This window comes from Primulina huaijiensis, unplaced genomic scaffold (genome assembly GCF_012295235.1).
Source record: "Primulina huaijiensis isolate GDHJ02 unplaced genomic scaffold, ASM1229523v2 scaffold23605, whole genome shotgun sequence".
In the NCBI taxonomy this organism is placed as follows: domain Eukaryota; kingdom Viridiplantae; phylum Streptophyta; class Magnoliopsida; order Lamiales; family Gesneriaceae; genus Primulina; species Primulina huaijiensis.
In genome coordinates, this window is record NW_027355821.1 from 3858 (window position 1) to 73206 (window position 69349).

The following is a 69349-nucleotide window of genomic DNA, read 5'->3' on the forward strand; positions in this document are numbered from 1 at the left end:
TCATTAAAATATTTTGAGTAAGTTGGTGAAAAATCCCCAATCAAAACATTTCTTTGGGTTCACTCCCTACCCATAAAATTGTGGTATTATGTCATACAAATGGTGGTATACGTCATGTAAAAATATGGTACTAAAAAAATAACTAAGGACGAAAAAAAAAGGACGGCGAGAGACTGATATTTTCAACAATGTGGGGGCCATTCACACAATTTCAAAAGGTGTCAAATTCTACCAGCCACCATTCAATGGCCTACAACATCCCTTCTTCTACTCCAAGATCAATTTTTGTGCAGATGGAGATCAGTAGATTTCCACCCCTTTGAAGTTTTCTTCGAGCCATGCCCGCCCGGAGCTTCTGAATTCTCGTAGCTAGCTTTGTTTCGCCTTATATAGCCAGGTGGCTTCACTTCTCTGTTAATATTTAGTTCTTCATTGTTGCGTATAATTCGAGCTTTGATTTGACTTTTAGTCCTCCTGTATCTGAATCGCAACTCTGCCAATATAATTTGTTCTGGGATTAGTTTGTGTCTTTAATTGTGATTTCTAGTCAATTGGATGATTTTGAAGCTGAGTATGCAAATTTCCTTTATTTTGACAATTGAAGGTTTATTAATTGATGTTGGGTCAGGATCTGATCCAACTAAAACCGATACATAGGATACAGTACGCTCCACATAGAACAACGCCTAAAAGTTTCAGGTCAATGATCTTTTCCCAAATGGGTCTCATTCAGAATCTTGACAAAGTGGAAATCTTTAATTTATCTCTCCAACTACCTAGCTAGCCGCCTAATTTTACTGGTTGCTATGCGAAATTTAGTCGTATACTCGTATTGAAATTCGCCATTACCCATTTGACATTAAATTTAAACCATGATTCTTTTCTTTTTTTTCATTGAGTTGCCTACTTTGACAAATTTTTCGTGTTGCTTAATCTCAGTGAAATTCACACCCCGATAATATATTTACTTGGCAAACTGGATACCGATTGATCTAACTTGGTGAAGAGTGAGAGAACTCGTTCCTCCTTGCCAAGAAGAGAAGTCAAATAAATTCATCAAGAGTCCTTGATTATATAATGGAGTCACCACCACCACCACCACCACCACCGGCGTCGTCAAAGACGGAGGTTCTGGATACGCCACTTCATACAATCGGCTTTGAGCTTCACGAGATTTCAGCTAAAAAGGTTTCAGGCCATCTTCGGATCAACTCGAAATGTTGTCAGGTGGTATTCCTATGCTTTGGTCTTTTTTAAGTCAACAAGGCGTATACTGTATAAATTTGAACGGAATGTTCCTCATTAGTTAAATGTCTTCTCGAAAGTTCAGAAAATGGCACAGCAAGAAGCTAGAGATGGATAATCTAAGATGCTTTTTTTTGTTATATATAGTAATAGATATTGATATAGAATAGTCCCTGATTCATATGGCAATTAAGTACATGATTGGTGAACTGAGAATTGCGATTGAGAACTTGGGAATGTGGGTGTGCAGCCATTCAAGGTGCTTCATGGAGGGGTGTCTGCTTTGATAGCAGAGTCACTGGCTAGCATGGGAGCTCACGTCGCCTCCGGTCTTCAAAGAGTGGCGGGCCTTCATCTCAGCATCAATCATTTAAAAAGCGCAAACTTAGGCGACTTTGTCATTGCTGAGGCTGCTCCAGTGAATGTTGGTAAAACCATTCAGGTAGAATACCCTTTTTTGTTGGTATTGTGTTTCACCTAAGTCAAGATTTGCTTTCGAGTACCAAGTAGTGTTGGCAAGATCTTGTGCCTTAGATTTCACTGATCAAAGAGGCATGCGGCATGTGCATACATGGGTGTCTTAGAACAATTTGTTATGTGAATAAATGTATATAACTGATCTATGGAGGTATTTTTGAGCAGGTATGGGAGGTTAACTTGTGGAAATGCGATCCTTCCAAGACTGAAGTTAAAACATTGATAGCATCATCAAGAGTTACTCTTCTTTGTAACTTACCAGTGCCAGAATCCGCCACAGTTGCTGCCGAAAATCTCAAAAAATACGCTAAATTGTGAGACTGTTGTTGCTTATTATTTGTACTGCCAATTATAGATGTAATTATATCCAGTTATGAAATAACTGAAATCTAGTGAATATTTATTTAGCCAAAGGAGTCAAATATTCAAAGTCTTGATAAATTATAATTTGATATAGGCTATAAAATAACTTTACACCATTTTTTTAAAAAAAACAGTGAATAAAATACATTTTGCAATGCAACTATACAAAACCCTCTAAAACCTTGAATTAAAAATTTTTTTTAAAAAAAAAACCTCTAAAACCTATGGTAATAATAAACTTGTTAAATTAAATTCGTGTGCATGGTAATAGTATCTTTATTACTCTCGTTGATGCATCGAATAGTAATGCTAGCCATTTACACGTGCAATTATTGGCGTGAATGTAATTTATAATTGGATTAATTATCTCATTACACATGAGTCTCACATCATAAAAAATTATAATAAATTTCAAATAAGGATATCATTTTTATCCCATAAAATAAATTACATATATATTTGATATAATTTTAAATTATTTATATATAAATTAATATATTGTCCATATAATCTACAAATATATTTAATAAAGTTGTACTATTCTGTGTTTTAAAAAGAGAAAGTCTTTAAGTAATAATTCAAAAAAGAAACAACTATCAAAATAAACACGCTGTTATTATTATTTTTTTATCTAAAATTCTTAAACTTTTTATTGATATTAATCGTCAAGTACAAAACATCTCACCTACCAAATAGTGAGATTTGGGGGCAAGAAGAAATTTAGTAATATGATATGCAATCATATTCGTCGAACATCGGACATGGATAATTCCCGTGCTCTCAAGTTCATCCAGTAGTTTCGACTTTCGAAGCTTCAGAAGCTTCAATACCAGTATGGTTCAAATTCTCGCTTACCTAGTCAAAAGAGAATCCGACACAATTTGTATGGGATAACAATGTCGTTCTTTAGCTATCTTCAGACCTTCCTGGATTGCAAGTAGTTCTTCGTCAACCACCGAAAGTGGTTTGGATAAACTCTGGCCAAATGCAATTACCCCTTGTCTGTTGCTAGCTCCGATAATGCCTCATGTTCCATAGATTTCGCGCTCTTCGTCATAGCATGTGTGATGTGTCCACATCTAATCTCCAGGTTCCGAGTTCGGGTAACTTCCATTTCTCAAAAGATTTGGCTTCAGAGTAGGCACTTGTGGAGAATTTGTTTTGACGCAAGGTGCTTCTGTATTCTTCCAGATATTCCATATGTCCCGAAACATTGCTAGCTACGTAATACCCTTTTCCCTCATGGATTTTCTCTGTCGTTCCTTCCACGCCGCCTACATCTGCATTATACTCTCTTCGCATTCAGCATTAGAAAATGATTCACGTAACCAACCACATAGCTCCAAAGTCGAAGCGCGCCATATTTGGTTTTCAGAACATGGTAGAAGTTTGTGGCTTTCCAGAGGTTGGCTATGGCTGGACATTCTCAGAGCAATTATCCGATGGATCATAAAAACCAGTTCCCTTCTTATAACAGCTTCGAACTGAATATTTACCTGTCATAAAAAAACCAATAAAGCCTGTCTCGTTCTTTAGGTGCTTGGGAGTGGGATCCTCTGTATCTCCAAATCGATTAAACAAGATGCTAGAGTCCCACTGTCCATTAGTGATCAACTGTCTGCACTCTGCACTCGACCATAATCTCCTCTGGTAGATGCTATGAGAGTTCCTTTTGGAATGCTGGAATCCAACTATCGTCATATATTCTAATTTACGTCCCATCACCAACTCTCCAATACAAACACCACCCTCTTTAATAAGATCTCTGCTATTATTCTATTATTATTACAAGTGTGCAAAATATACTTCGAATTTCAAATCCCATTTTTTATTCATTCCAACACAATGTTCAGGTCGAGAGCATTGAATTTATTTTCCGGAATAAAAATCTCCAACATTCGGACTCATATTGAATTCAAATACCGTGCATTTCAACTTTCAAGCATTGAATTTCTGTACAGATTATGTTTTAAATTTCATGTTTGATCCGATAATAGGCCAATTCATCGAGAAAAGATTAGAACAGCATTGTATAGATTAGCTGCAAGAAAGAAATATTTAAAAGATGGTAGAAGAGGAGGAAGAAGCAGAAGAAAGAGTTGCATCGCTGATACGAAAATGCTCCAACATGAGAGTCGTCCGACAAATCCACGCACAAGCTCTCATTCATTTTCACCGTTCATCCAATTCTCTCTCGTTTGCTCTCACCAAAGTTCTGTGCTTTGCTGCCTACAGGAACATAGACTACGCGAGACGGCTGCTTTCCCAAATACCGTATCCAAGTATATTCGCATATAATACGGTGATGAGAGGGTTTCTTGCGCAAAACCCATGTCAAGAACCCGTGTTCTTGTTCAGAAAATTGGTTCGAGATAAATTCCCGAAACCAAATACGTTCACCCTAGCTTTTGTTTTGAAGTGCTGTTCGATTTTAGTGGCGTTTAAAGAAGGGAGGCAGGTTCATAAGCATGCGATAGCGTCTGGGCTGGGTGGAAATTTGTTTGTTCAGACGTCGTTGCTGAATTTTTATACGAAATGTGAGAAAATGGACTTAGGGAGGAAGGTGTTTGATGAAATTACATACAGAAATGTTGTGGCGTGGAGCACCATGATTGGCGGGTACTCGAGAGTTGGAATGGTGAATGAGGCATTGGAGTTGTTCAGGGAGATGCAAAGGACTGGCGTGATGGCTGATGAAATGACTGTTGTCAGTGTCCTTTCGGCTTGTGCTGTGAGCGGGGCTTTGGATTTAGGGAGATGGCTGCATGCTTTTATTGATAAGAAAGCGATAAATAATGATCTCAGAGTAAGAACAGCGCTTGTTAATATGTATGCCAAATGTGGGTGTATCGAGAAGGCGAGTGAAGTTTTTGAGACCATTGCTTTTAAGGATGCCAAGGCTTGGAGCACCATGATCATAGGGTTCGCTTTAAATGGCCTTTCAGAAGAAGCCTTGACGATTTTCGCAAGAATGGCAAAAGCTAGGGTGAAGAAATTAACACCTTTTCCTTTATGAAAAAATGGATCTTGCGATCTGTGTAGTGAACAGATGTGTTGGAATGCTAAGTTCAGATCTTTGCTGATGGTTGCAGCTGTTTGATCCCAGCTAGTCTTCCATATCACATGCATATAGGAGTCCTTATTTGTGCATATTTTGTGCTATTTTTTTTTAAGTTTGTGATTAGGTTCATACTAAACTCTTTCTTTAATGTTTCTTTCAGGTTGAGCCGAACAATGTGACACTTATCGGTGTATTATCAGCTTGTGCCCATGGTGGACTGATTTCTGAGGGTAAAAAGTTTTGGTCTGGCATGCTTGAATCTGGGATTGATCCGTCCATGGAGCATTATGGCAGCATGGTCGATTTGTTGTGTCGGACAAACCAGATTGCAGAGGCTTGTGAATTTATTGAGAGTATGCCGATCGCTCCAAATCCAGCAATATGGCGAACGGTACTTGTTTGTTGCAAGAACAATAAGATGATGGATTACGTTGAGATTGCAGCAGAGCGGCTTCTTGAATTAGAGCCACTAAATGCAGAGAATTACATATTACTTTCAAGTTTGTATGCATCATGCTCGGATTGGGCAAAAATGAGTGGTGTGAGGAGACAAATGAAGGATAGGGGCATCAAGGCTGTGCCCGGTTGCTCCTCTATCGAAATTGAGGGTCACGTGCATGAATTTGTGATGGGAAAATGGTCCCATCCGGAGGCAAAGGACATAAGAGAAGTTCTATTAGAAGTATCTGAAAGGGTTTTTGAATTTGGACACCAACCCTGGATTGCAGCTATATTGCAGAATGTAGGGGATGCAGAAAAGCAAGAAGCTCTTTGGGAGCACAGTGAAAGACTGGCTATTGCTTATGGTTTGTTGAAGACTAAAGCGCCTGTGGTGATCAGAATAGTGAAAAACCTTAGGGTCTGTGTGGACTGTCATGAAGTGACAAAGACTATAAGCAGATTGTATGATAGAGAGATTGTAGTTAGGGACCGAGTTCGGTTCCACAAGTTCGTTGATGGAGCTTGTTCTTGCAGGGATTTTTGGTAAAGTTTATTGATGATGGGTAGCACACCAGATAAGCCATTTGCGGGGATTTATATGTACTTCTCATGCAGTTGCTATCCCAACCACTAGACCAAACTGTGGACTGGTTGAATTTTCAGAATCCAAGCGAGGGAACGCGCATGAGTAAGATGCTGGCAATGGAGTATTACATGCAATTTTGTCATTGAGGATCTGACCGTTTTGGACATCTATGACTTTAGTACAACACCAAGTCGGATGTGATTATTTCATTGTAGTTTGCAACTATTTTTGAAGAGCTGACCGTGGACAGCTATTTCAAGCCCATTCGGCTGAAGGTTGCACGCTGTTCTTTTTTATGATACAATAATTTTAAAAAAGTTAGAAAAACAAGATAGGATCCAATTTACCTGTTAATTAAACAGAATTTCCATTGTGATGTGCCAATCTAAAATTTCAACCCAAATAACATGTAATAATGGTGGTTTTTGGCAATTTACTTTCGATAAATAGAGCTTTTTTATGCATAATTAATTTAATTAACGAGGTTTTGGCAATTTACACTCAGGTGTTACTTTTAATAAACCCTAAATAACAATGTAATAGTAGTTTTGAGATAATATAATGATACATGTAAAGAATAAGGCTTTTTTTATTCGAACTCAGGGGAGGGGGGTTTTAGTCTTACTCGGTCTTGAATCTTTACATCTCCCACTCTAGAGGGAAGATTATGCCACTTCACCACGAGTGGGGTGGGCCAAAAAGCCTAGGTTCTAAAGATTGACTTGGAAAAGGCTTATGACACAGTTGACTGGGGTTTTCTACACAATGTTTTGTTATCTTTGAAGTTCCCTTGCAGATTTGTTGATTGGATTATAGAGTGCGTCACAACGACGTCGTATTCTATTGTGATTAATGGGCACTATCATGGGCACTTCCAAGGTAGGCGTGGACTTCGACAAGGTGACCCATTATCTCCTCTTCTGTTTACTTTATGTATTGAAGTTCTGTCTAGAATGCTGAAACGAATGTCTCGGTCCACAAGCTTCACCTTTCATCCAAAATGTGCCAACCTAAGATTAACTCATTTAGCATATGCTGATTATTTGCTTTTATTCTCGTATGGGGATAGACATAGTGTATCGATGATTATGCAATGCCTACATCAGTTTGGTAACATGGCTGGTCTTCGCATGAATTCCTTGAAATCTAACGTCTTTATGGCTAGCATTGATGAGTATAACAAGCAAGATATCTTGAACATCACTGGCTTCTCGATTGGGACACTACCTTTCCGATATCTTGGGATACCAATTGCGGCGAAGAGATTATGTGCAGCAGACTATACTGATCTTATTGACAACGTAACTAGGAAGGTGAGTTTATGGCCAAGAAACTCATTATCTTATTCAGGGAAAATTGAGTTGATCAGATCGGTTATACAAGGTATTATATGCTTCTGGCTGTCCATTTTACCTATCCCAAGTTGTGTGATAAATTCTATACACTCTATTTGTCGCAAATTTGTTGGGCCCACAAAACATCCGCCCATTGCATGGTCTATGTTATGTAAGCCACTCGAGGATGGGGGATTGGGTTTGAAAGATTTGAAGGCTTGGAACCGTGCATTGCTTGCTAAAACATTGTGGAACATCCATTCGGAAAAGCAGAGTTTGTGGATTAGATGGGTTAATCAGGTTTACAGTTGTTTCGGTGGTGTGGAATTGGAGTGGGAAGCATGATGACTCACCATTAATCAAGAACATTTTGAGCATTAGAAATGACATCGTTACAATTGAGGGTGGCAAAGATGCTGCCATTGCTCGACTTCGAAGTTGGTTTGGTCAGAGTGGGGGCCTCTCAAGAGCATATCACTACTTTGTGGGCTCAAAAGGTGTGTGGCCGTGGAAACCACTGTTGGCTAAGAGTTGCATCCTACCGAAACATCGATTTGTTCTTTGGTTGGTTGCCCACTCGAAGCTTATGACACGGGATAGAATGGGCTTTCTTCCAGATCGTAGTTGTGTTCTTTGCAAGGATGATCTTGAAACGGTACATCACTTATTCTTCTCTTGCAAAATTTCGAAGATTATTTGGAATAATGTGCGCAATTGGCTTGACATGAGGAAGAACATGGCAACTCCGAATTCAATACTTACAGCCTTCCGAAACAACTACAAAGGGACATCCACTTTAGCGAAAATGAGAATCACAGCACTATCCGCAACAGTTTACCAGGTTTGGAATCTTCGGAACAGGGTAATTTTCGACAATGAGACGCCTAATGTTGATGCCATTTTCATGAAGATTAAGATTCATACATACCGTTGTGTTCCAGAAGCGACTAATGTGTTGATGTAGGTTGATATATGTGTTAGTGGTTATGATGGATGTATGGTATGTTTGTGATTGGTATTTAGTCTATCTCCTGGAGATGCCCAGTGTATTTGTATTACTAACTTTTTACCTATTTTAATGGATTCAATTCATTAAAAAAAAAAGAAAATTTGAATTTTAGATTATTAAAACCGAGTAGGTCTCTTGTGAGACTGTCTCACGAATCTTGATTTGTGAGACGGGTCAACCCTACCAATATTCACAATAAAAAATAATATTCTTAGCATAAAAAGTAATATTTTTTCATGGATGACCCAAATAAGATATCCGTCTCACAAAATACGACCCATGAGACCGTCTCATATAAGTTTTTTCCATTATAACCATGCAATTTTCGGTAGATAGCTCAAACAATTGAATCTGATCCATATGATGGTCATTGGATTTTTAGCAGAGTATAAATATGAAGTGTTTTTCATAGGAATAAATAATTTGTAGGGCTTTTTTTGGTAATTTTTTAAAAAAAATTAAATTTAAATCAGTTTTAGATGCAAAATTATTTGAGAGGGTGCAATGTATAAAAAATTAAATAAATAAATAAAGGTGGAACGTGTAATAGATAATAATTCAACAGCGCATAGCTAAAAAAATGGTTCGTTTATATGGTGCAAGTTGCCAAAAATCTGATTTGAATATTTAGCTACTTTGAAACATTGTCCATGGAAATCTAGATATACATATATAAGTACATCTTCAGAGGGTATTTCACATTAAAAAATATATATATATCATACAGTACATATCATGTAGCAATTAATCCAATTAATACCAAGAAAAGAAAGACAAGAAAAAAAAACTAATTAATTGTTGTATCTTCGCATTAAAAATGTCACAGAAACTAAAACTGTCTAATGTACACATAGGAAAGACAAATGTCTCCCACTATAAATAGCTCCCACATGCCACAGATAGATACATAACACAAAAGAGTATCCGATTCCCCTTCAAATGACAGGTAAAATATACTTGTTAATGCTAAAGCTAAATTCCTTCAAATCTGTTTTAGTAAAAAAAAAAAGGGTTTTCATATGAACTAAATCAGTAAACAATCACCTCATAAGGCTCAAGTACCTTATCATTCACTTTCTTATTGATAACTTTAGGTGGTCCCACCATGAACTCATATCCTTCCCTTTGGCCGGAAAAATTTAAGAACATTTTACCGAGTGAAGATAATAATCATTTATCAAAATATAAACCGATAAATTCTTGCATATTTTCTATCAATATAATGATATGTAGAGTCGTGTGTCTACTAACAATAAACGTATATGAAGTTTCTTCATCTTCAACTCTCATTGCTAAATTTCTTTCAAGTTCTCGATACAATCGATCTCGTATATTTCTACTAGTGACGTACTTTCGATGAAAACCGTAAATACACTTTTAACCGTTTTCCATAATTTTTTTATTTTATAAAAATATAGTTACATCACATTTTTATCATATAAAATTACTAAAAAAAATACGAAATTTTATTATAATTTTATTTTATACGAAACTATAATATTTATTGTACACAATTAGGATGTCACAATCGTAAGTATATATAAGTATGTATGAGTTAGAGTACTATTGGGATTAATGACTTAGTGACAAATTTTCGTGTGTCAGGTTGTTGACGTTGTGCTGCTTGATTTGGTTGGTTAGGTGGATCGTAAAAGAATGACATCACATATTGGCTAATATTTTTAGATTTTGACCCAGTGATAAATGTTTGATTATAAAAATTGTTATTAGAGTGATGTCATGCGTTCAAGTATCCTGACAATAATATTTCTATATTTCATGTGGGGAAATGGTGGGTCAAGCATAGATGAGTAAAAGTAGTACTGATATGAGTGACGTTTTGATAAGTTTATACGCGTCAAGATGCTGACATTATGTTGCTTGATCTGATTGGCTATGTGAATCGTAAAAAAATGACGTTAGATCTTAACAGATAATACTGTTTTTGCTGAGGATGTAACCGACGGTAGGAAAATGGTATGATCGATTTCTACGCGATATAAAACAACAACAGCAAATAGACACGCACATTCCTAAATCATGGGCCTAACAGCCGACCCTTTATCACTTATCTTAACGGGTAATGACCTGTTGGGGACATGGCCGACACACTCATATCCTTAACAGCCCGACTCATTAACACTTATCTTAACGAGTAATAATGTCTATGTTGATGACATGACATGCGGTAGAGAAATGGTAAGACTGATCTCTAATGAATATTAGACAATATCAGCAGATAGATACACACTTTCTCGAACTCATGAGTCTAACAGTTCAATCCATTAACATCCAAATAAATGTATAGCTATAAGCTGTCACGAATATAAATAAATAAATTTATTTATTAGCTAACAATTATAATTTGTAGCCTAAAAAATCTAAGCAATTTTCGAGTTTTAATCAGATTTAACTTGTTTACAGCCTGATGAAGGTAAAACGAATTTCAATGAAAAATATTTAGTACATATATATTTTTCAGAATTAAAATGTTAATGTACAAACTAATTTTAAAATCCATGATACATATTCAACTAATATTATACACATTATTCTAACCTAATAATCTAAAAGAGAAATAAATTTTATTACGGAAAACTAAGAAAAATAATGCCAATATTTCTGATGATATTTTTTCGAATATTAATATTGTTATTATTCTCATTTTATTAATTTATTTTTGGGACCCTAATAAATAAAAAGTGAATATAACCAAGCACAGTTCCGATTCCAACTTCCCCGAATTTCATTGGCGCAACTCTTAATTTTTCTTTTGGATTTTGACCCATTGTTTAACCAAATTTGACTTCTGCCTGAAGTCCGCTGCTCTGATAGGCGGAACCCAAACCTCATTTCATTCCAGTTTAGTCTCCTAGTCCTGAAACCTGACGCTATATAAGCGGTCACCGGTTTTCCCGGTTGCTTCCATCTTTTTTCCGTTAATTTTCTTCGAGTCCTTTCACCTGCCCCACCGGTCGCACAGAGAAAAAATAAAAACGAAAATGTAAAGAGGAGAGAGAGGTCGAAATGTGTTAGAGAGAGGAAGTCAACAAGAAACATAGCATAGGAAATGGCGAAGGAAAAAGCGGCTGGAGGGGGATGCCTTTTTTCTTGTTGTCACAGTTTTCTCATGTTTTTCCCATTTACTCCGTCTCTGTAGATCTGCGGATATATAGATTGAAACTCCACCTTCGTGGTGATGGGAATGGATTTAAATATTCAAGATTGAAACTTTTTGCTGCTGGTGATGGCGGCTCATTTTATTCTTGCTCGTTTGATTGTTAACTTGTGAGAAATACTGATTTTTTTAATCCTTCATTTACTCGAGTATGTTTGTAGGCATCTGCAAGCTTTTTGTTATGGTTGTGTATTGGTTTTACGAGTAACTGGTTTGTATTGATACTTGATAGGTGTATTCTGATATTTGTTGTGGTTGATATTTGAGTTAATTGTTCTTGGTTTGCATAGATGTTCTAGAATTGGATCTTTGTTTTTGAGGCTGTCAGCATGCATCAAAAAGGTTCATCGAATATTACTGAATGACTATCTTTTTGCTGTGTGCGTGTGTGTTGGGCCGGAGGGGGTTCGTGGTCATTTAAGGGAAAGAACCGGGAATTTTTGTTTTGGTGGTTTTTCCCTGCTGAATTTTTCTTTGCTAATTTTTGGTGCCTGCTATAAATTTTAGTGTTTTTAAAGTATTAACAATTTTTCAGCTGTTAGCAAAAAAAATTCAAATAAAAAATGTTATTACTATTTCTTTTTGATGTTATTACTTTGTTTCATTCATGTATGATGACTCTCATTAATCTTTTGGGGAATAAAACTGAAGGGAGGCGTAGATTTTAATTCTCTTTTTTACCTTTTCTGTTGTGCTGATTATGTAACTTCAACACATACAGCACGCTACTAATACTGGAGAAAAGAATGCTATACGCAAAAAAATTAATTTGATATTGACGTTCTTAGCAATTTTACTGAAAAATTAGAGCTTTTTACAGCACTTAGTCTCATTCTGATTATTCCTCAATCCTCATACATCATCATAAATGTTACTTTTCTTTTTATAGTTATACAACACGTCTTTTATGTTGCACACCATGCATGCCTTTCCTTTTTCTAGGCCATATGTTTTTTTGGAAATTTATCAACATTTTCACCTACTAATCCTCTTTTGTGTGTCTTGATCAATTGTTGTCATCTACTTGTTGCTTATTCAGCTATTTTTAAGCTTTCCTTCATTACAATGATTTCAGATGTTTTTGTTTTGTTTCTTACAACCAGTGGGATTCACGTGATGAAAACATGTGCAAATTGTAACATTATATAGAGGTTGGAAGTGATCAAGATAGCAGAGCTGTAATCATGAGCGTTAATCTTTCAACCATTAAAACCGATGATTCTTTTGCTAATTTGCTTGAGCTTGCTGCCAATAATGACGTAGAAGGATTTGAAAGGGTTGTTGAGTGTGAACCATCTAGTATTGATGAGGTGGGACTGTGGTATGGACGACGAAAAGACTCAAATCAAATGGTCCTGCATCATAGAACTCCCTTAATGGTGGCTGCCACTTATGGCAGCATTGATGTTCTGAAAGTGATTCTCTCTTCACCTGAAGTCGATGTCAATAGATGTTGTGGTGTTGATAAGGATACTGCTCTACATTGTGCTGCATCTGGTGGATCTATGAATGCAGTTAACATTGTTAAACTACTCTTGGCGGCAGGTGCGAATCCCAATCTAATAAATGCAAATGGTAAATTCCCTCTTGATATTACTGTTGTTTCTCCGAAGTGTCCAGACAATAAATTTTCCCTTCAAATGTTACTGGCTGTTGATGCTTCATTTGATGAGGGTGATTTGGGAGTGTCAAGAAGCACTTCTAACTCGAATTCTCCGCCACTGTCAGTCTCTCCTGGAAATGGATCTCCATGTTCTCCAGATACGATACCGGCTGAACTGAATTTCAATGATGTATATGTGTCATCTGTTCCAGAGAAGAAAGAATACCCTTTTGATCCATCTTTACCTGACATCAAGAACAGCATTTATTCTACGGATGAGTTTAGAATGTTTTCGTTTAAGGTCCGACCCTGTTCTCGTGCCTACTCCCATGACTGGACTGAATGCCCATTTGTTCACCCTGGTGAAAATGCCCGGAGGAGGGATCCGAGGAAGTTTCACTATAGCTGTGTGATGTGCCCAGATTTTCGTAAAGGGGCTTGTCGAAGAGGGGACATGTGTGAATATGCTCATGGGGTTTTTGAGTGCTGGCTTCACCCTGCTCAATACAGGACTCGGCTTTGCAAAGATGGTACAAGTTGCAATAGAAGAGTTTGTTTCTTTGCCCACACCCAAGTTGAACTTCGACCTTTATATGCCTCTACTGGTTCTGCTGTACCATCTCCTCGCTCAATCACCTCTGCTTCTAATGCATTCGATTTTTCTGTGGGGATGAACTTTTTACCTGGTTCACCTTCTTCACACCCTGTGATGTCTACTTCTCCATTCTCTCCGCCCTTGTCTCCATCAACCAATGGCATTACAAGTACCGGTTGGCCACCCCAACAAAATGTTCCGGCCTTGCTTTTGCCAGGAAGCAACCTCCAGTCCAGTCGATTGCGCTCATCGTTAAATGCTAGAGATGTCCCTCCGGAAAACTTGAGTTTATTTGCAGATATTGATGTACATCAGAGGCAGCTCTTGGATGAGCTATCCATTCAATCACAACTAAGTGCCAATACCAATCTGTTGAATCTTTCTGCTCGTTCAATGACTGTAACTCCATCGAATCTGGAGGACATTTTTTCTGCAGAGAGCTCTTCTCCAAGATATTCTGATCAAGCCTTGGCTTCAGCTGTTTTCTCTCCTACACACAAGTCTGCAATTTTTCACCAATTCCAGCAGCAGCAACAAAGCATGCTATCTCCGATCAAGACAAATTTTTCACCTAGAAATATTGATCACTCTATACTCCAGTCCCCTTTTGGGGTTCCATCTCCGGGGAGAATGTCGCCCCGCAATGTGGATCCTATCTCTCCGATGAATTCCCGAACGTCAATGCTAGCTCAGCTTGAGAAGCAACATCAACAGTTTAGGAGTCTCAGTTCACGAGATCTTGGCTCCGAGGCCGCAGCTGCAGTTTCCTCTCTGGACGACTCTTGGGGGTCACCTAATGGTATACCAGGATGGGCTGTCACAGCCAGTGAATTGGGTAGACTGAAGAGATCATCATCATTTGAGACCCTCAACAATGGGGAGGAGCCGGATTTATCATGGGTTCATTCACTTGTCAAAGAATCTCCGCAGGATAAGCAAGATAAATCTGCATCCCGAATTGTTAATGTTGCAGGTTCTGCTTCATCCTCTGGCGAGCATGCAAATTTTAGTGCCAAAACCGAGCAAGTCGACCAGTCTGTTTTAGGTGCATGGCTTGAACAAATGCAGCTTGATCAGTTAATGGCGCAGTAAACAAGAACACTTTGCAGATGTGTTTTCGTCAAGTGAGCATGATATTATTTTCATCAGGTCACCAGCTTGTAAAATTCTGGATTTTATTGGCTGTGAGCTAGAAGAAGCAGAAGTTTCTGAATCTTTGAAGAAACACAAGTTTTTACCGTTTCGATTCATTTCTTGAGGTTGATATTTCAATGGATGGGAACACTGAGATGGTTGGAATATGCCGGGTCCCCTTAGATGATGAATATAAATATTTTCTGGGTGCTACGGTCCTTGCCCCTTTGTTATTTCAGCAAGAACCATACTTAGTCAATTTTACATAACTATTTGAGTCTCTTTGGAGACCCACTAAGAATCACACCATTAGATCGTGGCCGATCTTGTCCAATGGATGCAGAATATACTCATAGGAACTGGAGTATAATTGGAGAACATACTTGATGAGACTCCAATGTATACATGAATATAACTGTTATTCCATTTTCAGCCACCCGAGATCTCAAATTTTCATTCTTTAATGCATGATTCTTGATCGCTAATGGCCAAATAATGTCCTATTGTTTTTATTCTGGCTCTACAAGATTTCTTGAATTAGGTTTGATATGGTGGATGAATTATCTTTTGCTATTTTATTAGGTGCGAGTATATGTATAATTGCTAATTGGTCCTATTATGTTATTTTCTTATGACGTCTCCGTTCACTCCATGTTTCTCCCATGCAAGAACTATTTTCTTCTTTATTTGACACGTAAAAAATTGTAGAAATAAGGACAAGGGATTTTAGATTCAGGATTTTGCCAATAACATTTATTTGATCAAATTTGAAATCCACTGCGCATTTCATATTTTTCCTCTGTTGATGATTTTAAATTCAAAATATATGCATGTATAACGATATAATAAACTCGTTGATTATTTGAAATCATCTGAAGTTTTTAGCGAAATAAATTCAAATTAATAATTTTAAAAACATACCCTTCCAACAGATCACTTAAAATATATGGATTATAATTAATTTGATTAAAAATCTCATCATGGATTCCATCCACCCAATCAAATCTTTAAATTTTATTTTTATGAAACACAATAAATTATAAGGAAAAAATAATCAATATAGTTTTTATTACATAATCTCTAAATTGCTAAACACACAAATTTTTGCATACACGTATCACATGCCAATATTCTAGTCTTTATTGTTTCTTCGTAAAAAAAAAAAGTACACAAAATGTTGAGCAATTTCAGTCTGATGGCTGATCTTAACAATGCTTCGAAATTATCAAGAGCCTTGATTTCTTTGATATTTGAAAATATGTTGAGAGTTTACCGTAATAATCCAGCCAGCGCTCGCAAATTCGTGAAGATTGATAGCGCCAACCATATACCGACGTATCCTTGGCTTGAGGACGGCATGAACAGGCAGAGGACACTCACCGCTGCTACAGAAATCTGTGTAGGAAATGAAGGAAAAATAATGATCAAATTTGGGGGATATTCTGAGTTGCTACCTTAATATCGAAAGGGCATCTATGCCCCCAGTATTAGGATTATGTTAGTTCGATAGAGCTTGATTTTGGAACTCGAACTCAAACACAACTAACTCAGGCTTGAGGCAGCACTCATATTATTCTTGTTACAAACTTCTACCGAGCTCAAGCTGGCTTATATTTTCAAGCTTTAGCTCAAGAAACTCCATTCGGTAGAGGTATATCCGCTCAGGTTGCTCATTCACAGAACTAGCCTGTGAAATCAAATGGCAAAGAAAAGTTGAAGGAGCAACAGACTTGGCATGAAGTAAGCAGAATAAGCAAAATCAGATGCTCCATAATTTAGTCCATCAATAACAAAAGCTAAGGAGTTGATCGGTTGGGTCAACACCACGATCTAGCTAACAAGGTAAACACAATACTGTCAGCAGTAACGAATCAAGAGATGTAATGTAAACATGTTCTTATTTTAGTCACAAGATTCATTATGGGGATAGCTTTAGAAGGCGAAGGACGTTTATATCCTCTGTATAGAGTATTGATGAAAATTGTTGTACAATGGCTACTACGATACACAGAAACAGCCCCACAACTAAACCCTACTGCAAAGTGTGTATATTTTCTGTACTTGGATTAAAAATAAACAAGCAAGATTAAAAATGCTTCTGTGAAGTGGATGGGAATGATATTTGCACCTGTAGTACCCGAGAAGCACTAGCCGTGACCTTGTCATAATCTTTCCTTGCAAATGTTTTCGCCAGAATTGCCAGGAATATGATTTGAAGCCACTGTTTAGCTGTCTAAATAGCTTGAGTTAGGTATGTCAATGGGTCCGGGTATGGACCCATCCCATCTGGGGCAGGTTTGGGCATACTAAATGGGTCATGGAGCGGGTCTCGGGTCTAATTTTTCAGACCCATCTGGGTATGGGGTGGGTCATGAGTCCTATAATACCCTCCTCATATATGTGAATATAAATTGATATGCTCGCGAAGATGGTTGTGGAGTGAGGTGGAAGATAAATAAATTACAGTTTTATTTTGTTATTGTACTTTCATTTTAATTTTGTTATTATACTTTCTCTCTTTAAATTACATTTTTTTACGGTTTTAAATTACAATTTTATTTTTTCAATGTATTTTTTCTATTTAATTTTGTAGGTAATTCTTCAAGTAATTTACCAACTTGTCCTACCATTCTTGATGAAGAGGAAGATGATAATGAAGAATGTGTCTAAAATATTGCTTACTCGCTGATTTTACATTGATCTGTTTAAATTCTGATGAGTTATTTTTGGGGATGACAAGACTTTTTTTAGAGGGCTAGTAACTTTTTTTTAATGTAATTCATTACGTCGTGAAAATACTTTGTTTGTTATTACTAAGTGTGGTCGAAGACATGAATTAGTTTTCTATTGTGTTTTATTTAGAGACTTGTTTGTTTCATAATTCAGTCATATGATAAGAAGATTACAGTTTTCATTTAAAAAAAATTCGGGTCTAACGGGTCTCGCGGTTCTACCCAACCCCATTTCGTATCTGGGGTGGGGTGGGTCCGAAGAATATTTAACCGGGATGGGGCGGGTAATGGGTCAAAGTTTTCTTCATGGGGCGGGTCTTGAGTTTAGCCATACACGCCCAATTGAGACCCATCCCATTGACATCTCTAGCTTGAGTGTGTTTTTGTGTGATGGAAAAAAACAAAAACAAAATGAGCCTTGCTTGTCCTGCCACAGCTAAACCGTCAGAAAGGAGTGAAGTCGCCAACCAAACCTGCAAACAGATCTGAAAGGCAGCCATGGGTGTTGATCCAAGTTTTGCAGCCACTGAAACTGCTAATGTCAGACAGAAAGCCGCCGCTATCACTCGAAACAATAGCTGAGATCCTGGTTCAAAGATTCACACATGAGAAGGATTATGTTCGCAAGAAAATTGGTGGGGAACAAAAATTTCCACAACTGTCAATCTCTAAGTTTCGACAATTATAATTAATAATCATACTTCGATGTGAAAAATTAACATTCTTGAAAACCTCGAGAGTTGCAGATCTTTGATTGTTATAGGTAGGAGATGGATCTTTTCAATTAATCCCCACAAAAGTACCATGGAAATCAAGTACCTATACTATAGAATCAAGTGTTAAACTAGAACCAGCTCCAATTTCACGTAAAGAGCATTCTGGTTGGTATAGCTTTAAATTTGTGTATGTATTAATAATGACATCCCCAAAGGGCCTTCATTTCACAAAATTGCTGGTGATTCTGCTCATATAGGCCCTCTCATTTTGCACGTGATCAATCAATTGACTGACGACAAGAAGAAGTTATCTTGCGAATTGGATGGAGGTGACTGGAAATCTGAGGGTACAACCCACCTCTCATTTGTGCCTGCCAGAAGACATCAGCAACTGGAAAGAAGCCGTTTGTGAAAAAAATTCTTCCACGTGTTATTCGTGCTATATTGGTATGTTAATTTCTTATACTTGGAAGAATCTGACATAGCTTACTATTTAGGGACGGTGTAATGGTGGAGCCGGATATTAGGGCTGCATGTGTCCAGGTTCTCTTCTCAGTGGCATATCATATGAAGTCTTTAATTTTAATTTGTAGTCTTTCATTCATTGTTAACAGGAGAAAATGGCGGGCGTTAAGTTGCTTGTGTTCTTGATGGCAAGTGAAGAAGAGGTAGTTGAACGTGTATCCGAAGGCCTATTGGAAGCACGAGTGTTGCTTCAAAAGCTATCCTCGACAGATCCTTCCCTGGATGTAAGGAAAATGTGCCAGCAACTCCTTGCATGTTTAACTTCTCAAGTTTGTGTTCAGTACAAGTGGGAGTAGGCGAAATTTTCCAAGAATGGCGAAACCGACAGCAATGATTCTTTCTTTTTTTATATATAACTTCTTGCCGTTGGTATATATATATAAATCAGTAAACGAGTTTATAATTGTTGAGCCGATGAAATTCACGGGCAAGCTAAAAAACTAGAGATGTTAGATTCAGATAAGCATAGGTTTACACTTGAACGGAAAGATTTGAATCTGAGATGGCATTAGTTGATATACCAGTTTAAAATATAAAGCAATGGATTTTAATAAAATTCAAATAAGAGAGGTCAATTTATTTTGAAATTATGGATCCAGTTAGTTGAACAAAAAGTGACATATTCAGAAATCGTATCAGTCTTTGCGGCCTACGTCTCCATAAAACAAAGTTGATGGACCACCTACCACCATGTAACAGTTTTATCGGCAATAATTAATATGATTTACTAACCCTTTCCACTTCGCATGCTCCGCCACCAAGACGACTTTTATTGCCTTTATTAATTGCCCACATTAATACAACACTAGAAATATATTTGCTACTAGGTTCTTTTTTATTTTTGCTATACGAGTCAATTTCATTTATAATTCAAATAAAAATTAATATTTTTAACATAGAAGTATTTGTCTCATAAAATTAATCTTCAGTCATAATTTCCACAAAAAATACAAATATTATATATTCTTTAAAGACCACAATAATAAGACTTGATTTAAGTTCTCGAATTATTAAAATGGGATAAATATTTTTAGTAGAAACACAATCAGTGGTATTATTTACGGTAAAAACTTGTCTCACTCAGTGGTATTATTTACGGTAAAAACTTGTGTGAGACGGTCTCACGGGTCGTATTTTGTGACACGGATCTCTTATTTGGGTCATCCATAAAAAAATATTACTTTTTATGCTAAGAATATTACTTTTTATTGTGAATATAAATAGGTTGATCCGTCTCACAGATAAAAATTCGTGAGATCGTCTCACTCATTATTTACCCACTTTTACTTCCCGGACTGTATTATTTTATTTTTTCCTTAAATAAAATGTTTTGCCAATAGGCGCGTGACACGACGTTATCTTGTCCTCCATCTCACGCTTCACATGACTTGTACGGTACAACTCAGCGAAGCCATAACATTAGCCATTGTTTCCTTCTTTACTCCACCAGAATCTCACTCTCTCTACGTTCGAAAGAAATGCATCCCGTTCGCGTTGCAGTACTGCTATTAGTTTACGCCATTGTGTGCTTCTAAATTATTCAGTAAATATACTTTTTATGTGAAGTTAGTGTCATAATTTGATCTCCGGGTGTCGAAGTGGGCGAAATCTTGAAATTGCTGCAACACGTTTCCCCAGAAAATTTCTCTTGTATAATTTGCTTCGATTTATTTCTATTTTATTCCTTGAGATAGAATAATCGTAATCTGAATTTATACGTTGTCGCTTGTGACGGGGGCTATGGCGATTGCTGCCGCAGCTGTTATTGTGCCGTTGGGCGTTCTCTTTTTCATTTCTGGCCTTGTCGTCAATTTGATTCAGGTTTGAATTTTCGGGATAATTTTACTGGCTAACTCTGATAGTATTATCGGTTTCATCGAATTTCACCTCAAAACGCAAAAAGGGTTTTTTTTCTTAATGTCAAGCTATTGGTTCTCAGTTATTTTTCTTTTCGAGTTCTTTTTTATTTTATTTTGAAGAAATGTATGACTTGAGTTTTGGGAAATTTTCAGGCTATATGTTATGTGTTAGTACGGCCGCTGTCAAAGAACATGTATAGGAGGATAAACAGAGAGGTGGCTGAGCTTTTGTGGCTTGAATTAGTGTGGCTGGTCGATTGGTGGGCTGGTGTTAAGGTGATTTCTTAAAATGTCACATTAAATTCGAGTCTAAAAATTTGTATTGGTTAGTGGGACTCGTGGATTTCATCACAGGATGCTGCCGGTGCAATTATTTCGACGACTTCTTGTGTTTCTGAAACATCTGTGCATGCAGCTGGGATTAAGTTCCTAATTTCTGGTCTAGTTGCAGTAAATTAAATCTTTGTCTTGACTTATTTAGGGTTAAGGACTAAAAAATTTCATGGGAGGTTTATTGTAACCTTATGCTAGGGTAACTTTATTTCCCCAAGCAAGTACCAATGCAATAAAGTGATTTGAAATTCCAATAATAAAGTGAATTGAAACCCCATGATTTACGATATTTAACAATTGTTGGAGAAATATAATGAACCAAATTTTCTTTGCTGCGTAGAATTTTAAGATGACATGATTCCTTTTTAGGACCAAATCAGATTTCTTTGCAATTTTATGCCGATTCATATATTATCTGGTTTAAGATGACGGAGTATAACGTGAGCTGAATCTCGCGGCAACATTGAAGAAAAGAAGCCAATGGTTAAACCATGGTTTTGAATTTGTCACTCTTCATCTGAATCATCTCTCTTATCTTGCAGTAATTCTGTGTCTGCAGATTGAATTGTACACTGATTCTGAAACCTTTAGGTACCGTTTGGTACACTAGATGAAAGTGAGATGAGCCATAATTTTTTATTCGTATCATGTTTGTCTATTTTTTAGTTAACCCAATTTCATCTCATGTTCTGTGATGTTTACTACATGTGGGTTGGATGAGACATCACTCACAACCCATGTGATGAGCACATGATCCACATGATATCGGTGAAATATTACGACTATACTCTTTTTTATTTTGAAAATTACTCATATTTTATCCTAAAAACTGTGTCATCGTGCAAAGTAATGTTTTTTTTTGGTTATAGATTGTTCATTAAAGATTGTTCTTACATGTAAATTATATATGTACCAAATTGTCTTTAAATTCGTATATAAATGCATTTTTATTTAATATGTTAATACTAAAAATAAACAAGAACTTTATTTAGGGGGAAAAATTACCTCCCGCGTGGATGATTTCATATCTATTAAATTTTTTTTCCTCATTCTCCAAAGAATTTTAATATTCATAAGAAATAACATTTTATAAGATTAGGTAATTGTGTGCAATTGGAAAGGGTATTTAGTACATGATATAAAGGTAAACACAGCAATGCTTTAAAGTTAAAAGCATACAAAACAACATATTATTCATCTCTATATATTACTCATACATATCTTATCATGTTTTATCACACTTGTATCCATCTCTCACTCATCTCATCCATAAAACCAAATGGTATCTTAAAGTATGATAAACCAAAGTTTACTTTGCTGCTTGGAACTTTCATATGACATAATTCCTGCATCTTATGGGGTACAATATTCAAGTTGACATTTTGCAATATTATGCTGATTATTGCATTAACTAGTTTAAGACGATGGAGTACAATATGAGCTGAAACTCTCGACATTTAAGAAAATGGTGATAATCGCAACGTGGTTTTGAATTTGTCATTATCTGATTTATTTGAATCTCTCATGTTGCAATGATTCTGTGATGCAGATTGAACTGTACACTGATTCTGAAACCTTTAAATTGATGGGTAAGGCTGCAAAAAAGTTGTTTACAGATATTGATTTGCATCCCTGTGCCTCGAAAATTTACCCTTGCTGAATTTGCATATATTTGACTTTTCTGGTGACTTGTATAGGTAAAGAGCATGCACTTGTCATGTCCAATCACAAAAGTGACATTGATTGGCTTGTTGGATGGGTTTTGGCTCAGGTTTGTCATCTGCGTGTGGGTTCTCGGTGTGTTTATTAACATATATTCACTGATGCAATTCTCTTATACGACAGCGATCAGGTTGCCTGGGTAGCGCATTAGCTGTTATGAAGAAATCTTCAAAGCTCCTCCCAGTAAGTAGCTAGCGCTGACCTTTTTTCTTATGGTATTGAAGCTTCCTTTGCTCCAACTGCAAATTTATTTTTCTATGATTTAATTGTTATGTATTAGATTTCAAGTTAAGCAGTAGAGAAAAGTTGAGGTTGATGGATGTTAATAAGTTAGCCGTATCTGACAATCATCTGTGTTTTTTCATGAGATGGTGTTATACGAGTTGAGATAAATGTTATTGGTAAGTGATGATATGGTGTGGACAAACCAATCAGCTCCATAGTGGAACAGCTTGTTTCCCAAGACTTAGGCAGGCCATTGTTCTAGCCAGACCTTGTTTGTACGTGAGTAGAGAAAAAATGGGGTATGCTTGTTAATGGAGTTTTATAATGAATGCTGCGCAAGTATTCTTGTTAGGAACTGATTCCCAATCCTCTCAACAGTTAGATCCATCAAACAGATGTTGTTTTCTCTGTTATACTCTTGTTTCTATGTCATGCACTTCTTGTGTTTCTAATTCCTTTTTTGCTGGAAAATATGACCAGATACATTGATGATTGAACTAGATTTGTAAGTCGAGCTGAGTTTGCTCATGAACATGTCAAGCCTGTTCCACACAAACTCAATCAAACTTGAGTTTTTGAGCTCGAGTTTGAGGCTTCTATTGATTTTGAGCTTAATTTTTAGCCACTCAAAATCTTGTGATCTGAGCTAACAAATATGTCGAAACAAAACTCGTGAGCTAGCTATTTCGAGCTCAAGCTGCTTGATTTTGAGCTCAAGCTCGAGATAGAGAATAGAACCCTTCACATGCTCAACTCGATATTAACTCATTTACACTCCTTATATTGAATGGATGTCATGATTTCTCACTCTGTGCAGGTGATAGGATGGTCCATGTGGTTTTCTGAGTATCTCTTTCTTGAAAGAAGCTGGGTGAAGGATGAAAGCACCTTAAAGGTATGGTCAAGGGATAACTCTTTTTACCATGAGTTGCCCCTGCCTCATATTCTCTTGTGTTTATTTTACCTGTATGTCATTTTCTTTAGTGTTCTTGGCTTGGCAGTCCTGGATCCTAAAATGATCTTGCTGAAATCTCTTGCAGTCAGGACTTCAAAGGCTAAGGGATTTCCCTAGGCCATTTTGGTTGGCACTATTTGTTGAGGGTACTCGCTTCACCCAGGCAAAACTTTTAGCCGCACAAGAATATGCATCCTCAACTGGATTGCCTGTTCCAAGAAATGTTTTGATTCCTCGTACTAAGGTCACAACTTACTCCAAGATGAATTATTCATGGCTGTCCATGTTTGATTTGAACATCGGGGTGGTTTTCAATTTGACTAGTTTAATCCCTATTGAAAAAATCATTTGAGCTGCCTGATTGTCGTTCTCAGGAATGTATCCCTAACAAATTTTAGTATAAGCAAATCCAGCAACCAAAACGGCTTCATGTTGAAACAGTGAATTTAATGTCTTTTCTCATTGTTGATGGAACATGATGATTGCTGCTTTCAGAATATCGTTCTTGTAAAGTTATGTTTTTTTCCAAAAATATTCCTGGACAGGGGTTGCCTTTTGTTCAAATAAACTAGCCCTTTGTACTTGCTTTCTGGAGCTTTACTTTTGCAGTTATATGAATCAGAATTACCATTATTCACTGAAAGTCTGAAACAATTTTAACCTTTTTCTACTGTATTGAAACATTATTATTTGATGCTGTGTAAAGTTATCCAATATACTTGCTTTCGGGTTAATTTGGATTCTTTTCAGGGTTTTGTTACAGCAGTAAGTCACATGAGATCATTTGTTCCTGCTATTTATAACGTCACTGTTGCAATTCCCAAAACTTCTCCTGCGCCAACCATGCTAAGACTCTTCAAAGGGCAATCTTCCGTGGTAAGCCTGCAAAATCTTAATTCTCAAAAAATATTGTCATATGTGGTAATGTTATGGCAACATACGCAGTTTTGAAAAAATTGGAGTGGCATCATACTGCATCAAGCGGTGCACTAAATTTCCCTGTATAAGCCTATAGTACAAGCTAGGTCAGATGATAAAGTAGCAAACCACTGTAGGCATCGTGTTTGCTCACTTTTGCTTGTAAGTCGTGTTGATATTTTGTCATCCGTTAGGTGCATGTACACCTAAAGAGAGAGCCAATGAAGGATTTACCCGATACAGATGATGCCGTTGCTCAGTGGTGTAGGGACATCTTCGTAGCCAAGGTGCACCAGCTCATGGATCCTTGAATCATATTTTTCTTCTTCCATGGTTTGGCCTTGCTAATAAAAATTTGGCCAAAGCATACTGAATATTTACCTATTTTCGAACACGACCCCTTTATGATCAGCTTCTGTCTAAGCAGGACAAGTTACTGGACACATACATGGCGGAGGGTTCCTTTGGTGAACAATTGCAAAACACCGGTCGCCCTGTGAAGTCCCTGTTGGTAAAAACCTCAGTAGTCTCCTTTGTATCTTAATGCGTCTCCCTTTCGGACAACTGTGAATCTTTTCTGTTAATAACAGGTTGTCTGTTCTTGGGCCATTTTGCTTATCTTGGGGACCTTGAAAGTTTGCCAGTGGTTCTCACTTTTCTCTTCTTGGAAAGGGGTTACCTTTTCAGCAATTGGCTTGGCAATTGTGACGGCTCTTATGCAAATCTTGATTCAATTTTCTCAGTCTGAGCGATCAACACCTGCCAAAATCGCACCTGCAAAGCTTAACAATGGAGGGACGTCCCCAGCTATACAAAACACGTCGCAGTAAGTCCAACCTATGTTTTGTAACCGAGTCACTTTTCGATTCACAGTTGTGATACTCAGAAGTGCTTGTGCATGATGCTTTTGTACTGAACAGGCTGTATGAGTAACAATTCATTTATATATGTTATGATACTATAAATTGAGCAAGTGCTTGTTGCAATAATGACAATGCCGATCAGATTTAAATGTTTTACGGAGGAAAATTATGTTTTTTAAAATTTGAGAAATTTTTTCAACCAATGGTGCGACACTCCGTGCCTGCAGAAATGGATTAAATAAAAAGGGCCACTGTCACAACTACCATGTACCACCAGCTTGTAAATACACAGTTAATGCTGTTATGTTAATTTGATCCGAAATACACACAGGTCGGATCAAATTTCATCAGCTACTTTGTCTTGACAATATTGTTCACGAAAGTAAAAAAAGTTCCCCCAAGTGATGGCAGTTGACAGTTCAGCTTGAAGGTTCATTCCCATCAAGGAGCACAACATACGGTTGCTTTCTGATGACATTTGTAGACTTTAATTTCTTCACCATTGGACAAGGACCATAATCTTGCAGTTGAATCAGAAGAAGCTGAAACCAAATGTGTCAGTCCGGTAAAAGGAAGCTGTTAGTAGATGTTATCATAGAGATCATGGAAGGAATTTTGATATACCTGTGATAAGAAAAGCTCCATCGACAGAGAAAACACAATCCCAAACCCAGCGCTGATGTCCTACAAAGGAGTAACATCGGTGTTGCAGCAAATAACAAGAAGATATAATTAACATGATGTTTGGTTAAAAGGACCAAAGGTTTACCTGTTAGAGTTTTTTCCAATGCAAAACCGTCTACATTCCATATTTTGACGGTATGGTCAGCAGATGCAGTGGCCAGGTACCTAAAAGTCATCATTCTCAGTATAAATCCGAGACAATTCTAGTCCTGAGATTAGAAAAAAGGAGAAAAATCCGACATAGAAGCCAGCCCAAATGAAATAGAAAACGGTTTTTTAGATAAGAGAAAGGTCATCAATCCTAACCGGTTTGGTTCACACAATTCAGGAGAGAGGAGACATTTAAGAATATACCCATCGTGAGCCAGCAACTTATGCAGTGGCTCGAAATTGGTCATAGTCTGCAATAATAGACTCATGGTTACCTAATCGTCAATTGCAAAGCATAGAAAGTAAATAATATATTTGTTCATAGTTGTCTTACTTGAGTCCCTTGCAACAATCGCCAAACATAACATGTCCCTCGATTGTTTGCTGCAACTATCAGACTTCCATCCCACATTACTGTCAAGGATCGTACTGCTGTATCCACTTCTGGAACCTACAAAATATGTTAAGTCCAGCTATTACAGTTGCACTACAAAACTATGTTTTGTGAATGCGAAAAAAATCGAGTTGTCCACCAAATAAACCACAGGTACACGGGCAGTAAAATGTGCGGCAGATTCTTACCCTCGAGTTTTCAGTTTATCAAAAGTTGTCAGCAAAACAAAAGCCAGGTCTTTTTTCCCCCTAAAGGATAGAGTCCATGTCTTAAAGCCAGCCACACATGAAATTATATGTAACAGTAAATATTAATGTCACAGGAATCCTAAGCAATGGCCCAATTCAGAACCACCAAAAAGGATCAATTCTCACCCATGGTTTCACAATGGCTAAGAACAATTATCAATAATATGCTCATGATCCCAACACATCAACTATTTTCAACAATCACCTGGGATCAGTGATTCAACCTACCAGATCAATCACTTCAATAGCCTAAACCACCTTTACTGAGACTATATCTACATCACATAAAAACTTTCTCGATTCTTTCTGCCAACAAATTTGACGTCTTAGGGTAATCTAGCTTGAACTTTAATGGAAAAAATTTGTTCTTTCGGGAAAGAGAGATGAAGATGAGATTTGTGGATAACTCAAACAATCAAAAGATTTGTAGTACGCTACATACCAGCTCACAGCTGCAAGAATTAGCTCTCAAATCCCACACACGGATGTTGCCATTTTGGTCCCCAGATATCAGTTCAGTCTGTAAATCACCAAGGAACAGGTAAAAGACCATCATAGGACATTTAAATTCTCCAGGAAAACAAAACACAGCAGCTTATTTATGAAAGTTGAAGGAAAGATAATAAATGATAGTATGAATTCGTTAGATATCCCCCATCACAGATTTGGTATGATCGGAATTCAAGTTCTTTCAAAAATAACTGGCTTCCATCAAGAAGTATTGGATCAAAACCTCTATGCCATGGTTTATATCAATTATCCATTTGTGGTTCCTATGATCAGTAACATATCAGAAGATTAATAAGCTAAAAATCAATATTTGGCAGCAATCATCCAGATATGATTTTTTTAGCCATTGATAACATAACATTACTCTCCTACGTACCTCAAATAGTTCAAATTTCAGTAAGATACCTAATTGATAGACAAACAAATTCATCACATACCTGATTTGGGTGCAAGACAACAGTATTAACTGCTGCACGGCTTTCATATTCTCTCTGGCAACCCGGTGCCCTATGCCACAGAATGAAAGTAGATCCATGAGGATTAATCTAAACTAAAAAGCTCAAGATCAACAGACTCTCCTTGATGAAGGGCAGGAAGAAGACAAAAAATATTGAATCTGACAAGTTACATATTATAAAAACTTCCCATACCTCAAGTCCCAAATCTTTACGGTGCCGTCTTCAGAACCTGAATACATCCAATTTCCATCACACTGAAATCCAACTGCCATCACATTATTAGTGTGAGAATCATAGCTCATCACCTGACATAAGAACAAGAATTGGAGATAAGGTGAAGACAAAGCTGATAGAGTATTAAAATCTAGTCACAGAAAATGCAGAATATATTAGAATAAGTAAAATAAGATGGCATACTGGCTGAGGACTGTTTGAATTAACATCAAATAATCGTATATGAGGATTCCCGGCTGCTGCTAGGCCGCATTTATCGGGTGTAATCTCGAGCCTATTTACTTGCTGCAGAGAAAATGAATATCAATTTCTGCTATCTTCGGCGCACTTATGCTTTGCAAAACTGTGTTATAGAAACCTTTGAAGAGGTATGATAACAGAAAGCCAATTCACATCTGCCAGACCTTTTGTAACCATTGATGCTTCAAACCAAATACTAACAGTTCAATGCATTACACCAAACAGTTGAATCACTGTTATAGACTTCAAATGCAATAGAACTAACATTCTGATGTAGAAGGAAAGAAATTCTAAGACAGTCAAATGTGAAAGGATTTTTTAAATTCAGTCAAAAAGATTAAAAACCTAATACACAGGTTCAGTAAACAAAATCTAACTACTGGCACTGCACATGTTTTTTTGTCGTCCTAAAATAAACCTTCTCCATAGGAAACTGCATGCTTAAAAAGGGCCACAACACAAACATCAAAGCTGAAAAGAAACAATTTACCTAGTCTAAAAATTTAGCATCAAATACAGTAAAACATGTGATTCAGCTTGCAGTCTCCCCTGGAAGCTTAAACTCGTATATAGTATCGAATTTTGAAATCCAACATGAATATATAACATTGAGCAATAAATTATACACGTATTAACCGTTTTACACAAGAGCACTAGGGTGGAAACAAACAGGAACCTACGAAACAAAAGGAAACGTTGAGTTATAAACACAACAAAACCAAAAAAAACCCAAAAGGCTGGTAAGTTTTGGGGCATACAGATTCAGATACTGGAAAGTGAAAAATAGAGTAAAAAACAAAGCAAACTAAAATTTGAAACTAAAAAAAGCTGAGATCGGGGGCATACAGATTCAGGATATTGGATAGTCCGGTAGCAACGCCCACTTTTTGCCTCCCAGAATCGAATTGTGTGATCATAGCTTGCTGTGGCTAAAACCACTGACGGTTGACTCATGTCAATTATCTTTTACTGTCAAGCACCATTAGAACTAGCATTGGAATACATAGATAGAGAACAATAAGAACAAAATCATGTATACAAACAAAGGAAAGCGATGATCAATAAGGAAACAATGGGTTATCGAAACACCTTTTTTTTAACAGCTCACTACAAAAAATGTTTAAAACTACTTCGTACAGGAAAATGAAAACATCAAAGGATAAATAGGTAAAGCACGGATCTTTGATGCCAATAAGGGCAGCTGAATGAAGGGGTTCAACCAAAAAAAAAAAACAGAGATAAAGAAAAAATAAATCCTTTGAAATGGATTCCAAGATTTTAGTTTTTCTTTTACCTGAAAAATTGAATTTGGTCCACCGAACTTAACCCATCATTTGCGCTTTGAGAAGGGTTTTATAGAGAGCCATTTGCTCGATTCTGCAAAAACAATGGCAATCTCAACGTGGAAGAAAATTCGAAGGTTAGTTCAGAAGTCTGATCTCTTTTAAAGTCTTATTATTAAGCCCATACATGGACACTAAACTAGCTAATATGGGCCTTCAATTTCTTCCCAATCCCGTATTGTGTTGGCCCACCATCCACCCAACCATCATCGTTGGCCAGCCCAGGCACCCGGTAGAAGAATTACTCTGGGATGCATCAACTTGTATATATGTACTGCCTCGATGTGAATGGGTGAATGACGATAATAACCCATTCATAATGCATCACATGTACATATAAAAAAAATATTCGTTTGTGTTTATGAAAAACTATTGCTTAATTTTTTTTCTTGTAGTTGGTTTAAATGTGAATGACAATTTTAATTTTCGCAATTTGTAACTGGAAAAATGTCGAGCAAAATTTTTATTTTTTCCCTTGTGATTAATATAATATAACCCATTTAATATAAATTTATATTGATAATAAAATAATTTATTTAATAACGGATATTAATTTATCGAGTATTAATTCAACTCTACTTGTTTAAGAACAAGAAACCAAACCAATTAAAAATTCTTATCGCAAAACATATCAAAGAGGGAAACTACAGTATGTCATTTGGGATAAATGAGAACTACAATTAACTTGTTTTCACTAACCCCAAAACAAAACTAAAAAGGAAAAAAAAAAATCACACATGCATAAATGAGAGGAAAAAAGACACATTCAAACATGTGTGCTTATAAACAGAATCCTCTCAACATTCAGTCCAGCACTAATCTCTTCCCAATCAAAACATACATTCACACTCAATCAAACACCTTCTTAAAAAAAAAAATTTCTTCGAAATGGAATCTTGAAAACTAGGATTCCTTGGCTAACTTCTGTGCATTGATCAAGCTTTTCGTCAGCCAGATTGCTGTTTCTCTGGAAGAAACAGTCTCGTCTCCAAATGCTTTTAGTACACCAGTAAGCTCATCGAGCTTGTCCTGTTTCAGCAGCCGTGCACACAATTCGAGCAGCGACTCTAAAGCATTTGCTCTCACGTTGCTACGATTTCCCAACTCAGTTTTGATCTCAACATTTGAAACTTGATTCATTGGATGGGTGTCTCCTTTGTCAGTTTGGCTTGAATCCCTTGAGTTTTCTGTTTCAGTTTCAACCATATCCTTATCCAGACGAGTTTCAGATGACACAGGATCAGGGTACACTCCTGAATATGCACCCGCACTTTCTTCCCGGCTTAAAGAGTTGTGAGATTCTGCATCAACTTTGGATGTTACAGTTTTTTTAGTTAACAAAACGACTTCTTCAAGAACAGATGCAAGCTCATCACTGCAGACAGTATCTAGCATTATCATTTTATTGCAATTTTCAATAATTGCATCTTCATCCTTTGTTTCTTTTCCCTCCGTGACTTGAGGACTGCACAGAGGTTCCAATTCGATTGATTTATCCCTCTTTCTGTCGGAATCTTCCAATTTGGGAGAATTTTTCTCTTTTTCTTCGAAGGCTGATGTAACCTCCAAGTTGAAGCTTTCCTTATGTGACATTGAAGATTCGAAAATTTCTTGATTGTCTTCATTGCAAGCAGACGTCTCACAACTTGTGACCCCACTTTTTGAATCCTCGCTGTCATGAGAAATCTCCCCTGAATAGCTTGTGGGGTCAACCCTTTTAGTTTCGAGTTTGTCTTCAATCAAGACATCAACATCTAGTAAATTCAGATCCTGCACATCAATGTTTTCCTCAAATAACGGAAGTAGTTCCTTCTGTTTCGGTTTCATCTCTGTTCCTCTGTCATCTTTTCCACCACTAGAATTGCTAGGCGATGGTTTGCTTGTTTTCTCCTTTGTACTGTTAGGTGATGGAGATTTTACAGGAAGAAAGACAGTAGGTAGGTTCCGACATCGAAGCAGGAAAGGTTTCAAATGGGGATGCCTCAACAATTCGGCAGCCTATGATGGAAGAAAGAGAATTAAACCTAATGGAAATTCACTCAAATTCAAAATGAAGGGAAAAATAGTATCAACCCACCGTTGGCCTATGTTCGGGACACTTCCTTAGCATGCTCTTGATGATCTGCTTTCTGAGAATTTTGAAGTCCTAGTTAATGTCAATCCATTTCATATTTATGATAAAATAAAAAAAGAAAGAAACAATTAAAATCTGCTTACAGTGTCGAAGAATATATATGAGGAAATGGAGAGAGCAAACATTTGTTAATCTTGTTGATAAGTCCAGCCATATCCTAGTTTAGTCAGTTCTAGTTTTAGCAATTTGTGCAACTAAAGTTGTTGAAATGGATTAGATGCTACAGAAACAGAAGGATAAAACTTACAGGGGCTTTAAATGCTTGTTGGTGTGCAGCAATCTCGAACATGCAGCAGCCTAAGAAGAAATAAGAAAATGATACATTCAAACAATAAGAAAAACATTGCGCAGTGAATTTCGAACCCTCGAAGTTTGACTTACCTAGCGACCATATATCTGATTTATAGCCGTATGGCATATTATCCGTAAGAAGCTCAGGGCACATGTAGTTGGGTTTCCCGACAATCTAGCATTTGAACAAGAAATTATACATATTACACAAAGATGTACAGTTGTTATGGCTTTATACGAAGGAGAGACATTATAACTTCCGTAGATATCTATTTTATCGAGTCAATGAAAATTTGTCTGGGTTAAACATGTTCTGTAATAAGAATTTTCTTGATAATTTTCTAAGGAAATAATATAAAGTAGATAAATGCAATGAGCTCCACCAGCCCCATTTTAGTTCCATCATCTCTAATCGTTTGACCTACAGAGTAGCGGCAGCCCTTCCTCAAACCTCTCCATGCAAGTGCAGGTATCGTCCTAATCCTTTCCTTCATTGCAAAAAATAATTTACTGGGGAACTACATGTTAACATCATAACATCATATTAGTTCTTTCCTCACTTTAGGATTCAACTGGACCAAGTTCTCTAAGCCCTAAGGAGCTTTTTGGGTTAAATCAAATAATATTATCTTTGTAAATTTATTTATAAAACTTGATTCAAGTGTTCAAACATGTTCGGCAATATTTTGAGCCAAGTTCAAAATCATTGACCGTTCTGTAACTTAATATATTCACAGATATTATATAAGTACATATTAAAATAAAACTAGATCTCAAACTCAATCATATTTCGAACACTTGCTCAATCAATGTCAAGCTCAAACATGAACTGATCAAATTCAAGCTCGAGTTCTATACATAAAATGAGTGATTCACTTTCTCTTTTTCACCATAATCACCACCAGTATTTATTCTCAGTTCTCGTAGGCTACGCATCTGGCACACTCTTGTATGTCATAGAAAGTTGAAAATAGAACTGTTGTCCATACAAATTCTAGAAATTGGAAATTATATATTCCATACCGTCGAGGTAAGGCCTTCCTCATCAAGAAGCTTCCCTACTCCAAAATCACCTGTAAAATATATAAGTTAACAAAACATAAGAATACAATAGAAATTATTACAAGAATCAAGTTATTTGAAGGACTTGTTTCGGCCCTCTTACCAAGACGGATGTCATTTTCCTTGGTAATGAATATGTTAGATAACTGTGTCGAATGTGAATCATGTAAGAAACGATGGTCAATGAATGGCACTTAAATAGCACAAGCAACATCGGAATAAACCTTTAGATTCCTATGAAGGACTCTATGGGAATGAAGATGGTCAATAGCTAATAACATCTGAGTCAACCATTTGCAAAGTTTCTGAAAAGCAAATACAAGAACATTACCACTAAGGACAAGCTATTCCATTTAGATAAAAGGCTTGCTTTTACAAGGATATCAAATAGATTACCTCCTCTGGAAAATATGCTCCTCTAGCCATCCTAATTTTCTCAGATCTGAGCAATGGAAATATTGTGAAATAGGAAGAAAAATGCAAAGAAACTACTTGAAAAATACAAGAAAACTAGGAGAATCTAACAAAGAACAACACAATCAAGACATGGCATGATAGGATTTGGCTAAAGACCACCAAAATGCTACAATTTCCTTGATTTGTTCTTTCCTCTTGTTAATACATATTTAGTAGGAGGAGAGAGTTTCAATTCTTATTTCCAAAAGTAACAGCACAACTTTCTCTTTACATGAAACAGAGCACGGCATTTTTTATACACCTCAATCAAGGTTCTATTGTAGATAACCATGAAGAATCACTTACATGTTTCCAACTTCACAATAGTCAGTGACAATGCAAATGCAATTCCCCTGTGGATAAAAAAAATAGATTATTTCAGAATCAACTCCAGGATAAAAACACACACATTACACAAACTAAAAGCTATTGAGGAAGATCTCAACTGGACATGAATATTCAAAAATGCAATACCTTATCCAACCAAGCATTTTTGTACTCCAAAATGTAAGGATGTTGCAATTTCGCTATTACATCAATCTGTATCAGAGTCCAGAGACATGAAAAAGATTATTTTTCATCACAAAATAGGAAAATGTTGTAACCATTCACTTGTATAGGTCATGCATTGCAACAAAGTGCAAAAACATAGTAAAAGAGCAAAACCTTTGTTCAAAGAAAATTCCTCTTGTTACATGGTAATTTGTGTTCTAAGAAATCTCATAAAATTGGAACAAAATGAGATGAGAAGGTATGTTGTTTGGCAGATGATGGATGTTCTCAATGCCAAAAAAATTCATGTAGAAAAATAGTAATGGAGCTTTATCGAGTTAAATAATCCACGCTTTAAATATGTTGAGCTTTCTTCTGACCCAAATTCATAGCATTAAAATGCCCAAGGAAAAACAATTGATGACAGATGCTCGAATGCAGATTAAAATCATAGTTCTGATAACTGACCATTATTACGCTTACGAATCAACAAATTTTTTCCATAGCTTTGATGTATTAAGACATTCTAGGTTTATAAAATTACATAGCTATAGTCATTACTATAAATAACATATTGAACAACGGAACTACTCCAGAGTGGTAGCAATTGAAGATGTCAAAAACCTCAATTATAAATTTTCAGCTCCAAATGTTAAACATATTGACCTCGTCAAGATATAGATTCAAGAATCAAGAGTGATATCTTAAAATCGAAACAAAAATTGCTTCAATTATGACTCCATATTTTGCCATAAAAACTAACTATAAAGCATAAATTAACCTCCCGATTCACAGTACACTTGAACTTCTCTGTCATCTTAGCAAGACGAATTTTCTTCAACACGTACCTACCAAAGATAAGGGTAGCTTCATTAAATTGACAATATATAAGCAAAACCATCTTCCAGGAACCAATGAGGCTAAACCAATGATCCTTGAAAGGAATAGATTCAAACTTCTCATATAATAGTTTCACATTAACCTAGCTATTTTAGTCTTCTTATGCATCGTCACAGTAAAAATATAAGAATTACCAAGTAGGAAAAAAAGTACACTTTCTCAAACATTACAACTTTATTGAAACATCGCTGAAAATTTAAGACAACGGGTTATAGTCAAAGAATCAAACACACGGAGAAATTATTTTTCTTAACAAGCGCATCAGAATCTAATTCACACCAAATGTTCCATAACGGTTCTGGAAAAAATTCGAAGAATCTGTAAATTAAGCCGAGTATTATGCCGTTAAAATAACTCCCCGCGACTCTGCAATCTCCGATTATGCTGCCCAAGTATGAGTAAACCAACATAGACCAAGAAAACAACCTTACACAAAAAGTCAAAGATTAAAATTTTATGCATGGACTCATTACTTCTTTTTCTCAGTTTTGTGGAGCACAAGAAACACCGCCCCAAAAGAACCTCTCCCAATTTGCTCAATTCCTTCATAATCTTCCATCTTGCTCTTAGTGTCACCATTTTCCGCCTCCATCAATCCCTGCAAAGCCAAAAAACTCAAGTGGGCCTCTCTAGTTTCAGCTAAAGATTCAGTTTTTAGACCAAATAAATAAGTTAATGAAAACTCACCTGGCCCACTCGAGCAAGAAACTGTAGATTTCACGGTATACCCTCCACAAGAAACCAAGAAAAAGCAAATCCCCTGGATTTGCCGTTGCAGCTTCAAGCGGAAGACTACTTCAAAGTTTGGTCGCGGAATTAATTAACGCAATTATAACCACTCTGAAACGCCTCAAAAAGTAAAGCTGTGAAAGTATCAGATCACACTTATGGCAACAGGTTAATAACTCGTGCTCGTGTAAATGTGGGGAGTACGGGTTTCGGGTTTTTCAATGAGGCCAAGATACTGTCAAGAAAAGGCAACGACGACGAGGGGTCATTAAACAGTCGATTATTTTGCAAAACAGAGGCTAAGGCTTGGCTACACAGAAAACATTTATTATGGTAATAAAGAATCTTGATAATATATGCTGTAATTAAAACAAAGTGGCAAACACGAAGTCAAATAATCAATTACATGTCAGATATGAACACAGTTTCTTGTGCGTAGGATAGAATAGAAATGTAAAAATGCACTTCAAAAAGATTAGATCTATGCCCAAATGTTTTTCCTTGCATTAGAAGATTCATCATGAAAATTGGTCACTTTTCATCGGTGAAAATTTACTAAAAATCTACTCCATTGAAAATTATGGCCCATCTCAAGAGTAAAAAAATATTTTCTACTAGATATATCATTGAAAATTTATATACATTGATTAAATAAAAGGGTGACAAAATTGGTATTAAAATCGAAACAAGTTATCAAAAGTATACAAAGCATTAAATCGTAATAACTAACTCGACTTGGTTTAGATTAAAATCATTGAATTTTTGCGTTTCATATTGATATGACTCTAGTAGATTACGAATTGTTAGTGGGTTCCATCCATCCATCCTTACATCAAAGACATAAGCAAAATGTGTTCTCCACTTGATTCGAGTCGTTTTCCATTCATGCTATTTCAATTTCTTCTCGCTCTGAAAAACAGATTCCACTCTTAATCTCATTTTCCCCGTTGATTTAAGATTAGAGTTATTTGCACCAAACTTATGGTCTCCTATGTTAAAATTAAATAGACATAATATATCTTAACTTTTTATAAAAATTCCACGAACACATCAGCACCACTTAAAAATCAGTAGAGTTGAAGTATTTTGATTATATTTCATAAACAAGTTATCAAAATGACCAGCGATCAAAATAGTTATAAAGAAAACTCAATTTTCTATAAGTCATATTTCAAGCCAGCTAGACTAGTTCGAACGTTATCTATGTTAACCGATCGCTACCGATTGTTGTATATGTATCATCCAGCTCGATCTTGCAGCGTTCGATTAGTTAGATAACGTCTTTAACTAATTTAACCGACCTCAAATATGATTTATATAAAATTAAATGGAGTCATATGTTAGAATTTTGGTTACAAAAAAATAACTGATTTCACATGGCCACATATTTATGTATATACATTAAATGGAGAAATTCGCTGAGTTTGCATGCTAACCACCCAAATCCTCCATCTCATTAAATGCGTACGCCTTAGTACTTGTGAATGGACATGCATTGTCTGAATTCAGAGCCATCTTTGTTACTTTAAACTGTTCTTTTTTGGCAATTGGTTGTATCAAATTAAGATTCGAGAAAATTATTATTCATTTATTTTGTAAACATCCACTCAATTCACCTTTTTTAAAAAATGAAACAAACGTGTCCAACTCCATGGGATTTATTATTCATGCTTTGATTCGATTATTTCGGAGGTAATGATTGGAGTAATTCGGACTGTGTTTGTGCATAGGTATGTTGATTCTGTGTAGTTTGATTTTTATCCAAAGTTTCGATATTTCATATGTTTCTGAATAATTACATCCTTTTTTACTAGAAAAATTCAAATGTTTATTTACTACGTGTTATACGGAAATAAAACTGGATTAGAGAGAATTTAGTGGGACACAAGCCCTTAAACGGTTGTTGCATAAGTGGTCATTTTATTATTTATTATTATTATTTATTATTTGACAAGTGAGTTTTGTCTGGAAAAAAAGATAAATAATTAAGAACAGAACTGTCGGTAGAATAGGTTGTGGGCAGGTAGACCATTCGTGCTGTTTTCTATTTATTTATTTTCATTGAAAATAAATAAATAAATAAATAAATAATCAATTATTTAACGAGTTTTTTTTATATATATATGAAAAAAGATCTGTTTTATCTATAAAAGAAAAGATAAATTTTTATTATTAATAAATTTGGATTGAACTCGTTTTGGAATCAGAGGGAGGGTTAGCCACAATCTTTTGAAGCTAATTTGAAATTTGGTATGTTCAATCACTATCGTATACCTAAATGAACGAATCTTTTTCACACCGATCGGTGTATTGTCGCATTCACGGGAAAGTATGAAATTTGAGGTACAACACGACGTCAATCATGGATTAAATTTTTGAGGACGACTTCCAAGATGCTTCCTTTTTTCAACTAAATCCTAAGAAAAAATATGCTGAATACGGGTCTAACACGACTAGTGCCAACCACTATGGAAAAAGTTATCCATCAAGATTTTAAGCAAAAAAATTTATTTTATTTTCCCTCCTATATTTCAACTTTTTTCTACAGTGAATATTATAGATTAAATTTCTCGCCATAATTTGAAATTTTATATCTCTAATCTCAGACCTTGACTCTATATCAAAAGGCACCAACTATTTACCACCTTTGCGATACAAGTTTCCGGATCACTTGAACCAAAATAGAGGGAAAATTTGATTCTCTCAATATTTAACAGGAGTAAAAGCAGAATATAGAGGGCCAGAAACTGGCACTACTTTTGTTTGGATTTCTTCCGGATGTCTGAGTTTTCTTTGAGCTAGCTTCGAATTCTCCTGGAACAGCTTCACCTCCGCTGTATTTGTGGGCAAGATTTGACAACACTGAATCGACCTTGCTTCGCCTTTGAGCAATTATAGCATACAAATCTTCGGAGCTTTCCTTCCACCTGTAAGAGGGTCCAAAGGCGTTTAAAAATCTTTAGTTTGAGATTAGCTAATTAAGTGAAGGTGCTTGAGGGAGAAGAGAATTGGATTCACTTATTTCTTTGTCTCAATGGACTGTAGGTGGTTTCAGTTTTGGACACCTGCTTAGCCCATCTCTTATATGCTTTGGTTGATTCTATTTTCCCTACAAATGCATGTGCATGTCAATGAAAGAGCGTTAACTGGCATGAAAAAGACTAATACTTGCTAAGGAAAAAAACGAAAAAACTACTTGTGTAAAGTAAATAGACAAATCCCACCTGCAGAAATAGCTTCATTGATTATATCCTTAAATGGGTGAGAATCTACATCAGAGCAAAGCATGCAGCACAAAAAGCTTGCATAAAGGAAACAGATAAATAATGAATCGGCAAACACAAACCACAAAGATTGACAATCAGAGGGCAATCCAGCTTCCTAAGTATGGCATACCTGTCCATGTTGCCATCTCATTCTTTGAATAGCTTAAGCAAATCCTTCTTTTCTGAATCAGCCTCTATAAATTGCCTTAACTCTTCAATATCAGCTTCAGAGATCTAAAAGTGATAAGTGCACCCAGTTCAATGTGGACAAACAAAAGAAGTATCAACAAAAGCTGCAAAACAACAGAGAGCAATAGGTCTCGACCTTTTTATAAATGGATCGGAAAAATGTGTGCAAATTCTGGATGGCATCTCCTACCAAGTCCTGTTAACGAGCAATCGAGAATTAACATTGAAAGATCAGATAAGGTACCATTGTATGGCATTGAGAGGAAAAGCAATAAACTTTTTGTCCTTGAATTAGAACGAGTTTGTAATGAAGAATATCTATATATGACAATATAACTATTTCAGTCAGCCAATATGAGGTGAATCAGCATAATGGTTTAAAAATCTTGGATGAGGTGCTTCACTAATTCACATTTCAAGTGTCCCTACGCTAAACTCCAAACAAAAACGTTAAAAAGTGACTCCACGTAAAGAATAGTATTGAGCTAAAGCTGAAGAGCTTAACATCAGGTTCTCACTCTGTTTAACGTAGTAAAAATCCAAAGCTCAAACGTATGCTCTATCATTTGAAATTCAACGCCAAAGAATAATCCCATTCACACGCGAATGGCAACATAATTTATTTGTTCCACAGGAAAACTTAATACAGACCATAATATGGAATGAACTTACCAGAGGATTCAAATGTGCAGACCTCGTTAAATGTCTTAAAAGATACTAACATCAATAGATTAACAAATAACTGCAATAAAAGCATGTATGGATCATGGGTTACAGCATCATCAACGCAACCAATCTGGTCATATGCTGCCCGTTTCTCCTCATCCCCAAGAATTTTGACATAACCTTTCGCAACTGCGGAAATTTTTCCTTGGCCTCCTGCATAAAGACTCTTGAATAGCCAAAATCGGGTATAGGACATAAGACATTCTGTAAGGGAACCATACGCAACACCTTGAAATTATCTATTTACCTCGTCATCAGGATTTTTACAAGGATGCGGTCGCAAAGCCAACTCGTAATAAGCTTTCTTTATTTCCTGTTGAGATGCAGCTTTATCCACCCCAAGAGTTTAGGAAGCACAAATACACCATTTACCGTTTTCAGCACAAAGTATCGTCAGATGATTAAAAACACCATGTACATGCAGTTTGTGGAGCAAAAACAATACTTTTGAGTACTGAAGATAAAATTGAAGGATAGAACATTTCTAATATTAATACTTCAAGCAAAGACATAACAACCCAAATTTGGTAACAAGTCTCAACACGACCATATATTCATATTACATGATTATTGACCCAGGATATTACAGGTCGTCGACCAAATGAAAACGAACTAAATGAAGTTCCTTTTTAAGATTTTTTGTGCACTTGTACTCAAAGTGCAACCCAATATTCCATGTTCGCCTAGGTTGAGATTCGTCTTCTTGATATTCTTCAAATATTGATCTGTTTCATTCTTCCACATCTCCCAAATAGTTGCTAATATTGCTCTCTTTAATAATTTTTTTGGGTTTTTTCTGTCCAAATTACCCGAACTAATCATCATAAACGCATTATTTTCTGGCCACATCAGATGAAAACCAACTTCTTCGAAACTCACACCAAACTTTTACCCCTCTTCTGGAAACCTCTATTCATAGAAAAGTACAAATTTTAAAAAATGGAAGTCAAATGCATTAGGCCAATTCTCAAGGTATGGCAGTACTTCAGATGAGTACATGTATAGTTGACATTATTCAATTTCCTGCCACCCAAATAGATGCTGAGGCCCGAGACACATTCCTTCGCACACCAGAAGTCCAGAACTGAGAATAAGCAAACATTTGATGCATAAACAGCATGCAATTGTTAACATATCATACTAGTAGAGTTCCCCGAGTAATTTGCATCACTATGGCCACCATTCGGCATATTATATAACTCGTCAAAGCCAAACTCCCTGCTTAATCTGCACTTAATTAGATTTTACTGCACTTTGTGTTTATATAATCAGAGTTTTTGAAATTCAAATACAAATTCTACTAGTTTTTTCTGTGCTAGTTGTAAGAAAAAAATGAAATAGTTTGTCTTATGAACCAACGAAATTAATGGATTTAATGCTCAACAACTCATAAACAATGAAAAACGCCACGAACGTGAAGGCAAGAAAAATGAAATACAAATTCCAATCCTCGTACAATCTTTCTGGGTTTGAGGAAGAAGACGCCCGGAGATTTTCCTTGACTTCTTCGTCATCGTAATCTACTTCTTCCGGAGCTTCATCGCGAACCTAGCTTTTCTCTTCTCCCCCATCTCCACCGATTGACAATGTGAGAGGGACAGTGTACAGTTTACACGATCGCCGATACGTGAATCGAAGGATTAAGGATTACGTTCCTGATGTCCCCTGAACGCCGGTAGGACTTGCCCATGATTACAGAAGTCCATAACAAAATTGGGCCAGCCCATTTCATGGGCCAGTAGACCCATATTTCTAGTGACCATGAACCAAAAATACCATATTTTAAGGGGGCTATGCCGGCCAATAAACCAACAAGCCCATATTTAAAGTGATCTAGGCCAGAAAAGCCCATGACCCAATACGAACCATTCAATTGAGCTAGCTCAGCCAAGCTCTCGACCCGGCTTCAAGCCCAAGTAATTCAGTAAATTGGTTATAAATGAAGTTTTTAAAACTATTGGTTCTTCTTACTCGTCACATTTCAAAATTTAAACTCCCTATTAATATTATTTCATCCATATTCTCGAGGAATAAAATACCAAACAATTGATAGTTGTGTCCTAGCATAGAGCGAAAATATTGCACACACCATATATAAATTATTTTATAACTATTCAATTACGAGTTTAATTTTTTCTAAAGATTTTGTTATCCAGTTTTAATTTACTTATTTTAGCACTCGATTTATTATAATAATAATAATAAAGTAAGTGAACTAAATATTTAAATAAATTAGATTAATTGTTTGAAAAATTAAATGAATAATAATACATAATATTTAAATATAAATTTAATAGATATCTATATAAACAAATTAATAAATAAAATAAGTATTGCAAATAAAATAGTAATTATCGATTCAATTGAAGGGTTAATTGGCTGGCTGAAGGGTCACTCCTTCCACAAGAGAAGCCTTACTCTCACGTGGGCACGCTAGTTAAGTGGACAACCATTGCTTAAGTAAGATGAAATTAGGGAAGGAAAGATAAGGAAATTATCTGTCCAAACAAGGTTTCCAGACTCATTCAAATTTAACCTCAATACAACAAAAGGAGAAGGCAGTATTGTCAAATGCTGAGGCATCAGAATCTATCACCAAGCTAGAACAAGGAAAACATAAGAGCAGTGGAAATCGACTTTCATTGAATCCAAATAAGCTTCTCAAATGTTTAGTAGGAAATTGGTACAGTGTAACTCAAACTCTTCTGAACGTACAATATCCTTGTACTATATCAGCAGCCACACCACACAGCCGGGGCCATTTTTCATATACTTGGTCATTCAACAGAATGCATTCATGAAATTAAACTTCAATATGCCTAATGACTCAATATTCTTTCCTTTACTAAGACCTTCCTTCAACAAAGAGTGGGATTTTGTGATTCCTTGATGGTTCCTTCATAAAAATAAGCATATCTAAAATCTGAACTACCAGCACTCTGATGATCAGCTAGCATCAAAATACAATCTGAAAAGGCTTAACTTCAAGTCTTCAATGTCCATTTTAATACACTACTAACACTTCCTAAAAAGTAAGGACTCTATCTACATCACATTTATACATGGAAACGAAGAACACCTAATATCACTAGTGCACTAAAAAGCGTGGATTAAGCACGAAGCGTAAATAAAAAGTTTCGATTCGATCAAAAGTGAGAAAAAAGGTTGACCACACAAAGCGCACACTGTTAAAAAAAAAATTAAGCTAACTTCTTTTCTAATAAAAGTTAAATCTTACATTTTAAATAATAACTGTTTGACAACAAAAAAGTTTTAAACAAAAAAAAAACCATAAAGGCACCAAAATAAAACCTAACTTTGTGCCGTACAACATGAAAGACACAATAAATGAAAAGGAGGACATTGGATTAGAATCCGACAAAGAGCGAGTATTAGAATTATTACAAAGAACTATTGATATTTGCGATTTTAAGACCTTTATGTTTTCTAAAACTTGAAAATTTATGTATTTACTCTTAAAATTTGTGTGTTCATGTGTTACTGCGCAATTATTAATTAAAAAGGCGTCTTTTTATTGTAATGCCCATGGGCTGTTCCCGATCCAACTGGCGGGAGTCGGTTATCCCATGGCCCATCACTCAATTACTCCTCCAACCCAGGCACTGGAGTTTGTACCTCCCCAGACTCGAACCTAAGATCTCCTGGACATATAGATACTTAGCACAAGTCTGGTACCAGCTCAATTGGTACCAGACTTGTGCTAAGTATCTATTAGTCCAGGAGATCTTAGGTTCGAGTCTGGGGAGGTACAAACTCTGCCTGGGCTGGAGGAGTCATTGAGTGATGGGCCATGGGATAACCGACTCCCGCCAGTTGGATCGGGAACAGCCCATGGGCATTACAATAGCTGGAACGACCCTGTCTCAGACAAGAACAGTATGTCTAAATTCTACTCGATCAGTGAGGAAATGATGCAGAATAGCCACAATATCTAGCTAAAAAGGTCAGAAATGGCTCTCTATTAATTTTTGTTTTTATTAACTAAAAAAAGATAGAACAGTAAAAGATTCTATGACATTGTTATCAAACAAGAAATCCTGAGGGCATTCGATGGAGTATGATGAAACTGAAAAAAAATACAACCACGCAGAAACGCAAAATTATCAGCAACATCAATCATCTACTTAGAACAGTCTACCATAACTAAGAAGCCATAAAGAAACGTATGTATAAATCATTTATAACTTCCAGTAAGTTAACGAACTGAAATCTCATTAGTTAATATTCGAAGAAATGAACCACTTCAAATTCATCAGAGAGAATTCCAAACTCGGGAATTGAAAATCTGAAGCAACAGCAAAAGTCATTACATTTATTTATCCAAAACATGATATATCGAACAAAAGGCCCAGACTTAATAGCGGAAAAGAGGTGTAAACAAAGCCACACCGGATAAAAACGATCCGAAGGTTTCTCAATCAGATTCAACGGGCTGGGAAGATTCCAATTCGAGCCGCTCCAGGGCTTTCTGGTGAGCCCACGTCTCGATCGTGAGATCGGGCTTGGCGTTGAGGCCCACCCCAAGTATGACGATTGCAAGGAAACTAGTGATGTAACACGGCAGCTCCCAGTCCTCCCATTTCCTCGATTCCCCAGGTAGCGGTGGCGTGCGGTTTAATAGGTAACCTTTGGGCTTATCCTCGTGGCCTGGGCTGGTCCAACGGCTCGCCTCTCCTCCTCCGCCGCCTCGGGTCCTTAGGGACGAGCTGAGGCGGTATCGAAGAGTGTTTGCAGCGGCAGCGAATGGCTTGAAAGACGTCATTTCACGAGAGAAAGACAAGGGTTTTGAGGAGCACTCGGGCATGTTACCAACACGACAGCATAACTACGACGTCGTTGCCAAAGTTGTAAATGACAATCTAGTCCCTTAATTAGTGAAAATAGTTTTACTGCCCCAGCTTTCCAGAAAATGAATGTGGCCCTAACAAGTCCAAGATTTTTTTAACTATATATATATTTATATATATTAGTGCATCGAGTATATACGTTGTACATATATAAAATATATTTTTGTAAATTTGAATTTATTTATAATTTTTTCTTTCATTATAGATATACATGAATTCTTATTTTCAACTTAACATGACAAAACATCGCAATCATCTCTTTTTCAAAATTAGTATCTTCATCATAGTCTAATCTCTCGATCTATTATTGCTGAAAATTTAGAGATATCTTCTATATATTTAAGAAGTGGCTCCCTTATATATAAGGTTATATTTCATAAATTCAAGAGGTATCTCTCAGAATGCATCATTCTTTTAGCATATCTATTATTATTTCTCATGTTTATTTTCCAATTGGTTATCTTATTCTTCTCTACCATATGGTACCATTAAGAATATAATTGGTATATGATTTCATTCTCAATCTTATTTTATTCCAAAATTCATTTTATTTTTATTTTATCATACCAAGCATGATGACAAGACATCACAATCTCACTTGCAAAAAAACACTAACGAAGCGTGAATTAGAAAATTGCAAAGGCAGAAAAGGAAAATAAAAAGGAAATAAAGAAAAAAAAAGGATAGAGACAGAAATAGAAAAGAAAAAAAAAATCAAAAGCGGGATGGAGAAAATCAACGGCCAAAGGAGGAACATGATTTATTTTAATTAAAAAAAATCCTAGTCTAACTATAATACACACGTAGAATTGAACTTAGAGTCTCACCTTTGTCATTAGATCAAGCGGAAATTGTCTTTTTAAGTTAAGAATTTTAGAAGAAAAGCAGTAAACGTAACTCAACACGTCCTCGTCATTTTCTTGAAAGACATAATTATTAAAGAATAAAGATATTCTATAAAGTTAATATAACGCCAATCACACTTACATTACTTTGGTAGGTGATAAGAAAAGAATGAATGCAATTGCTTTAGTGCAGGTTAATTATTAACTTCAAGGAAAGTATAAATGGAGACTCAAAGAACCAGTAAGAAGCCGTTATTTCTATATAAATCACCTAATGATGAAAACATCATATGTTCAAATTTAAAAATTATTAAGTACATTCATATTTATGGGTACGAATTCCGTTAAAAGATTTTATCCATGAACATCCATTGATTTTCGAGTATGAGGATGATGATGACAAGCCTAAACTTTGTAGGGTGTGTGGGCTTTCTGATGATTGCCGGTACTCGCTTTTACAGTAGCAGCATTTCGAGTTGCAGAGTTTTCCTGCACAAACATTGTGCTGACTTTTCCAAGGTTTTTATGGATCCAGATTCTATTAATGCTGAGTATAACTCTTTTATTCTATCACAGACTCCAACACGTGAGGATGACAAGTGCTTAAAATGCTACCAAATATGCAACAACTTCACATACTGTCCCAAAGAAATTGAATACCGAAATGCTAGTCTTTATCCATGATGTGCTTCTCCGAATAACATGGAAACCAAGTACACAGAAGCCACCGCGGCTGCCCGTAAAGCCCCACACACAGGAAAATCAGTGCTGTATGTAGTGCATGTGGAGAAAAAAAAAATGGCATCCTCTTCATATGCCAACAGTGAAATTACTGGCTTCATCAGGATTGTGCTTCACTTCCGCCGGTTGCAACGCATGCCTTCCGTTCTCACCCACTCGCTCTCTTTTACTCCCGTCCTTATTCCTGGGGGTCATTCAAAAAATATGTGATGAAGATCTGCCTCTAAAGCTTGGTGTTTATACTTGTCAACCTTGCAAATTTGGTGCTCATATAAAATGCATGTGAGACGATCTCACAAGTCTTTTTTTGTGTGACGGATATTCTATTTGGATCACCATAAAAAAAATATTATTTTTTATGCCAAAATATTATTTTTTATTGTAAATATAGACACGATTGACCCGTCTCACGAAGATAATCCGTGAGATCTTCTCACAATAGACATACTCAAAAAAATAAAATAATTTTTTTCGATATTAAATCATTGCTTAAATTAAGTCAATTGCATCATTGTGATTCACTTCATCTTCGAAAGCAAAACCATGAAGTTTTCTCACTCTAAATCGTAAATGAAGATGAAGTTTGATATGTTAAAACAAGCCAACGAATCATATTTTTTTGTTGGATTTTGGTTTATGACAAATTAAAAAAACTACTTTTCAATTTTAAATAATATTTTAAATTTAAATTAAGAGATCAAAAAAAAAATATTTAAAATAAAAGCTCTACCACCTAGGCTGGCTATCCCTTTTTCTAGGCGGTCGGCCGTAGTAGCGCCTAGGCTAGAACAATGCAAGATATACATGTTAATTAACCAAGAGATCTATTTTCAGTGTTTTTTTACACTAGATGTTCGCGCAAACATTTGAATGAAAAACTAATCATGTGGTGTCCATCAATTTTTTTTTATACAATATGTTCGGACACATTGGGAATAGCAATCCCAATGTAGGATAGAATCATCCAGATGTAGCATAGAATCATCCAGAAACAGCAAGTCTCGTGGGTTTAATAGTTATACAGTTAATGGCTTTGCCTACAATAATCAAGTCTAAGGGTTATAAACTATTTCTTAAATTTTGCTACCAAGATTTCTAACATGAAATTATTAAGTAGAATGCTGATGCATACATTTCAAGAACAAATGACCTGATAATTCACGAAGCACACATCGCTCACTGCTTAAGGGATTTCCGCTATTTTGCAATAATAGACAAGAAGGCTAGTAATGTCATTAGCTTCATCCAACATCGTAAATTAGTTAAGATTCTTGTTTTACATTATGAATCAATCAACCTTCGTTAATACGACATGTATTAAGATGGAACAACACGTTTAGCTTAGATTAGCAACATATCAATATGTTTAACGACTTAATCTTCTTATATATAGACTCCAATGAGGATTTCCAGACATGGAACTCACGGCTCCCTAATGAGAAGACCTCTCTGATTGCTAAGATATATGCTATATACAGGCCGAGCTACCCGAAAAACTCTAGCCTTCCTTCAGATCTCCATTTTCAGCTGACTCGAGTGCAGAGAAGCTATGACAACATAAGAGTTAGTTCCACGTAACAAGACATAACACTGTCGTTGACTGTGACGAGGACGCACAGCCAATGTAAGGAAGCAAGCAAAGACACTCTGCCTAACTTAAATTCTCTTACATGTGAATTTTTCTTCAAATGTAACACTCTGTACGATTTTATTTTGGGGAATTGGTTATATTTCTTGGAAGTGGAAACAAATCGTGTTCATCTCATCTTTAATTTCTTTCTCCAAAACATATTCCATCCCATTAAACACACTTTCCTACACAATCATTACTCTTTTCATTTCAGCTTTTTCAGTACTTAAACAACATAATTATCACATTTCTCAATTCATTTCCTGAATCAAACATTGTCGAGAAACGCCCAAAATAAAAACCGAATTATGACTTAAGTTTCGCACTCTAAGCTACATTAAGCTGCCATCCTCGCCAAAATCCAGGAGTCCCTTGATACAGATTGCCTTTGATTCAAAGGCCGACTAATTTCACTTAAAAATAACAAAGTATGTCATTATTAACGTATAGACTTATAGTACCTGAATTTGATGAAGAATCAAAGCTTAAAAGCGGATTTTCTGTAGTAATGAAGTTAGTGTTGTCTTCTTCTCTGCCCCAGATGGGCTGCTGAAGCCCCTCAAAGTGCCACAACTGTTGATATTGCTGCCTGCTCCCACTTATTTGGCCTTCAGGCCACATTGATGCAGTAAACATGCTTTGGTAATTATTTTCAACTGCTGGTTCACTCTACATGAACAATTTTGTCAGACAGAAAAAAATTTAAAGTCTTGTTTATATACAAAGAGATGATATAATTATTGTGATTTGCAAATGGTTCTCTCATTTTGATATTATTTTATCAGTGATATCTGTTTTAGAGGTAATATCTACTTACTTCTTCAGCCAAGAAGGCATCGAGATTGATATCGCTTCTCGGGTTAACGGCAGCAAGTCTCATGGATAAAAACTGGTGTCAAAAGAAACATTTTTGATTAATTGAAAATGGGCAAGAAACAAAGGTGACGAGGAGTCGCCGACAAAAAGGAACAAACTGCTCAAGTAACTAATTTTTTAATAGCTAAATGGTCGTTTAAGAGTGTTCAATTACAATAATTTTTCTGTTCATTGCAGATCTTTTAATCGGCCTTTTGATACCCAGTTCACTAAACCCAACAACTTCCTACCTTAACAAGGACCGAACACAAAAACAGATATCTAAAAGATAAATCGAAGATATAGGGACTGTTTTCTACACCATTTTTCAGTCTTCAGGAGACAGAAGAATAGGTGGTGGGGGTGTTTTATTTACATGTATTCCACCAGATATAAGTCAAATTCAGAATAACTCATAAGAGGTGAGAGTGCACCAAGTCAGACCTCCACTTGCCGTTGAAGTGCTTGCACATGGTTTATTATCTCATCCAGTACCATTGCAGTCCCTGAAATCTGTAGAGCACACAAAATGAGCTTCAAAGGCTCACACTGAAGGGTTGATGATATTGTATCAACCAAAGAGGAATCAGATATTTTCACACATTCGACTAACATTCACAGAGTACTAACTGACAAAAAAAAAAAAAAAGAATGGCCCATTATAGCTGAAAACAGGCTCGTGCAAATTTTTTTTATTTAAAAGTGTATGAGACCGTTCGACATTCCTCAGAGACCCATGATTAGAGACTGTTGTGACGAAAGAAATTATGTATCAATATTCTCCTAAACATGTTATAACACAGTAAAGTTAATTAAGGCAGCTGACTATAACCAAATAACAACAGTTTAAAAATTTTCAAAGTCTAGAATTGGAAATATTCAAGTGTGATCCTTGTCTGCAGGAGATTCATCTTAAAGCATATAACTATTGGCTGCATCTCCACGAGCTTAAGCTTTCGGGACAAGCGTGGTTTTAACATGGTATCAGATGTATGGGGTCGCAAGATTGAAACCTCCAGTGCGCAAAAACTCCCATATATTTCTTAAGAAGGAATTGGATGGCTTTTTCGCATATACATCTTGGATATTGCTTCCGAGTACATATTCTTTATCCCTGCCTTACAAGTGTGGGGGTGTGTCAAAGGGTAAAAATACTGATTGTACCACCTCGCGTAAGCTCGAACTTTTTAGACAAGGTTTCAACAATGAACATAAACCGTCATCGCAATATATTAATCTGACATGAATATTTGGTTTTTCATTTCAATGTACCTTGAAGTTCCCCTACTTTCTTCAAAAAATTAAATAAATTGCCACTGAAGTCAACGTACACTCTTGAGACCACTCAAAAATATTTGAAAGGAAACATGTATGATGAAGAGAAATTCTGAGGTAGAAAACTAGAAAAAGCTGACATAAAAGAAAACCACCAAACAATTGTCCTTTGATAAAATTTGATTTTTCCAAGTTTTCCCATTAAATTACCAACAGAAAGCAATCAATAATCACAACTCCAGTATTCAATACCTAGGCTCCTACAATCACTTCTCCCTAGCTAAAGTAATAAATCCAAATCATAAAATCAAACTTGGAATATTCGTGCCTTTTTTTGTCTGGGATCACAAAAGAAATAGTCCAAAGTGTGAACCATATAACCTGATTGATGCAATACCATTTAGTGAAAATGAGGTGATGTGAAGCAGCGAATGACAACAATGTCCTTAGAATGACAGGTAACGACTCAACGCAAAGGGCCAAAAGGTGAAACCGAAATGTAAGAATCATGAGAAAGACAATTCAACAGGGGCAGCCCCTTTCTTGGTTCAAATCCCATCAGCTTTTTCTTCCTATTCCCCCATTAAAAAGTTGATAGCGACACCCTAAGGTGGTAATCAATTCACAGACTAATCCTTTTTCGTTTTTTTTGCTTTTTGGTATACAAAATTATGAAATGCATAAAACCCGAATATATGAAAGACAATTTTACATTTTAGTTTAATATCTAGTTAGGTTACCCGGATGTGGGAATAAAACCACCTGATTTTACCATACCGGAATTAATCCTACCAGATTCAACTGGACTAGTCTAGATTTTCAGGTTTTCGGGCTCCTGGCGGACAGCCTTGTAAGTCCAGAAGGATTTGTATTTAAGGAAACGACTCAACAAATTTGGAAGACGAGACTACAAGTTTGTGAAAAGTTATAGATTAAATTTCAATTATGTTTTGGTCCGTGGGAGAGATTAATCTCTCGGCTCCACCTCCGTTCATAATGGGTTCGCCAGTGCAAACTAATGCATGCCTTCTACTTTATAAATGTTGCATCTTTTAATTGTTATATAGCACTAAGATCCGAATGAATTACTAATAATAGGGAAACAACTGCCTTTCTGCCAACCAATCAGGCACCAGAAAATGACAGCTAACCTTGTTGCATCCTGGGACCAGCTCCTGTAATAGTTTCATTCTGGCGTTAATCTTCTCTCTCCTTGCCTGTATAAAAAACCCGTTATTTGATCAACAACCTAACCGCATTTTAAGCTGCTAATCAAAGATTATGAACGTAATTATTATGAGATTCAGAGTGCTACCCTTTCAGCTAAGCTATGGCTATCTGTGGCTTGGCCACGGCGAGCTCTAACATGGATGTACGGCAGCTTATCTCCACTGCCATCAGAAATATCGTTCGGCGCCACTTTTTTGCTCTTTTTATTCGTTTCATTAACCTGAAAGAAATGCAGAAATGCATTTTCAGGAAAAAATAATTATAAGATAACGAAATTTTCATGAGATGGTTGAAGCATCATAGAAGGTCCCCAGAAAGGAACATCCATGAAAATCACGGTCGGGGGTTCGAAATCACCTTTCTCTCCTTCTCTTTTCGCTTCAGGCTCTTGGTACACTGATTTGAAGTTGCGGGCTTAGATGAATTAAGGTGCGAATCTGACTCTAGTGGCTCTTGCTTCACCACATCTGGCTTCATGGAGCAAGAACCTGACACCACACAGTTACCCTCCGGCGAATTGCAAGCCGTAGCAAAAACTGAAAACTTGGAAGCTCGGTCGATGAGGGCAGTATTGGAAGGAAAAATAGGCGGCGGAGTCTTTCCCTGAAAATCTTCGTTCACCAAGAGTTCCACCGCCTGTGACGGCGGAAGTTCGAGAAGCGCTGTAAAAGAGCTCCCGCCGGTCTCCGATGGAGTTTGAGTGGATATTACGTCGTGGGCTTGCAAAAATCCGAAGCCCATTTCTTCGGGATTTGACCCGCGTATTCCGGATCTAAATTGCAGCTGGGGTTCTCCTACTTGCGGTTCCATAAATTGAAAAAAAAATCACTAATTGAATCAGCTATGACAAACAATTTCTCTGAAACCCGAAATTTTGAAAATCCAGAGCTTGGTCTCGCGAAAGATTGAAAATAAACTCTAAATTGAGTAAAAGTAAGCAGACAATGAATGTACTAGAGATCTTTAACTCAGTTCCACCACTAACTTCAGTAAATTTTCGAGTATCGAGAACTGAAATTCCAGAATTAGAAATACCCTCAATAAAACTTGAAAAAACCAGATTCCAATCAAGAAAAATGAACCCACAAAACGACAACTCATTAACTTGAAATTTTTCTCCTCAAAAAGTTGTTTTTAAAAAAAAACATGCACACACCAGATATTTGATACATTTTCCGACCAGGAAAAAGAAAGTGCAAACTCCAAGGGTTTCGAAAAGTGGAAGTACTTGAAATGTCTCAGGGGAAGGAAAAAGCAGGTAAGTCGAGCTCTGTGTGCTTTAAAAGTTCTGCGTTAAAAGCTTCAACGTCAATGGCGAGCATTGGTCAAAATACATTCTTCTGGTTTCTATCGCTCGCGCGTTGAGCTGTTGAGTGTAAAATTCATCGGCCTCCTTTTTTCATTATATATTATAGGAACCCCCCCAGCTGTGCTGTGAAAGCTTCGTTGCTTTGGTCCCAACCAAATTCACTTACTCTGCCGTAACAAATTATAAATTATTAATTATTTTAAATATAATTATCGACCTTTACTTAAAATAAAACGGTTATTTTAAGTAAAACAAAAACGATTCGATCAGACACACCAAATTTAATTTATCTAAATAATTGAAGTAACATATTATACAAACAAATGCATTCCATTATTGCCGTAAGAGATATCAAAAGAGTAAATTAAGTTAGAGTTTGACTAATGATTATGAGTTCAATTCAACCATTTTTTAGTCCAACATGTCATACAGAGTTTGCTCAAAACGGTGTTATCATGATTTTCAAACTCATACATTAGCTCATAGATTTACACCGAAAAGATAGCAGCTATTTGTTTTATCGTCATCTCAGAAAAAAATGTATTAAACTCTCCTATAATAATTCAAATTATATTTATCTTAACTCTTGTATTTAAGCCTAAGTGTAAATCCAATTATTTTATGATTCTTTTACTTAGTAACAATAGAAATAATACGAAAATTGCGCTTAGCGTGGTTAAAGTTCAATCCGAATTGAATACATATTCAAAATAATTTAATCTTTAAATTTCGAATCACCTTACTAAAAGTTATGTCAAATTTCAATATAAAAATATGAGTATTTCGTAATTTATTTGCTTGCACGATTGCACCTCTAACCGCACTTGCTTAAATGCATTATGTTATTTGGATTGTGTTGAGAAAAAAATGATTTTAAATCTTGCAATCTTATATTGAACGACATAATGCACAAATAGATATACTTACTCATAAAAAAGGTTATAAAAATTAAAAATCTTAAATTACGTTTATATAAATATAACATGGAAATATACATCAATGATAATAATCATTATTGATAATTAAAAACTGAACGTGGAATAAATTAAGTACATGAAAAGAGTAAGAGACCTCCCTCAAATAGCGTCTGAATTTTTAGAGTATGAGAGCGTTTGACTAATGTTAATAACTTCAATTTCTCCTATCGACAACTTATTATACATTTCGGTCGCACAGAGCTTACTCGGTCCAGTTTATTGGCTGAATTGGTTTGCAAGATATTATGTTAATCCAAGATTCACAAAAATAGTTGAGGAAGAGACAACTTACTTTTATTACCCAAACAATAGTAATAATTCTTTCAAAACAAATGGTAAACGAAACAATTTAGCATAAAATGCAATATCAGGTATTCAAGGAATTTTGAAATACCCAAAAAACATTCTTTAACCAAAAACGAGAGGCCTTGTATATTACTAACGTACTACACGTGAGATCCATAGATTATAGGTTTGTACCTCAAAAAATTATTTAAAAAATATCATCTCAATAAAATTATCATTGATAGCATGTTATCTATTCAAGGTAATTACAACGCATTATCACTGTTTCTTCCGGCCTTATTTAATGCCAAATAAGGGAGGTATATCCTACTATTTCAAAAATTACATATTATATGAAAATTAGGTATTAAAAATAAAAATATCGATATACCAAAAATTGCAATATTTATAATTAGCATATCGATTATATCAAATTATCGAGGTATACCGATATTTTGACACAGTATCAATATATACTGTTTTATACCGAAAAAATCATCATATCTTTAAAAATGTTACCCTTATTTTTTAAAAATACTATAAAATTTTAAATTCATACATATTATTTCATCATATATCGAAAATATTAAATTTCTTACCGTTACCTTATAGAATATTCTGGTATCGATAACATATCATACCAATGATGAACTCGGTATACCAAAAATTTGATATTTTCCCCGCCTCTAATGCCAAATGCCGCAAATTATAATCAAGTGACTGAAATGAAAATCTTCATGTTTCGTTCATTTAAAATACTCATATAATTTTATAATCTTACAGAAATATTATGATTAGTTTACTTGAAAATGTGGTGAATGTGGTGATTCAGCCACCTGTTTTAACCCAAACGACACCCATATTCTCTTTAAATAAAGAGATTCAATCCCAAATCAAAGCACCTTCCTCTCTCACTTGGCAATGTTGGAGTGGTTTTTACAAATTAATCGTCGGCAAAAACTTGTGTGAGACGAATCTTTTATTTGGGTCATCCATTAAAAAATATTAATATTTATGCTAAGAGCTAATATTACTTTTTATTGTGAATATCGATAGGGTTGATCCGTATCACATATAAAGATTCAAGACCGTCTCACAAGAGATATACTTTTAATAGTTAGTAAATGAAAATAAATTTATTATTTCCTTGACCTAAGGACAGTACATTATTGCATAGGAGCTGCCTCCCAAATGCGTATGATCCAATTCTGAAGTCAATCTATCGAGTAGATCTCTTGTGAGACGGTCTCACGAATCTTTATCTGTGAGACGGGTCAATCCTACCGATATTCACAATAAAAAGTAATACTCTTAGCATAAAAAGTAATATTTTTTCATGAATGACCCAAATAAGATATTTGTCTCACAAAATACGACCCGTGAGACCGTCTTATACAATTTTTTGCCCAATCCATAAATATAGTCTTTAATACTATTGGATCAATATGTTAAATAGACACTACTGGAGTTCATGAATATTTAATTACAAAAGATTAGAGTTGGATGCATGCGTTACGTATTTATATAATAATTTTTGATAAATAATATTTTTTAAAATTTAAATAGCTTAATTGGTTTTCTTTTAAAATTTAGTGTTAATGGGTGTTAGTTCCAATTTTGAGTGATATGATTATTTAGTTTAAAATTTCAAAAGTAAAAATAGATATAAAAAATATTTATTTTTAGATATGACAGATATAGATGGGATTGAAAATTTACTAAAATTAGTTTAATAATATTTAATATTAAATAAAAATAAAATATTTGTGATTTGTGAAAAAAGGGAATTATTGGTTTATTATAAAAATACTAATGCACTAAAAAGTAAAATTATTTACTATGACCTCTCCAACTTTAATAATAATAATAATAATAATAATAATAATAATAATAATAATAATAATAATATAAATATTGAAAAAAAAAACATTAACTTCAAAAAAATATTTTGTTTATGGTTTATAAATTATTGTTTGAGTGGGTCCTTATAGGGTCGGAATATAGGATATTCTCTTCAATTTGTTATATTAGAAGATGATTTTTTTTTAGCTTAAAAAATTGAATCATTCAAAGCCTTAATTGGATCGTAGGTATTATATGATTCATAATTCAGAATACAATATCACATAGACCGTAGATCTGCACCAAACAGCAAGCTACAATTAATAATTTGGACGACATGGGTCAATTATTTGTTATTTATTTTCCATCTTATTAATTAGAATGAGATTTTCAATGAGTTTTGTTCATTAATAACTCCAACATTTGGCGAAATATTATAAACTTAATTACATTAATTTTATTGATTTCATGGGCTACCAATTTTGTTATTTCATCCTTCCAATCAAACTAATGAGATACTACAATTCGGATATTAACCTCACAACATATCCAGTGGTTATATTACAACATATCCAGTGGTTATATTAATCTAAACACGATGACGTACGTGTCATATTAAAAATTTTGAAATGATTATATTCATCAATCATAATGTTGGGTGCAATAATTGTCACAACTATAGTTTTTAATAAAACAGCAAACGCTAGCTCTTACAATTGATATCAGATCCAATGTCACAAGTTTGATTCTCATTTATGACAAAGAATGCAATTATAGATAGAATAATTATCTTTACTGGATAAATCAATCGAAACGTGGTGCTTGAGCTGATGTATGATTTAAAATATTCGAGTTGCACTATAATAATTAACTATAGTTTTTGGTTAAGCGACAAACGTTCGGTTTTACGCATTATGTCCAGCAAAGTACGTTGAACTAAACATCATGCAACGGTGAAAATGAATTAATTACTTGTCTTCAAGTCCTCACGAATGTGCAGTAAATTATTCAGTCAATCAACGATAAATACGTGAAGATTATAATTATATGTGTATTAATTTGAGTAATTTATTGCTAAAAAACCTTTAATTCGCATAATCGATGTGTATACATATAGATACATAAGTATAGTGTAGGCATGCAAATAGACAGAAGCCTAACAAATCGGGTGGGCGAGGGTGGGGACCGGGGCACGACCCAACTCGCATCCGGTGACCCGTCACTTTCTTTGCATTTAATCACACACTGTAATATACATTTTGAGCAAAACTAAAAAATACCACGTAGATTTGGATTGTGTGTGTAGGTATCCGTGAGATGGGAAAAAATATAGAATTTCATTTTACGTATTATTTTTCAAATATATATAAACTTGGCCTGGTGTTTAACCTAATTCATCAAATATAATTACCAAATTCTCTTAGCAAAACATGAAAAATAAATGGTAGAATAAGAATATAATATATTTGGAAGTTTAAGACTCAGAAAACGTTTAATAAGACTGAATGTAAAATAATATATATTTTATTCTTTACAGAAAAATACTTATATATATTAAACGCTTAAAAAAATCAAATATAAAAAGCCAAAAAAGTATCTTTATATTTAGATACAAAAAAAAAAAATTTGAGTCTTAATTTTACCACTGCATACAATATCAAAATATAAAATTAGTTTCTTAAAAGACACGTGAAAAAGCTTGCTTAATATATTAATCATTTTTAAGTCGAGTGGTTCTAATTGGTACACAGGTTTCCGTTCCACTTTTTCTTTAAAAACAATTTTTTTTAAAAAAATATTTCAAAAATATCCAAACATGTATGTCAATTTCTTAAAATAATATCTATAAAATAAAACATAATTTATTCAAACAATTTTTTAAATATATATAAAATGCTTATCAATTCAACTAGATTGATAGAATCCATACGAGCCCAACCCTTCTTTTTCTATTGTGTGGATAGATAGTCCAATAATTGGAATCTTCTGTTTTAAAACAATAAAGTTCTATCTTTCGAAAATATATACATCAATCAAAATATGCATCTTATATTTGTATATACAAATTACAATGCTATTACAATACAACATTTACACAATCGTCTTAATGATGGGAATGATACTCGACTATATGGATTTTCCTACATCATCTGATAGATGCATTTGTTTTTTTTTTTTTTTAAATACAAATTTAGGGGAATAAGGATCAATCCTAAATATCAGTTATCCTGACCGAAGGTGAAACCAGTGGGACTAAGCTCTGATCTCATGGTCATCAATCCCTTTATTCTAATATAGTTTAAAATGTATATTTTGAAGCTGGCACTTAAAATTAAAGTCACAAAAAGAGATACAATCGAGTCGAGTTGAATCGAACTCTTGAATGTCTTGACTCGTTTATAATCGAGCCGAGCTCGAGCTTTATTTAACGAATATATGCATGGCTCACGAGCTTATTCAAGCTTTTATCGAATATAAACAAGCTTAATAAATATGAATTATACATTTAAATTTTTAATAAATTAATTAAAAAATATATATATTTAAAGAAAATTATAACATTCTTATTAAAATTTTAAATTTATTATAATAAATAAATTTAATAAATTTTTCTACATATTTCATAAATAATATGCAAAATCAATAAATCAAATATCATAACTATTACTTTTTCATCTAAGAGAATACTCATGAACTTACCAACGAACATGTTCACGAGCTAACGATTCGAATACTGTAAAGTTTGAGTTTGGTTTGTTTATCTTAACGAGCCTCATTAAACGAGNCCACTTAATTAAGGAATAATGGGTCATATAGCACAGCTAATTATTCTATCGAGTCATTTATTACCCAAATTAATCATAATTACCATGCATAATACGTATTAGATGTATAAGGTTTCAAAAGAATTATTGATTTCGACGTAGACACATATATAAATTGTCGGATTTTTTATTTTACGATTTATTGTTAAAAAAAATAAAATAGGCTACGCACTTATCTATAACAATTCAATACGTTCGGATTTTTCATAAAATCTATAATGTTTGGGGCATATGAAAATCTCCATTGGGATATCCATCAAATACATGTGAAAAAAGCTTGCCCAGGCCACAATGTTTACCTTTGCAAATTATTGTATTAATTTTATATTTATTTTGTGTACATCGAAAGATAACAAACGTAATTCTCAAATATCAAAAAAGAGCTATAATATATGTAGAAATATAAGCTAGAAATCTATTTATGATGAAAAACACTCATTCGATAAAGCATATATATCAATATTTCTATCAGCTGTCAAACGGTACTTAGAACACGTTTACTTGGAGAGCCTAATAATAATAAGATATAAATGTACAACTGTTCAAAAATCATATTTAGATTATTCTTATAAATATGGACAATTATTACACCAAAAAAGCTCTCTCTCAATAATTTCACTCATTGCACCAAAAAAGTACTTACGACAGAAAGATGTCCAAATATAAATATTTTTGGATTTAAATTAATATTTAAAATTGAGTATAAAATTTTAATGCATTTACATGTTATCGTCCCCGTAAATGTATCCTCAATTTTATATTCAAATAATGATGAATATTATAATTGTAAATAAAAAAAATTATATTTCCATTGGAATTTACATTATAATACGATGGATACGACATTAAATGAGCGAAGAAAACTTAGGTTTAATAAATTGGATTTGACAAAATGAGATTTTTGGCATAGAAAATAAATAAAGTAATTTGTTTGGGTTTTCTATGAAATGTGTATTTAATTGTGGGCTTTTATTTTTTATGTGAAAAAAAAAATCACAACGACCCATGATAACATCAACATTTTGAATTATATACAAAAAATAGTAAATTATTATTGTTAATGAAAATATTAAATGAATGGAGTAGAATTAATTCCTTTCATTTTCCCTTTGATCATGCATGTTAACATTGGGACTACAAAATCCATTGCGTTTAAATCCAATGGCGACAAATTCACGTGGTTAGCCCATATTTCATGGGCTTTTAGGACCCACTTCTCATTAGTATTGTATATCTTAATAAAATGAAAATTGTAGATCTTTGTGCAAAATTCTCTCTTTTTTTTAAATAGATATTATGTAAAANTAACCAAAATCAGGGTCAATCAGCAAGATAAATTCATCAGAGGTCGGGCAGGTGAATGCTCGAGATATCTTCCGCCCGGGCTACCAGACGCTCGGTCTCTCATACAAGTTCCCGAGAGGTTTCTACCCGAACTACCTCGGAAATAGTACCTCACTCGAGTGCACTAGAATTAGATACCTTATACTTAACAATTATTACTGTCAGAACCATAGGGGTTGACGTGTCAGAACAACTTGTCAGCAGCATATGTGCAGCCATCTTGCTATCATTATTAAGTGGGCACTGAAAACAAGGTAATCATGAGATTTTCTCTTATAAATAGCATGTATGTTTTACATTTGAAAGATCCACATTTTCTTTGATTAAAAACTGTTGGCATTCACTTATATCTTCGCATATTCAGCCGTTTTTTTCCTTCATATTCGCCTGTTGATATATCTCTTCTCCACAAGATATATTTCCTTGCCCATTTTTCCTAAAAAAAACTCTTATCCGATCCGATGGATTGCCCCGTCCCAGCTCACCCGATTTACCAGGACCGCATCAATATATATATGAAGAAAATTCAATAATTTTATAAAACTATAACAATAGGATTAATTGTGATATTTGGTGGTTTTTTTCTGTTCGGATAATTTTGAATGAAAAGAAGGAGATGGCCGATTTTTCAAATGATATTTAGACATGTATATCTCTACTATATTATCATATATGTTTGAATTATAATACTTGTGAGTATATATGTACGAAGTATAAAATAACAAAGTATAACAAAAGTCAAAAAATTGTTGATTAGAATATAGATTCGTAGCCATAGGCCCACGTAAAAAAGCTGGAAGACGAAAGAGTCCAGTCTTTGCTTGAAAGGGACCCAACATTATATGTAAATTAAATTAAACCACCAAGTAAATATACCAACTGGATGAAATTTGGTAATCGATGGGTAGGTCCCGTTTCGCTTTGATAATTCCAACCGAAGTTTTTTTTACACCATTTCCATTCTAATGCAAAAATAGTATCCCATTATTTTTTTATATGAACTTAGTAAATTCACTTGCTAACATCATAGCATGTAAATCTCATAAAAAGTTTTGGTAAGAAAAATCGAACCAATACCACTGTTTAAACAATCACCTACTCTATCAACTCGAACTCGAGTAGTGAGTATCTTCCTTTCTTCTTAGGAACTATAATTTCAAATATGTACTTTCGGAAGAAAGAGGAACAAGAAAAGGCTAAAATTTTCAATTTCTTGGCTATTGGTTTGGGAAGAAACAGTGCCACCTTGGTGTGTCATTTTTTTTTTAAGAATGAAGTGTCATTTTGGATCCAATAGAAAACTGTACATAGTTCTCTATTTGTTTATACCATTTTTCTAACTGCATTTAATTTTTCTTCTTATTTTTTCTTATACAAAAACTCTTGTGATACGGTTTCACGGATCAATTTCATGGGTCGAATATCTTATTTGGGTCATCCATGTAAAATTATTACTTTTTATGCTAAGAGGATTACTTTTTATTGTGAATATCGATAGTATTGACCCGTCTCACAGATAAAAAATCGTGATACCGTCTCACAAAAACCTACTTAAAATTGAACATCCCGTATTAATATACTTTTTGGACAGATATTTTAATCACAAATAATCGACGAAACATGTCCAGCTAATGCTCTGTAAACATATAACAGTCGATGGGGGACCACTTGTTTAGTAATTGGGCCCACACTTTATAATGGGCCAATGGTCCCCATCAATTACATTAAATAATATGACATTGCACTGATAAGGGTAACTTTCTGTCTTCCAGTCCATCATATCTTGGGCCCATTTAATATTGTCATCGAGAATGATCAGGACAAACTAGGCCCACATAATATTATTTTTATATTATATGATTAAAAATATACACGATCCGATTCAAATATATCTACTGAAGCGGATATTGATTTTTAAATAGTTGTGCCAGGGAAGATCATCAATTTAAATAATCCCATTTATACATGTAAATCCATTAATCTTTTTAAAAATTCAAAATATTGATATTTAGATTACATGTTTAATTAACTTGGTAGAAATCTTCCTAAAATTGATTCCAACTAAGAAAATAAATATTTCCATATAAATTTAATTTAATCATTTTCACTTTCATTAAACTCTCACAAATCATATTAAACTTTTGTTGGGAATTTTAAATAATTAATCTTTATCAGTTATTTGATAGAATGCGTTGTTTATATTTACCGTGAAAATTCAGCAGGATGAGTTTTCAATTGAAAGTTTTATTTTATGTTGTATCGTCCGAAAATCATTCTACATAGACCGCATGCATGAAAATTATTAAATTACAAAAATATTTTAATTAAATGATTTTGTATGCATAAATGATATATTTTGAGTAAATAAATGATTAATTGTGTAAATTTGTTTGATTTCATGATTTAAAGATTTTCAGACGAATATCGGTGGTTAGCCTGAATGGAGGATCAGAGACGATTAAGGTGTTAAATATTTAAAAGCTAAATTTTTATTTTTAGTTAAGAAAATATTTATTTCAAATAATTTAAAAATTATGGCATTTCAAAAGTCAAATTAAATTAAATAGTGGGAGCAATGAAATTACGTATTTTATAAAGGATTTTTTTAAAATATATATTTTTAAACCTTTGAATTTGGGGCCTAATGATTTTATAAATCTTAATAGACCTGATTAATTATTTAAAAAATTCACTCAAAATGATATATGATGACAGAAACCTTTACGATTAAATGATTTATGATTACAAGTTTATTTTAAATAAAAGTATAATTTTTATGAATGTGCATGTATATGTATTATTTTTTACTCATTGTTAGAATGTGTTGAGTCATTAGACTCACTGAGTTTAGATAGTTGCATGTGAGGATGAATTGAGGAAGGCGTTGACATTTGAGTATATCGAGTCCACAGTACACTCCCGATGGACATTTATTTTCCGCACATATTAGTATTTAAAGTTGTACGAAAAGATTTTGAAGATTTTATATTTAGAGATTTTTATGCTTTATTTTGAAGTTTAGTTTTGATCATATTAATAGTTGACATATGATTTTTGTTAATTGACGATTAAGAGATTTTTATGCAGTTGAGATTTTAAATGTTAAAATAATTTTCGGATTTTGGAAAGGTTGAGTTTTTTAAATTGCAAGTGTCGATTTTATAAAAATAAAAATAAAAAATTTAGTAGGCTTTTAATGTTAAAAAATAGTGGACGTTTCATATGTATTGTATTTTTTTATATATAAACTTGTGTTCCTCATTGCATTAAACTTTTTTGTGTGATAATTTTTGTCTAAACATAATAAGATTTATTGAGGTAGTTTAAACTTTTAGATAAATTAAGAATCAGAAAAATATAAATTAATAATAAACTCATAACAGCAAAGTTAGTTAACAAATAATATGATAGATAAAACTGTAAATAAATTTTGATGTCACATTGCCGTATTGCTCAAGTTTAATAATAACTAATGCATCGACGCATGTGTTGCGTGTTTGTATAATATTTTTAAAATAGAAAAAGAAAGGTAAAAAAAGAATGAAGTTGGAATTGAAACTATAACCTGTTGTTTTGGAAATAAAAAATATATATGCTAAGCATCACGTGAGACACAATATTAAAAGATACTTTTAAGATTTATTTGGTTCATTTCCGTTTCACATGTGGGTGTGCTGATTTTAGATTGGATGTTTATTTAGTCTGTTGATTTGAGAGAGTTTTGCAAATGCTGGAAACCGTAAGAAGTGGTGGGGAATCGAGAATTGTGAGTGAGATGATTTGTTGAGAGATAGTACGTGTGGTGAGATATTTTAGGGGTAAAAAAAAAAATTTGGTGAAAAATCATTATGACACCAAAAATAATTTGTATATGTTGTTTATACTTAAAAGATAATAAAAGATAATATAATAATAATAATACTAATAATAATAATATAGATATTTCAAAAAACTGAATTCTTAACGATATTCCAGATTCTTCTAATCTTTTATTAGTATTAGTATATTGTTGTCGTCATGGATTTGGTTGTTGGCCCAATATATTATTATTTTTAGTATTTGGATCTTATTTAGCTATAGGCCCATCCAAATTTTGAATTAAATTTCGTGGGCTAACCCAATAACATGTCCAATCCTAATTTTGACAACTCAAAGTGAGCTGATTCAAGAAATCACTGGCAAAATTCTCAATCGCACTCCGGACAAAGCTGGGAGGTTGGAATGGAATCGCAAGTTTCTTTGCTATAACTTCGCTTCTAATTCAAAATTTCATTTGTAAGTATTCTTTTCTTCGATGCTAATTTTATTCTTTACTTTGATGCTGTGAGTTTATTTATTTTAGTTTTCTTTTGGTTTTTTTCTTCTGGTGAACTGTTACTGTTATGGTCTTATCTTCGATGGCCATTGAGTTCCTTCAATTGAATAACATCGGGGTTTTTTTTCTCTCCTTGATATTATGTTGTGCATATAGTTATGCACTTATGCTAACTTGATGTATTTGTACAATCTTATTAGGTTGCATTCAAATCCATAATAACACGTGCAATGGTTTGTCCCCTTGAAAATGGATTTCAAATCACAATAAGTTATTTTTTGAGTCGATGCGGTAGATTTCGAATCATTAACTCAAATGCTCCCTCAGGCCTCAAATCCAAATGCAACTTTTTTTTTGTTATTTAACTGATATTGACATTTAATATTGGTTCTATTTTGTGTATATATGCCTCTAGATAAGTATTCGTGCATGCCGATGAGAGCGAGACTTTGATTTGAGCAATTTTTGGGGGAATTTCTATCGCGTTTTTTGGTAGTCTGCTTATAGAATGGACGTGAAAATGAAGTCTGCTTATAGAATGGAGCAATTTTTGGGGGAATTTCTATCGCGTTTTTTGAAAATGAATTCTCTTAGTCTATGCATTGAATTCTCTATCTCCGTTTTTTTTCTTTTTTGTTTTAATTTGTGGCGATTTATTGTAAAAGGGGTAAATATTTTGTTTTTCTTGTTGAGGATTTTTTATTTGGGTTTATATGTGCATGCTTGTATTTTCTTGATAAGGATTGGGAACATATTTGGGCTTAAATTCATTAGCTCAAGGGATTGGTTTGCGTCGGCTGCAAGTTGATTCGATTATGTTCTGATTCTTGATTTAGTATTTCTTTGTGTAGGGCTATTCTATCTTGAACTTCCTGTAAGGTTTTGTGAACATGATGGCTTGTTCTCCCATCAGCACGTGCACAAAAAATGTGACCTGCTTAATTTGGACTGCCCGGAGACGGATGAGCAATCATGCTTTAGATATTATTCAAGTACCTTCTACTTATTGCTGTTCCCATAGCTTGAACACGCGTCTGAAACTACCTTACACTTCCATATATGTGCCTTCTTCGGACTATTGTTTGTTGACTGATGGGTCTAAATCATCTGGACAAATAAGTATTGGATGTAAAACCAAAAGTAAGACTTCTTGCCATTCGTTGGCATTTAATATTGCTAATTCTAGATGCCATCGGAAGATGAGTCTTGGTCTCTCAACTGGATACAGAATCATGAACACAAGGCTTCAGGTTCCTGAGAAAACAATTGCTTCCGAAATTAAGTATAATATCGGACCTGTTTCTTGGAAACATAGACGAGCATCTGCTGGCTTTTTTATTGCATTGTTGGTTTGTTTTTCAACCACCACACCTACACATGCTGAAGCTCCTGAGGGAAATGAGAAGGAAAAGAAAGTCTTCACCAACTACTCGGTGACTGGTCTGTAGTGTATCATTCATCTTCCCTGTACACTTTATCTGGGGATGCTTGAGTTTTTTCTCGTTCACTGAATCTATCAATTATGATGACACATATTTTGCGGTGTAGAATATATGATGAACCTCTGTTTCTCTTTCCCATTTCCATTACATAGATTACCGCTTCATGCTATACAGGTATACCCGGTGATGGGAGATGCTTGTTTCGCTCTGTTGCCCATGGAGCTTGTGTACGATCGGGAAAGAACCCTCCGAATGAGATCCTTCAGAAGGAGTTAGCTGACGAATTAAGGGCTAGGGTATGTCTAAGATCTCCCATTATGTACTTTTGTAATTAGAAGCAAGGAATTTATCAAGAACACTCGGTAATGATAATAATTTCGTGAAAACGGGTTCAAATGAGTCGAGTTAACCTAAAAACAAATTGGGCTCGAGCTCATCGAGCTTAGAATAAGAGAGCTCATCTCTAGCCTCCGACCTTGGCTCGCGATAGCCCATGAACTCATATTTGGTTTACAAAATTTGTTCATGAGTGCTTTCACTAGCTTAGATCAAGAGTCTAGTTCATTAGGTTTGATTAATGAACTCATTTATGAGTTCTCTATAATAATAATAATAATACTGTATCTATAATAATAACAACACTGTATTTATTAAATAAAAAATATTTCAATTTTTTTGGCTAAATTATTAGAGTATAAAATGTTTAACTAAAATTAGTTTGAGTTCGTCGAGCTAAAAATAAACGAGTTCAAGCTTGAGCATCCATGCTTGTCCCGCAAACTACTGCCTTGCTAAATTATGTTGAGTTTGCAAAATTCAATCGCAAATGTGTTAACAAGTGCAAATCCCGAGTTTGGCTCAAGAGCCCGATTTATGAGCTCTCGATATAAAATTAAAGGTTAATATTTTTATATGATAATAGTAATACTATATATATAATATTAAAATTATTGATTTCATTCATCCTATGTTATTAGAGTATAAACAATTATTTAAAAATTAGTTTTGAGCATGAGCCGCCTCGACTTACCTAACACCCCTACTTATGAGTTAAAAAACTCAATGCTACCAATTCAAAAGTTAAGTTTAAAGTTGCGCAAACTAATAGCAGGTAACTCATAAAAATTCATGGCCTGGCTGGAAAAATTAGACTTGAGGCTTATGAAGCATTGTGCTTCTAGAGAGGTTCAACTTCAATGCCGATAATGTTCCTATCATTGTTGTTTTCTAATATAGTGCTCGGCTAACTAGACTTTCCATCGTAACTCTGGTCATGGAATACCAAACAGTAGCTTGACTAGTTTAATGACATTCTTCTCCTTCTTGCTGCAATCTTTTTTAAGCCAAAATCTCAATAAAATGAAGACACAATTCATTGGCCACAGTACTTTAATTTGTGCCAATCTTATCATATGACGCCACATCAATGACCAGTACAAAGTGTCGTTTAGAACATTTCAATGTAATTTTGCCTTGATGATATGTGACACTGAGTCCTCTAATTGTTGATCTGCTAAGTGTGTTAGGTGGTTGATGAACTTGTCAAAAGACGGGAAGAGACAGAATGGTAAGTCTATTTTTTCACTTATTTGACATGGTGATACCATTTTCATTATCGACTGAGTCTATGTTTGTGCAAATAACTTAACCACATTAACACGCCTTCAAAAAAGTTTCCACCTTCTTCCTCATTTCACATTGTGAAAAATTCAATAACTGAAGTTTTAACTGATTGTCAGGTTTATAGAAGGCAATTTCGACACTTATGTTTCAAACATGAGGAAGCCTCGCGAATGGGGAGGTGAACCGGAACTATTAATGGCTTCTCATGTACTCCAGTAAGTGCATGTTGTATGTTCATAATTGTATCTTGGGAAATCTTTTACTGAACTCCATGACCACTATGAAATGTGCTTCTTTTGAGTGGATAATTTTGTTTCTATAAACTTTTTCCATTGATCACAGTATCCATAGTATGACCATAATCTCCTTGTTTTTCTCTGACTCTATTTTGAATATGATGAATTTATTATTTCTATGTGATAAATGTCGTCACCATTCTGCTAAGGAATGCAAAATTGCTCTTATGGCTCTAAGTTGTCCGGATGTTATTCATTTTGCGTTTTGCTTGGTTCTAGTATGATTGAAATAGTAATTTTACACGCTTCCTGCTTGCCCCTAACAGAAAAAGACAGCAGAAATTACTATTCATTACATCTAATAATTATAACTATTTCAGGATGCCTATAACGGTCTACATGCATGACCGAAATTCTGGTGGCCTGATAGCTATTGCGGAGTACGGTCAAGAATATGGCAAGGACAATCCCATTGAAGTCCTCTATCATGGTTTCGGTCATTATGATGCCCTTCATATACCAGGTCAGAGAGGGGAAAGGTCAAGACTTTGAGATTCCAATGAGAATCTTGTTACAAGATGAATCTCTCGCTGAAGATTAATTTTTTTTTCCGGCGTAGGCTAAGAAATACAGGTTGATTGGTGAAATATTCATAGAATGGGTAATCGTTACATTGGTTTTGTTACTCCGTATTGTCGTCGCCGTTATGTATCGGGTTATGTTTCTTGATCCCTGAACTGGAATTTAGTTCACTAGTATATGTAAGGAATATCATTAACTTTTGGACCATTGAGCATTCTGTCTATTCAAGAAATATTACACACTCGTCTGATATTGGTGAGTTTCTTGTTGGGGATGAAGTTGATTTAGATTCCACTTTTTATGGATGAAATTTTTATTTACTTTTGATGAGTCAGTTTCAGCTCATTTTGTGTATTCTTTAGTTATTGTTATCTTTATTTCTTTTCTATATTATGATAAAAGAATTGATAAGTCCCATATTTTTTTTTCCGTCAAAAAATCCTCATATCCAAACTTTATCACTAGTAAAAACAAAAATAAATGATAATGTCAAGGATTGTGAATTTTATTTCCTCTATTTTTTGGTGAACCTGTCTAACAGAGTTTGTCCATTGTGGTTTACAGACTATTTCGTTTGTTCACGAGTTTACATAATGTGCATCGAAGATTATTGATTGCGGGTTCCATTTACATAAAAAAACTAAGTAAAAATAAACAAAAGTTTAGATTTTTAAGAAAATAAACAATTGGAACAAATAAAAAAAATTAGAGAAGAACATTTTAACTAAAAAGGCGTTGGATTATT

General features: G+C 34.8%; 9 protein-coding genes and 1 pseudogene across 19 annotated transcripts; 5 read left to right on the plus strand and 5 right to left on the minus strand.

The window, feature by feature from the left end:
* The first annotated feature begins 976 nt into the window (after positions 1-976).
* LOC140967162 (1,4-dihydroxy-2-naphthoyl-CoA thioesterase 1-like) lies at positions 977-2163 on the plus strand. Its single transcript, XM_073427573.1, has 3 exons — positions 977-1227; positions 1496-1687; positions 1888-2163. The coding sequence occupies exons 1-3, from the start codon at positions 1078-1080 to the stop codon at positions 2038-2040; spliced, it is 495 nt and encodes a 164-aa protein (XP_073283674.1). The 5' UTR covers positions 977-1077; the 3' UTR covers positions 2041-2163.
* Positions 2164-3645: 1482 nt separating this feature from the next.
* LOC140967082 (pentatricopeptide repeat-containing protein At2g02980, chloroplastic-like) lies at positions 3646-6586 on the plus strand. The gene is made up of 2 exons (XM_073427445.1): positions 3646-5071; positions 5307-6586. Exons 1-2 carry the CDS (start codon positions 4151-4153, stop codon positions 6132-6134), a joined length of 1749 nt encoding a protein of 582 aa, XP_073283546.1. The 5' UTR covers positions 3646-4150; the 3' UTR covers positions 6135-6586.
* Positions 6587-12878: 6292 nt separating this feature from the next.
* Positions 12879-15511, plus strand: LOC140967168 (zinc finger CCCH domain-containing protein 30-like). The gene has a single exon (XM_073427581.1). The coding sequence runs from the start codon at positions 12879-12881 to the stop codon at positions 14982-14984; it is 2106 nt and encodes a 701-aa protein (XP_073283682.1). The 3' UTR covers positions 14985-15511.
* A 4888-nt stretch (positions 15512-20399) lies between these two features.
* LOC140967097 (1-acyl-sn-glycerol-3-phosphate acyltransferase 2-like) lies at positions 20400-26000 on the plus strand. Of its 2 annotated transcripts, none has more exons than XM_073427474.1 (11): positions 20400-20820; positions 21012-21134; positions 22741-22780; positions 22889-22962; positions 23037-23096; positions 23956-24033; positions 24179-24337; positions 24844-24969; positions 25206-25298; positions 25439-25522; positions 25602-26000. In XM_073427474.1, exons 1-11 carry the CDS (start codon positions 20740-20742, stop codon positions 25839-25841), a joined length of 1158 nt encoding a protein of 385 aa, XP_073283575.1. In that variant the 5' UTR covers positions 20400-20739; the 3' UTR covers positions 25842-26000. The 2 variants fall into 2 exon arrangements, with proteins under 2 accessions (XP_073283575.1, XP_073283576.1); XM_073427475.1 differs by lacking the exon at positions 20400-20820 and adding an exon at positions 21734-21807.
* A 224-nt stretch (positions 26001-26224) lies between these two features.
* On the minus strand, positions 26225-30361 carry LOC140967098 (target of rapamycin complex subunit LST8). 6 transcript variants are annotated; one of them, XM_073427478.1, is made up of 12 exons: positions 30087-30361; positions 29639-29755; positions 28911-28974; positions 28736-28837; positions 28511-28623; positions 28298-28367; positions 27793-27870; positions 27043-27159; positions 26865-26959; positions 26644-26723; positions 26499-26558; positions 26225-26416 (listed from the first exon to the last, which is right to left on the minus strand). In XM_073427478.1, exons 2-12 carry the CDS (start codon positions 29707-29709, stop codon positions 26316-26318), a joined length of 951 nt encoding a protein of 316 aa, XP_073283579.1. In that variant the 5' UTR covers positions 29710-29755; positions 30087-30361; the 3' UTR covers positions 26225-26315. The 6 variants fall into 6 exon arrangements, with proteins under 6 accessions (XP_073283579.1, XP_073283578.1, XP_073283577.1 ...); XM_073427477.1 differs by having other exon boundaries at positions 29639-29780; XM_073427476.1 differs by having other exon boundaries at positions 29639-29761; positions 30087-30360.
* A 369-nt stretch (positions 30362-30730) lies between these two features.
* LOC140967144 (serine/threonine-protein kinase Nek6-like) lies at positions 30731-36549 on the minus strand. Its single transcript, XM_073427558.1, has 14 exons — positions 36158-36549; positions 35944-36068; positions 35352-35418; positions 34553-34618; positions 34385-34431; positions 34019-34064; positions 33847-33927; positions 33726-33768; positions 33584-33633; positions 32651-32735; positions 32517-32566; positions 32353-32426; positions 32213-32264; positions 30731-32133 (listed from the first exon to the last, which is right to left on the minus strand). Exons 2-14 carry the CDS (start codon positions 36060-36062, stop codon positions 31039-31041), a joined length of 1875 nt encoding a protein of 624 aa, XP_073283659.1. The 5' UTR covers positions 36063-36068; positions 36158-36549; the 3' UTR covers positions 30731-31038.
* Positions 36550-38548: 1999 nt separating this feature from the next.
* LOC140967145 (chaperone protein dnaJ 6-like) lies at positions 38549-42452 on the minus strand (annotated as a pseudogene).
* A 2103-nt stretch (positions 42453-44555) lies between these two features.
* On the minus strand, positions 44556-45230 carry LOC140967126 (uncharacterized). The gene has a single exon (XM_073427529.1). It carries the CDS (start codon positions 45203-45205, stop codon positions 44816-44818), a length of 390 nt encoding a protein of 129 aa, XP_073283630.1. The 5' UTR covers positions 45206-45230; the 3' UTR covers positions 44556-44815.
* Positions 45231-48047: 2817 nt separating this feature from the next.
* Positions 48048-53242, minus strand: LOC140967086 (transcription factor bHLH48-like). Of its 4 annotated transcripts, none has more exons than XM_073427454.1 (7): positions 53053-53242; positions 52182-52618; positions 51910-52044; positions 51746-51811; positions 49764-49832; positions 49282-49353; positions 48048-49133 (listed from the first exon to the last, which is right to left on the minus strand). In XM_073427454.1, exons 2-7 carry the CDS (start codon positions 52563-52565, stop codon positions 48879-48881), a joined length of 981 nt encoding a protein of 326 aa, XP_073283555.1. In that variant the 5' UTR covers positions 52566-52618; positions 53053-53242; the 3' UTR covers positions 48048-48878. The 4 variants fall into 4 exon arrangements, with proteins under 4 accessions (XP_073283555.1, XP_073283554.1, XP_073283553.1 ...); XM_073427453.1 differs by having other exon boundaries at positions 52182-52621; positions 53053-53237; XM_073427452.1 differs by having other exon boundaries at positions 48048-48381; positions 48926-49133; positions 52182-53233.
* Positions 53243-64559: 11317 nt separating this feature from the next.
* LOC140967133 (OVARIAN TUMOR DOMAIN-containing deubiquitinating enzyme 4-like) lies at positions 64560-68924 on the plus strand. 2 transcript variants are annotated; one of them, XM_073427542.1, is made up of 6 exons: positions 64560-64681; positions 65573-66161; positions 66338-66459; positions 67690-67730; positions 67903-68001; positions 68403-68924. In XM_073427542.1, the coding sequence occupies exons 2-6, from the start codon at positions 65612-65614 to the stop codon at positions 68572-68574; spliced, it is 984 nt and encodes a 327-aa protein (XP_073283643.1). In that variant the 5' UTR covers positions 64560-64681; positions 65573-65611; the 3' UTR covers positions 68575-68924. The 2 variants fall into 2 exon arrangements, with proteins under 2 accessions (XP_073283643.1, XP_073283645.1); XM_073427544.1 differs by having other exon boundaries at positions 64566-64681; positions 65558-66161.
* Positions 68925-69349: the final 425 nt, after the last annotated feature.

Excerpts from the sequence above, each read along its gene's own strand:
- LOC140967082 (XM_073427445.1), top strand. The coding sequence starts at position 4,151 with ATGGTAGAAGAGGAGGAAGAAGCAGAAGAAAGAGTTGCATCGCTGATA. Across the intron at positions 5,072-5,306 it reads CAAGAATGGCAAAAGCTAGG|GTTGAGCCGAACAATGTGAC; the intron begins GTGAAGAAATTA and ends TGTTTCTTTCAG.
- LOC140967168 (XM_073427581.1), top strand. The coding sequence starts at position 12,879 with ATGAGCGTTAATCTTTCAACCATTAAAACCGATGATTCTTTTGCTAAT.
- LOC140967097 (XM_073427474.1), top strand. The coding sequence starts at position 20,740 with ATGGCGATTGCTGCCGCAGCTGTTATTGTGCCGTTGGGCGTTCTCTTT. Across the intron at positions 24,338-24,843 it reads TTTTGATTCCTCGTACTAAG|GGTTTTGTTACAGCAGTAAG; the intron begins GTCACAACTTAC and ends GATTCTTTTCAG. Across the intron at positions 25,299-25,438 it reads GGGACATCTTCGTAGCCAAG|GACAAGTTACTGGACACATA; the intron begins GTGCACCAGCTC and ends CTGTCTAAGCAG.
- LOC140967098 (XM_073427478.1), bottom strand. The coding sequence starts at position 29,709 with ATGATCACACAATTCGATTCTGGGAGGCAAAAAGTGGGCGTTGCTACC. Across the intron at positions 28,975-29,638 it reads CTATCCAATATCCTGAATCT|CATCAATGGTTACAAAAGGT; the intron begins GTATGCCCCCGA and ends TTTGGTTTGAAG. Across the intron at positions 28,838-28,910 it reads GTTATCATACCTCTTCAAAG|CAAGTAAATAGGCTCGAGAT; the intron begins GTTTCTATAACA and ends TTTTCTCTGCAG.
- LOC140967126 (XM_073427529.1), bottom strand. The coding sequence starts at position 45,205 with ATGCCCGAGTGCTCCTCAAAACCCTTGTCTTTCTCTCGTGAAATGACG.
- LOC140967162 (XM_073427573.1), top strand. The coding sequence starts at position 1,078 with ATGGAGTCACCACCACCACCACCACCACCACCGGCGTCGTCAAAGACG. Across the intron at positions 1,228-1,495 it reads TCAACTCGAAATGTTGTCAG|CCATTCAAGGTGCTTCATGG; the intron begins GTGGTATTCCTA and ends GTGGGTGTGCAG. Across the intron at positions 1,688-1,887 it reads ATGTTGGTAAAACCATTCAG|GTATGGGAGGTTAACTTGTG; the intron begins GTAGAATACCCT and ends ATTTTTGAGCAG.
- LOC140967144 (XM_073427558.1), bottom strand. The coding sequence starts at position 36,062 with ATGGAGGCGGAAAATGGTGACACTAAGAGCAAGATGGAAGATTATGAA. Across the intron at positions 34,619-35,351 it reads AGTGTACTGTGAATCGGGAG|ATTGATGTAATAGCGAAATT; the intron begins GTTAATTTATGC and ends ACTCTGATACAG. Across the intron at positions 32,265-32,352 it reads CATATATATTCTTCGACACT|AAAGCAGATCATCAAGAGCA; the intron begins GTAAGCAGATTT and ends CAAAATTCTCAG.
- LOC140967086 (XM_073427451.1), bottom strand. The coding sequence starts at position 52,634 with ATGGAACCGCAAGTAGGAGAACCCCAGCTGCAATTTAGATCCGGAATA. Across the intron at positions 51,812-51,909 it reads GCCATAGCTTAGCTGAAAGG|GCAAGGAGAGAGAAGATTAA; the intron begins GTAGCACTCTGA and ends TTTTTTATACAG. Across the intron at positions 49,833-51,745 it reads TGGTCCCAGGATGCAACAAG|ATTTCAGGGACTGCAATGGT; the intron begins GTTAGCTGTCAT and ends TGTGCTCTACAG.
- LOC140967133 (XM_073427542.1), top strand. The coding sequence starts at position 65,612 with ATGATGGCTTGTTCTCCCATCAGCACGTGCACAAAAAATGTGACCTGC. Across the intron at positions 66,460-67,689 it reads CTGACGAATTAAGGGCTAGG|GTGGTTGATGAACTTGTCAA; the intron begins GTATGTCTAAGA and ends TAAGTGTGTTAG. Across the intron at positions 68,002-68,402 it reads ATGGCTTCTCATGTACTCCA|GATGCCTATAACGGTCTACA; the intron begins GTAAGTGCATGT and ends TAACTATTTCAG.